We start from the raw sequence: 72,089 nt of genomic DNA on the forward strand, positions 1-72,089 counted from the left end.
TCAGCTTTTCAAAGTTCTCCCCAGCTAGCGATTCTGTAGCGGCCAGGCGACTTTGAAAGCCATCCACAGTCTCTCTCAGTGCGTTGACGGAGCTTTGTAAAGGAGCGATAGATTCCTGAATTAAGACAGAAATGTCTTCTCTGATGCTAATGCGCTGTTTTGATAGTTCAGAAATCAATTGGGCCATGGAGACAGATTCACAAGTTTCTGTCATTGCTTGTTTTTCAAGATTGGAACTAGCGGCCATGGCAGATAGCTTACCGGCTATGCTAGCGGTAGCCCTCGTGGTTGGTGGAGCTGGAGGTTGGCTTTGCTTCTGCTTAGAATTGCTCATATTTCGTCCTACGATGTTCTAAACACACATATAAACAATGACTGACGCTATGTAGCGCGCAACAGGTGTAGTATATCAGTGTGGGTCGGGAGCCCTTCTTCCTCGCACCTCACTCCCTCATGACCATACCGGAAGTCCACATTTCATTTGTACATAGAGTCTGGCCACTCTCCAATGACAAGGGTTTATTTCCGCGAAGGCGGCACCCTGTTGAGGTTTAAAACTATTGGATCTGCCCTGAGCCACTCTGGATCTGCCATAACCAATCGCTAACGTTTGGTCGTGACGTATGTCATGTGCCCTTCGCCTGTTTCACTAATGGAAATCCGACAAAATAAAAGTGCACTTGTGCATGCCACCTCAGTAATAAAACTATAGGATAAAACCTAAAACTCGTGCATTCAGATTGTGATTTATTCACGCCACGGTGGAGAGGAGAGTTTTGTGATCGGGAACGGATGTGCTCACGCGGTCCGTAACATGATTGTATGCTGTAAATAAAATGTCATATGCTTGGTATGATAATAAATGCTGATATAAATAACGGACCAATTCAAATGTTTAAGTGCTTTTATTTTAATTTGTTTGAGCGGTGATGAAATATATTGCTCTTCTAAATACTTGCCAGCATTTTAAGGAAATACAAGTCTAGAAATGCATCCTAATAACAGCAAAGCAACCGTACGGTGCTCTGCAGTGGTCAAAAATGATTACAAACAGTGAATTTTGAAGTGATATATTGTTGAAAACTCAGAGATGTGGATTCGGACAGCTATTACATCAACACGACCTTGCGTTTGTCAAAAGCAGTAGGTAACTCGGCCGGGGATTTTTACACGGGTGGTGAGAGACGGACGGCAATAAAATAACTGACCAGTCCCTGTACCTTAAATGATGGCAATACCTTCCGACCCCACGAGAAACAGTTACCGTCCGAATAGCTTCAGCCAACTCCTTCATCACTAACGAAGCGATCTGGAAAATCAAACTTTTCCTGAATTTACCCTGTTGGAGGGCCACTAACAAACCCCAGCAAAGACTGTTATTGCTCCGGCTTTAACTTCTGGATATTTGGCAGCGGTGCCCCAATGCAATGAATGGTTTAGTTTGCATCTTTCTCTGCCGCCATTACTGAACTACATCTCAAACTAGCGCTCAGCATCAACGTCATGGTTCTCAGCCACTCCCTCTGTTCGCTGATTGGACCGGTAATCCCATCCACTGAATTGGCTCTATCTCCCTCTCTCCTCTCCACCCTTCGCTGGTGTGTGGTGAGCTCACTGGCGCTGTTGTACTGTGGCTGCCGTCGCATCATCCAAGTGGAGATTTGAAAGACTTTTCAAATATATTTTTTACATTATTGACATTGATTGTTTAATATACTTACAAATACAACTCAAACTCATATATTTCATCTCTGGGAAAAAATTGGGATTAAATGGGTTAAAGACACAGGGTTGATAAACAGAATTGAATATAACACTTTTTTTTGTTGATTAAATAGCATGATGTTACACTCTCCTGTACAGTAGGTGGCTGTATGCATAGACATCATATACGTAGACGCCCCATGATGTGCTGGAGCGTGATCCAGCGTCGCCGCCATATTGGTTGGGTCTCTCCACTCAACGCTAGCATTCAGAGTCAATGGAGAGCGAGCAATTATACCTGTATTTTATGCAGCTTACGGTTGCAATAACGCAATATTGATACCAGATCGCATGGGATTACATTTCACAAGTAAGATTGAACAATAATTTAGGTTATTTCACAATTTATACATCATTATCATTTCATGCTTGTGTCATTTGTGGTGTCTGTAGGCCTATTTCACAACGTAAGGCTGCAACACATCGCAAAATGAACTACCCTGGAGTTACAGAGTGCAAGCATACGCAAGAAGCTGTGCAAAACAGTTCTGTTTAAAGGATTTTAGCTCCCCAGTCCCAGTCGCTAGCCTGACAGGGTCCTGTAAGATGCTGGAATGACCTGGAGTTATAACGTTTACTTTAGGCCTTTACAAAAATTATAATTCTGAGCTGGTACAGTATATATGGGAGCTTGTGTGTTACAGAAGGTGAGTGTGTGTGTGTGTGTGTGTGTGTGTGTGTGTGTGTAAGAGAGAGAGAGAGAGAGAGAGAGAGAGAGAGAGAGAGAGAAATCTAAGTGAATAATCAAACTTGTTTCTTTATTAAAATATAAAATTCATAAATTTATACATTTATCAATATGCCTGTGTGAGTGTGTGAGAGAAATAAATTCAAATGAACAATCAAACTGGTTTCTTTATTAAAATATAAAATTCATTCATTTATACATTTATCAATATGTTTGTCTACCATATGTCTAGTTGTCTCTTGTTTTGAGCTCGTAATACAAAGTCTTTTTACATGAAAGCAGAATTTTTCAATGTGTGACAGCATCCTGAATCATAAATAAGTCTCTGCAGTTTGTAACAAACCAAACCGTGTGAAAATCCAGTAAAAACTCGGGGAGTCATCATCATTGTAGTTGAGAATACATCTTCCTCAGCGTAAGTCTATGGGGCGTCTATGTATATTATGTCTATGGCGGTATGCACCTTAAAGGGGGGGTGAAATGCTGTTTCATGCATACTGATCTTTTTACACTGTTAAAGACATGGAATCCCATACAAAACATAGACAAAGTTTCAAAAGTTAAGGTGGACGTTTGATGGGAGTATTTCTTTGTCAAAAATACTACTTCCGGTTAGTCATAAGTTTCGGCAAGTTTTTTGCGATCATGCGTCCCCTTTGACGTTAATGGGGGCGGAATTTCCTTGTATGGGCCGTACGGACAATTCTACCGGAAGCGCGTGAGAGAGAGAGAGAGAGAGAGAGAGAGAGAGAGAGCGAAAGTAACAGGCTACCCCCATCAAAGCGCTGGCTCGTAGGCTGCGCTGCACAGGTGATGTGCACATAACAATGACATCAAAAAGTGCGTTTTTGGTTGCCAGACCAAGACAGTCCTGCACAGATTCTCCAAAACCCCGCGTTAAGGCAACAGTGGATGTAATTTGCTTTTCCGGATCAGCAACTGAGTTGCGCGAATGTTTATATCTGTTCGCTGCATTTCGGTGCCGACTGTTTCATAAACAAGGCCCAGCTCGACGCCGGATTTTCCCGATCGCCTAATGCTGAATGATGGAGCAGTCCCAACGATAAAGGTCCCAACGTTAGAACCGCGGGCAGTGAGTTAGACTGCTTCAAATGTCTGTGTTTTTGCCTATGCTCATCAAGTAGCCCAAACATGATCACGTATAGTTACTATATATAGAAATTGATCAATGGAGCATGCGATGTGTAGTGCGTGTACATTTGTTTAGCTGGCCACTATATGTGTAACTTTATGTTTGTGTATTGTAAAAGCACTTCAAACAACAATACACAAAGAGTAGGGAAATATGTTGAATTAAATAAGCGCGCTTCTTCATTCAAATGCGCTACTATTCCGTGTCTTTCTATGTAAACACTAACTTAGCCTGCCGTGCAAAACCAGTCCGCTTAATAACGTTACAATTGTCTACACAAACCACGCGTAAACACACACGTGCACAACTGCACTTCTCACATGTACACCTTCAAAGACAACAATACGACGATATAATTCAAGTGTAAATATGTAAATAACACAAGCCGCTAAGCATATTATATAGTTAGTGTATAACTTGTACCACATAGAGACGTCCTGCTCTAGTCGTTTTTGCTGCTGCTCCTGTTCAACTGCAGCCTCTGGGTCTGATTCCGGATCATAGATGTATGGCTGTATCTGATTAAAAGCCATATTTTTATTTTGAATAAAGTTTTTCCCGCTGTTAGGGATGACACAGCTTTACGACGCACTCGACTCAACACAATAGCAGCGGCGCGCACACGTCATTATTTAGCTCCGCTCACACGATACGCCCCCACCCGCTCGGCTTTTTTGGAAAGACTCGGAACAGCGCATCTTTCTTATATAATTATTAAAAAAATAAAGACTTTTCGGAGATATGCAGGATGCAATGCTACTCTATAGGTACTCAAGATTGACATGACACTGACTGAAACTGAGTGTTTCACCCCCCCTTTAATGTTTGCAATCCGCCAATAATGAAGAGAAGAAGAAGCAGCAGAGTGGGAGCGGGACTTTTATTTTGGTGTGGTTCATAGACCGTAAAAAAATATGGACGACTCGACATCATCCGTTTCCGCTTGTCAGATTTGAAGCTTTCAGGCGCCCTTGCACGGCGCGGACATCTTGGGACCGAGTCTGCGCAGTAGCGATTTCGGGACCGGAGTTGCGCAGTAGAGCGCAGGAAGTAGAGCAGGAAGTACAGCCGCGATATCAAAAGCCCGCCCACACTCTCGCAGATGCAGAACAATTAATTATGTTGGTGTGAAATAAACAGTTATGGAAATGTAGAAATTAAAGCTAAAGATCTAATCTGCTCCCAAAAATTTCGAAAAAAGTCCGTTAGTGCCTCAGTGACAACTTCACTCAGAGAAGACGTCAGTCTCAGCTGTCAATCATGACGTCACACCCCCCGTTTTTATAGCATCAAATAACTAACTCAAAGTAAACTTATTTTTAAAACGAACACCTGAAATGAAATCATCGTGATGATTGTTGTGTTCGTGGATACAAATCAGCACACTCCTCACACACATAGCAGGTATGTAACTGAACTTTATTGAACACTCCCACAGTCACAAACCCCCTGCTTAGGGGCGTGGCTTACTCAGTAGCGATCTCACTAATCAGATATCACTACATCTCCCCTTCTCAAAATAATAATTTTTTAGGAACTCAAAAATGTTACTATTTGTGACATCAAAAACACACTGTAACCATTTTACTCCTTTCTAAGCATACATGCTATCCATCTCTAATGTAAAAGAAAATCAGCTTTAAGGACAACTTATATCCCACCATTTTGTCTTTAGCATACAATTTAACTTTTTTTTTTTTTCATTAACATTTTGTTCTCTTTTTTTTTTTTTTTTTTTTTTTTTTTGCAGGTATGTACATAAAGGAGGTCAGGGTGGACTACCTGAGCACTCCTGGCACAGTGAGAGGATTATTCTGCCTCTGTTATCACCGGCCATGAACTAAAGGTTCATTCTTCTTGGTGGAATAGACAAACGTCCCGACCTTGTGTAAGTTCCATGTCGGGTAGGTATCGCCAACTGTGAACTCGGAGATGGTTGATGGACTGTTGGCATCTGGCTGTCAGGTGTGTGATCATCCTCAAATGCCTCAGGCCAATCAACTGCTTGTTCCTTGTCTGTTTCAGGTTGGTGGAGTCGAACCAATGCTTGTCTGTTGCGTCGAATATTTCCTTGAGAAGTTTTCACAACAAACGACCTTGGGGCCTGCTGTCGGATCACTTTCCCTGAGGAAGCTTGGTCCCTAATCCAAACAGTCTGTCCAGGTTTCAGTGGTGACAGAGATCTAGCTCTGTGTCTCTTATTGAATGAATTTCTTGTGCGAGCACGTAAACTGGATTCAAACCGTTTCAGTTTGTCTGCGTCTGGAAGTTTTGGTGTGAGGAGAGACGGCAGAGTTGGTAAGCATGTCCTCAGTCTTCTGCCCATTGACAGTTCCGCTGGACTGTAGCTGTTTGCGAGTGGTGTGGAGCGGTATGCAAGCAAAGCTTTGAATGGATCTGATGCTTTCCCCAAAAGCTTCTTGACCGTTTGTACCGCTCTTTCGGCTTCACCATTTCCTTGTGGATACCGTGGGCTGCTTGTAATATGCTTAAAATCATACTCCCTCGAAAATTCCCGGAAGTCAGCACTGCTATACTGCGGCCCGTTGTCAGATATTAGTATCTCAGGTATCCCATTCCGTGCAAACACTGCTTTCAGATGTTCGATAATGGTTGCAGAGGAAGTTGATGTTAATTTGGCCACATCGACATCTCTTGAATAATAGTCAACTGTTAAAAGGTATTTTTGTCCCTTTAGTTCAAACAAGTCTGTAGCTGCTCTCTGCCATGGATATGATGGAAAGTCTGTTGGTTGTAGAGGTTCTACGGACGTCATGGAAGCCTTTCTACATTCATCACATTATTGCACCGTGGTTCGCAACTGTGAACTCAGGCCGGGCCACCACACAGACTGTCTTGCCCTTTGGCGACATTTTTCAATTCCTTGGTGTGCCTGATGAATGTTAAGCAGGACTGAACTTTTGAGTGAGGCAGGGATTATTAACCTTGTTCCATGTAGGAGCAGTCCGTCGAGGATGGAAATCATGTCTCTTTCCAACCAGTAAGGTCTGAGTTCATCGTTCGTTTGCACCGTTCTCGGCCATCCATACTCATGATACCTCATTACTTGGCTGCATAGAGGGTCTTTCTTTAACTCCTCCCGAATGTTGTCCAGGCGGTTTTTCGAAGCAGGAAAACTTTTCCCTATCTGGAAGAGGTAAATATTTGTATCTTCCATGAGAGTTGAGTCAGCATCCGTTACTTCAGTTGTAGAGGGCATCCTTAAAAGCGTGTCTGGAGTTGTGAACTGTTTCCCTGGAACATGGCTGATCTCGTAAGAATATCTCATAAGCCTCATTCTGAACCTTTGCAGCCTTGGAGGTAAATCATCCAGATGTTTTGTGCTTAATAAGCTCAGAAGTGGCTTATGGTCTGTCTCGAGGAGGAAATGTTTCCCAATGAGATAGCAGCTGAAACGTTCGCATGCCCAAACGAGTGCTAGAGTCTCCTTCTCTATTTGAGCATATCTCTGCTCCGTTGGAGTTAATGCTCTGGACGCATATGCAATGGGTTTCCATGCATCGCTGAACTTTTGAAGAATCACTCCTCCCAGACCAAAGGACGATGCGTCTGCTGCGACTTTAGTTTCCTTGCTGGGATCAAAGAGTGCTAAAGTTGGCATCATAATAAGCTCTTTTTTTAGCAACTCGAATGACTCTTGCTGTGGTGAGTCCCAGGACCACAGACTTTTCTGAGAGAGAAGGTCTCGCAAGGGCTTTGTTTTCTCAGCCAGTTCTGGAATAAACTTCCCCAATTGGTTCATCATTCCAAGAAAGCTGCGTACCTCAGACACGTTGGTAGGTTCACGCATATTTTGTACTGCGACCAGTTTGTCTGGATCGGGCTGTAATCCATCTGAGGACAGCTTGTGGCCTAAGAACTTGACTTCTGGTTTTGCAAATTCACACTTCTTTTTGTTAAGTGTTAGGCCGGCACTCCGAAGCTTCTTTAGTGCGGTGTCCAGTCTGGTGTCATGTTCCTCGGGTGAAGTTCCATATATGAGGATGTCATCCATATGACATTTTACTCCATCTAGTCCTTCCAAAATCTGACACATTCTCAACTGGAACAGCTCTGGAGCACTGGAGATCCCAAATGGAAGCCTTTTGAATGCGTAACGCCCAAATGGCGTAATGAATGTGGTCAACGGTTGCGACTCTTCAGCCAAACGGATCTGCCAAAATCCAGAATTGGCATCTAACTTTGTGAAGATTTTAGCTCTGGCTAACTGGCCTAAGGTGTGGTCTACTGACGGCAAAATAAATTTCTCTCTTCTGACCGCACTGTTCAGTTTGGTCAGGTCAACACAAATTCTCACCGTGTTGTCAGGCTTAAGTACTGGAACCATACCCGAACACCAGTCACTAGGTCCCACTACTTTCTTGATGATGTCGAGTTTCTCCATCCTGGCTAACTCCTCTTTGACTTTTTCCATCAATGGTACTGGGATCCGTCTTGCGACATTCACAGAGTAAGGTGTTGCATTGGGCTGTAACTTGACACAGTACTCCTCTTTCAGCTCCCCTAGGCCTGTGAAAAGTTCTGGATATTTCTCTTGCCACTGACATTCTTTGATGTTATCCAGTCTTGCAATGAGGCCAAGTTTTTCAATGGCGTGTCTGCCCAGGAGTGGTGTGAATAGATTTTTAACCACATAGATGTCTTCCTCTATTTTTTTCTCATTTCTTGAGATGCTGGTAGAAAACACCCCTTTCACATCTAGGACATGCTTTCCTGGTCCCATCAGTGTTTTCCGTGATTTCTTCAGACCAGTGTTGCTATTTGAGGTGAGTTGTGTAAAAACTAATTCCGGTATCGCTGTGACATCTGCTCCCGTGTCCATTTTCATTTTTACCGGCTGTTCCAAAATCTGAACGGTTGTGCACCAGCCTTGAGTGTTTAACTCTATAGCTCCAAGGAATGCTTGTCCTTCATCTGAATCGTAGTCCTCTTTAACCTCATGAAGCACTGTCTTTGAATGACATTGGCTCATAAAGTGGCCTGTCCTGTTGCACTGATGACAGACAGCCTCTTTGGCTGGGCAGAGATCTTTTACATGATATGGTGATTTTCCACATCTCATGCAGCATGATGTCTTTGATTTTTCTTTGCGATTTTTCTGGAAACTTGTCCAATTTCTGCCTTTCCCTGACTTGATTAACTTTTTAGACGAATCCTGTTTGTACTTTTCTTTATGTACAGCTTCTAGCTTTAGGTCTTCGTCCTCATCCTGCCTAAGTTCAGCCTGCTGTTTTCTGACCGTTTCACTCTGTCTGGCCATCGTTATGGCTTTTTCCAAAGTTAGGTTTGCGTGTAGTTGAAGGCGCTCTGACAGTTTGATGTCTTTCAATCCAACAACAATTCGATCTCTAATTAGTTCGTCTCTCAAAGATCCAAAAGCACAGCGTTCTGACATTGAATACAGTGCAGTGATAAAATCATTAACTGGTTCATCTAGCTCTTGTTTCCTGGAGTTAAACTTTGCTCTCTCATAGATCACATTTATTTTGCCAGTGAAATATTCTTTGAATTTGTTCTGCACAGTTTCATAATTTCCACGCTCTTCTGTTGTCATTGCCAATCCACACAAAATGTCATCAGCTTTGTCTCCCATACAATAAATCAGTGTGTTAACTTGGTGCAAGTCTGATGCTTGTGCAAGGTTGCTTGCAACTCTGAATCTTTCAAATCGTCTGAGCCATCTTTCAAAGTCATTTGGCTTTGTAAAATCAAATGGATCAGGAGGTCTGATTTGATATGAAGATATGGGTGCTGGTGATTCCTCCATTTGCTTTAAAGATTGTTATATAATTTACATTTGTTTCCTTTGCAAACTTGTGCGCTTTATTCAGCTTTTGTGCGTTATCATAATTCGCTTCTGTGTGTCTCTGCCTGCACCCCTGTTGCTTAGTGACGGCACCCCTCCCCCGCTCTTAACTTACGATGCGTTGGGTAAGCGTGTGCTGATCTGCTTGCTGAATTCCCTTATTTCTCGTTGGAAACAGCATAAACTACACTCTTACTTGAACATTTCTTGTCCCGCGGTGCTTGTTGTCTTATTCAACAGATTGTCACTCGTTGGAGACTGTTCTATCCGATTCTGACACCATGTTGTGTTCGTGGATACAAATCAGCACACTCCTCACACACATAGCAGGTATGTAACTGAACTTTATTGAACACTCCCACAGTCACAAACCCCCTGCTTAGGGGCGTGGCTTACTCAGTAGCGATCTCACTAATCAGATATGACTACATGATAACTGCCTTCAGTGACATACACTAACTTTGGGGAACATTTTTTGAAGTGCAATTTTATTATTTAGTTTGCCTCGCGTCCATTAGAAAACACAGAGGGGCGGCTATACTGGGACCGGTCACCGGGGGGCGATCGAGGCGCGAAAGCTTCAGTAAATGAGAGGGAGACTGCAGGCTTGGTGTGGTTATGTATGACGTCATAAGGCTGCGCCGCGCTCCTGCATCTCTTTTGATTCTGCTGAAGAAAGGTTTGTGTTTTTACCATTTAAAGTGTTTAAAGCGACGCGGAATGAATGATGTATTATTAAATGTAACGATGCATTCATTTATCTTGCATTTATCAGCGTTGTGTGAGTAAAATAACATAATAAACTCATGAGTGCTCTTTATCGTGATTCAGGTCGAACATGAATTCAGTCTCTGCGAGAGACGAGAGAACCAGAGCTTTAGACTCTCAGAGTCAATTGAGCCGATTGATTCACAACAAATGATTCAGTGATTCGAAGCGCTCTATTTCTATCTCTATCTCGATTTCTAGAAATCATTAAATAAATAAACTGACTAATATTATATTCATTTGTAGTGTTAGATTTGAGTGTCTAATCAGATCATTTAGGTCTACTATTATATCACTCTGACTGATGAATAGAGATATTGTTTGACAGAAATCTAATACAATATTCTTTCAAAGAAATATGACGCTTACATGTAAGGCATGGTTCAATAATACTCAAAAGCTGACTATCAGAATTCAACAATTGACCAACTAATAATATATTAGACCCAAACAATGTCTTAAAAAATAAAATTTTAAAAAAAAAGTTTTTCTTTGGTGTGATATACTTGTGAGGAGAGGAGTTTAAAAACCAAACACTGCATCAACAGGACTTGACTGTAAAAAACGTAAAGTCAAAAGCACTTGACATGTTAGATCATGGAAAAGGTGTTTTGTTAATATCAAAATTGTGTCTAAGAAAATAATTGATATCAGCAATATATTTGTATATTCAATAGAGCAATTATTTTCAATAAATTTTTTTTAAAAAAAAGTCTCCAAACAATTGTTTTTAGATAAACTGAATTAATGATAAATGCAGTGACCAATCGATTAGATCTCTTTTCGTTTAAAGCTCTTCTCCTCCATTTAAATTAGTTTGGGTTAATATGTTTCCCTCAGTTGAGTGGGAAGATTTTTGAGGTTTTCTTGGTATTGTGTAACAAATAAAACCAAAGAAGCGTAATTTAAAATATTTCACAGAATGTATACTGAGAAAGACACATTAGGGATGAGCTGTCTCAATTTCTAAGTGATGCGCTTTCATTTTAAGCCTTTTTATTTTTTATTTATTTAAATGATTGTATTAACTCTCTCTGATTCTCTTACCAGTGAGTGAACTACTGAATTAGAGCTGATTGAGACTCTTTTATGTGCTTTTCTTTCCACTAATTATGCTTATCTTAAACAGGACAAAATACAGAAAAAACTCTAGGTGAAACAACAGAGATCCAAGTGACACTATTATAAAGATGGCGTTTATTAAAGAGGAGAGTGAAGACATAAAGATGGCATTTATTAAAGAGGAGAGTGAAGACATAAAGATGGCGTTTATTAAAGAGGAGAGTGAAGACATAAAGATGGCGTTTATTAAAGAGGAGTGTGAAGACATAAAGTTGGCGTTTATTAAAGAGGAGAGTGAAGACATAAAGATGGCATTTATTAAAGAGGAGAGTGAAGACATAAAGTTGGCGTTTATTAAAGAGGAGAGTGAAGACATAAAGTTGGCGTTTATTAAAGAGGAGAGTGAAGACATAAAGCTGGCATTTATTAAAGAGGAGAGTGAAGACATAAAGTTGGCGTTTATTAAAGAGGAGAGTGAAGACATAAAGTTGGCGTTTATTAAAGAGGAGAGTGAAGACATAAAGATGGTGTTTATTAAAGAGGAGAGTGAAGACATAAAGTTGGCGTTTATTAAAGAGGAGAGTGAAGACATAAAGATGGTGTTTATTAAAGAGGAGAGTGAAGACATAAAGTTGGCGTTTATTAAAGAGGAGAGTGAAGACATAAAGTTGGCGTTTATTAAAGAGGAGAGTGAAGACATGAAGATGGTGTTTATTGAAGACGAGAGTGAAGATGTGAAGATTGAAGAAACATTGGGTGTGAAACATGAAGAAACTGAGGAACAAACAGGTTGGTTTCATTCTCAAAACTGTACTCAAGTCAGTTTATCCTAATTAAAATCTCCAGCTCTGCAGAACTGACTGTTATAATTATGAAATCATCAGGAACCCTTTAGTCTCCAGTGCCACCATTTTCCAGAATTGCTACCTCCCCTTAGTGTCCGTGCAAGGAGTCAGAATCTCAGAGACTTATGTTAGGTAAAAAATCCTTTAAAAAAAATGACCACCACTTATTAAGAATCACAAGCTGAAGTGTTGTCAAATACATGAAGACTGGTTTTGTAAAGGCTTTATAGACAAATATGTTGATAGTGGCTCTTAAAGGACCAGCACCACCTCCGCTTCAAGAATCACTTTCAACCCTTATTTCACGAGTTCACACTCACATGAAATTAAATAGAGTAAAGATTATGCGTATTTGGCGTGCTGTCCGGGGGTGAAATTTTGGCCCGCGCCCAGAGTATTCCCCCCTGTGATAGTTTAGACTGCATTGGATTATGGATTGTGTTGACGTCTAATAAGAGTTTATTAAATCAAAGTGAGGCCTGTCACGATGACAAATTTTGCTGGATGATAAATTGGCCAAGAAATTATTGCGATAAACAATAATATTGTCATTCTGAGACCATTTTCATCTAAAATAACGACAATGGCATAATAATGCAGGTACATTTTTTCAAAGATCAATAAACTTTTATTTCTAAAGACTATTTAACACTGAAAACGGAAAACATTTTAAAGATCTATAATAAATAAACAAGACGACCAAGAACAATAAATAAAATGGATGAAAACTGCAACAGATGAGGTGCATATTAGGGGTGGCATGGTTCACAAAACCCATGGTTCGGTTCTGTACGGTTCTTGTTTTTTTATGTTTTAATCGTTAACACTCCTGAAATTTACTTCAGCATATGATATATAACTTAATTGTCAACAATTCAGGATACAGCATTAAAAAAAAAAGTTATATCTTGTAATCATGCACAAACAACTTGACTTGACCATCTCTTCATTTATTTGGCAAAAAAAAGGAGAATGTGTATTGCTATCTCTACAGAAACTTATGTGTCTTTTTTAGCACTCAAAGATTGAACTGAAGAATTAACTTGCATTTATCAAACTGCCAACTTTAGTGTAGCTTTAAGCCCCATTTATATTCTCTGCGTCCGCACAAGCGCGAGGGTGTGTGCGGCAAAAATGACGTCAACGCGGAGTGCGCAAGACCCCATTTCGCTTGCCGCTGTGCACTTCAAAATTTGTAACTTTGCGTGCAGCTCTGCAACCGAAGAAGCACGAGTTCCAGGAGAATCTGGCCGAGCATGATGTCTCATCACACCAGCACCCGGTCTGCGCGTCGAGTTTAAACACCTCATCAAACGAGGTGCGTGCACGCGCACAGTCAACGAGAGACAAGGAAAAAAGCAAGCATGCAAATAGAAATGATTGCCGCCGGAAAAATCAAGCTCATTTTTTTTATTGTGCAATTAATTGATTTATTGACTATCGCGACAGGCCTATATATACACCTCTTATAGTTGATTAAATTGATTAGCTTAATGTGCTCCACTCGTTTTTGATTAGGTTTAATTATCTGAATGTGCTCCTCCTGAAATTTGTTAATAAAACATCACTTCACGAGTTCACACATCAAATTAAATAGATTAGAGTAAAGATTATGTGTATTTGGCTTGCTGAAACCCCCATGTAGTTTGGAACGGCCAATTGGGAGGGCTCAAGCCACCTCTTATGGGAGATCAAGACTTGTGGCGTCAGATGGATGAGCCCTACCTACAGATAGACGGGGCAGCACAATTAAAAAGAACGACTGACCGAGGGGGTCCACCCAGCCTCCATCAGGAGCAGCTAACTGACATCAGGTGAGTGGGTCCTGTTGACCGACAGAAAAGACATTGGAAGAGATGTGAAACACCCGGCCAGGAGAGCACTCACGGCATCCTATGGTAGATTATGGATGCTTTCACACCAGCACTTTTGGTGCGCACCCGGGTTCGATTGACGTCAGAGTTCAGTTAGTTTGGATGATGTGAATGCGATCTTCCGAGCTCAGGTGTGCACCCTCGAACCGTACCCAAGTCCGCTTAAAGAGGTAGTCTGGGGTTCGGTTCATGTGAACTCTGGTACAGTTCCCTGCTGATATGAACACAATCGTACTAAATCGCGGAAGTGAACCGCTATTAATGAAATACGATTTTATAACGTGTTTTGTGTGCGTTTCACTCATTTACCGGATGAACGTCACTGACATACTGCTAGCAGAGAGCTGTAGATCTCATTTCTGCTCGTCTTCGGTGTTCTTTAGAGCATTTTCAGTGCATTCGCGGCAGATATACGCTAGGCTAGTGCCATAACGCACTAAAGCTCTGGTAACAAAACCAATGGTTCAAAAACAAAAATATAAAAGTGATGGGAGCAACGCTATGCATTTCGCCGCCTGCATGCTTGCTGTCCTTACTAACAACCGGGTAAACAGCTGCTGCTTTGATGACAGGTGCTTGACCTAATGGTGCTTTCACACTTGGTTCGATTGCCTGGACCGAACCCGAGTTCGATTGATGGGAGCATGTTACGACCTCTCATGAAAAATATAGGCTCAGAAAGAAGAGAGGTTACATGCCACTGAAAAGGGGAGGTTAGCGAAAGTCAAATGGAAATGTTGGTAGTTTTGAGCTAGAACCGCTAGCAATCTCGCACTACCATCTGCAATGGGCGCTGGAGGCCACTGAAATTTAAAAGGATTAGGAACAGCGGGAGGAACAAGCTGAGAGGCAGAGGCCCGGCCACAAAAGAAGCCACGGTACGAGGTTGGCCCTCAGCTGAAGGCAGGCGATATCTTGACTAGATGTAGTCGGGCATGTCCCAAACTCACTGACAGCCTGTTGCTGTGGCTCCTCACTCAAAATCAAGCCAGATCTTTTACAGAAGGGAGATGAATTTTGCAGTATATACTGTATACACCTCTGATTGTTGATTAACTTAATGTGCTCCACTCGTGTTTAATTAGGTTATTATTTGAACGTGTTTCTCCTTAAATTTTCTAATAAAACATCACAAACAGTATTCTGTATTCACAAAACTTCTTCATGTAGACTCACCTAAAGGATTATTAGGAACACCTGTTCAATTTTTTATTAATGCAATGATCTAATCAACCAATCGTATGGCATTTGCTTTAATGCGTTTAGGGTTGTGGTCCTGGTCAAGACAATCTCCTGAACTCCTAACTGAATGTCAGAATGGGAAAGAAAGGGGATTTAAGCAATTTTGAGCGTGGCGTGGTTGTTTGTGCCAGATGAGCCTGTCTGAGTATTTCACAATCTGCTCAGTTACTGGGATTCTCACGCACAACCATTTCTAGGGTTTACAAAGAATGGTGTGAAAAGGGAAAAACATCCAGTATGCTGGAGTCCTGTGGGCGAAAATGCCTTCTTGATGCTAGAGGTCAGAGGAGAATGGGCCGACTGATTCAAGCTGATAGAAGAGCAACTTTGACTGAAATAACCACTCGTTACAACCGAGTTATGCAGCAAAGCATTTGTGAAGCCACAACATGCACAACTTTGAGGCGGATGGGCTACAACAGCAGAAGACCCAACCGGGTACCACTCATCTCCACTACATATAAGAAAAAGAGGCTACAATTTGCATGAGCTCACCAAAATTGGACAGTTGAAGACTGGAAAAATGTTGCGTGGTCTAATGAGTCTCGATTTCTGTTGAGACATTCAGATGGTAGAGTCAGAGTTTAACTTAAACACACTGCAAAAAATGCTTTTCTTACTTAGTATTTTTTCTCAATTTTATAATTTGTTCGATTTTATATAGCGCTTTTCTAGGGGGGAATCTCCTCAACCACCACCAATGTGTAGCATCCACCTGGATGATGTGACGGCAAAATTTTAATTTGAGTCAAAATATCTAAAAATTCTTACTTTAAGAAACATTTACTAGACAAGTAAAAATTGTTGTCTTGTTTTAAGAAAAAATAACTAAAAATTAAGAGAGTTTTTGCTTAAAATAATCTGCCAATAGGGTAAGCAAAATAATCTTGTTTGGTGTTTATATTAAGATTATTGTGCTTACCTCATTGGCAGATTATTTTGCTTATTTTAACCAAAAACTCTCTTAATTTTTAATTATTTTTTCCTAAAACAAGACATTTTTTTTTCTCCAAAAAAAGGACAATTACTTTGGCTTGATTAGTAAATACTTCTTGTTGTAAGAATTGTTAGATATTTGGACTAGAAACAAGACAAATATTTTTTTGAAAAGCATTTTTTGCAGTGCAGAATGAGAACATGGATCCATCATGCCTTGTTACCACTGTACAGGCGGTGTAATGTTGTGGGGAATGTTTTCTTGGCACACTTTAGGCCCCTTAGTGCCAATTGTGCATCGTTTAAATGCCACGGCCTACCTGAGCATTGTTTCTGACCATATCCATCCCTTTATGACCATCATGATGGCTACTTCCAGCAGGATAATGCACCATGTCACAAAGCTTAAATCATTTTAAATTGGTTTCTTGAACATGACAATGAGTTCACTGAACTAAAATGGCCCCCACAGTCACCAGATCTCAACCCAATAGAGTATCTTTGGGATGTGGTGGAACGGGAGTTTTGTGCCCTGGATGTGCATCCCACAAATCTCCATCAACTGCAAGATGCTATCATATCAATATGGGCCAACATTTCTAAAGAATGCTTTCAGCACCTTGTTGAATCAATGCCATGTAGAATTAAGGCAGTTCTTAAGGCGAAATGGTGTCAAACACAGTTTTAGTATGGTGTTCCTAATAATCCTTTAGGTGAGTGTATATGACAACATTTCAGCTTGTGGTTCTTATTAGGTGGGAGTCATTTTTTTAGGACTCTTTCCCTAGGAATTTCCAAATCCAGATCATTCTGATCCAGATTAAACTTTTTGAACAACTGGACCCAGGAGACTCTGGTGTATCTTCAACTTCAACTTAAATGTTAGGGTTTTTTTTGCCATTAAACTGATGTTAATTTGCATTTGTCTTTTTTTGTCTTAGAACTGATGACCCTGAAAGAGGACGGTGAGGTGCTGAATCAAATGGAAGAGAAAGATCAATATAAGAATCATGATTTCATTACAAGAGATGAAACATTTTGTTGCTCACAGGCTGAAAAAACTTCCCCACAAAAAAGTGCTAAAAATAAGGGAACAAGAAGTCCTTTTACCTGCCCGTGTGGAAAAAGTTTCAACCAAAAAGGAAACCTTAAAATCCACATGAGAATTCACACTGGAGAGAATCCTTTCATGTGCCCTCAGTGTGGAAAGAGATTTTATGTAAAAGGAAATCTTAAAAAGCACATGAGAGTTCACACTGGAGAGAAGCCTTATACCTGCACTCAGTGTGGAAGTAATTTTTCTGAAAAAGGAAGCCTTGACAGGCACAAGAGAGTTCACACTGGAGAAAAGCCCTACACATGCTCTCAGTGTGGAAAGAGTTTCACTCAAAAACAAGGCCTTAACAGCCACATGAGAATACACACTGAAAAGAAACTACACATGCCGCGACATATAGTACCTTTTGGAAACGTGAGTGTGTTGTGGCCATGAGATCTTCTGAGGGGACTTTTTGTTCGCGTTGTTAAACTGTTAGGGGTTAACAGTGTCTATGAGCTTAAAGCGGTGGTTTACCCAAAAATTAATATTCACTTTTTTACTCACCCTCATGTTGTTCCAAACCCCGTACATTTGTTAATCTTCAGAACAATGATTTAACCTCAATTTTATGAAGTGGCTTGAGTGTTTTGTTTGAACTTACACAAAAAAGGTAATTTACCCCCTTTTTTTATTTGTTTATATTTTGCTTAAAGCATGATTACTTTAATGATGTCTTTACTAGGGAGTAAAATCTTACCGTGGTAATTTTAGTTATTTTCTCTTTTTTCACAAATGAAAAGTGTGTATAACACTTTGTATCAGTGGCGGCTGGTGAAAAATATTATTGGTGGGGCAGATTCAGCGTGGGGTCTGAGGGTTCTCCCCCAGAAAAATGTACATTTTGTAGATGTGATTTCCTGTATTCTGGTGCATTTGAGGCCATGTCCCTTGCCTATACAAATAAAAGAACTAAAACCAGTCAATACCAAAAGTCTAAAACGACAATATTTATAGAACTGCCATGTAGAAATCAACAGTTTCCCACAGGGAATGATAATGAAAAAGTTGCATGTTTATTATGCTCTGTGTCCACTAGGCATGTGGCGATATCAATTTTTCATGTTGCAATTAATTACTGAAATTTTATCAAGATATACGGTATAACGATATTGAAATAAGTTGCATAAAAAGTGTTGTCAATTGTAATGTAATAACAATTGTGTTGTAATAACAAATAATTGAATGTTTAATTTCAATAATACAATGCACCAGAAATATATACAGCTCTGGAAAAAAATAAGAGAAATCAATGTTTATTGGTCTCTTAATTTTTTCCAGGCCTGTAAAAGTGCAATTTTCAAACAGATTAAAGTGCAAAAGAATTAGGCTATAAAGAGCAACAGGTAACAAATTAATATAAGGTCTCATTATTTAATGAATTCACTAAGACTGAGCAAAAGCTACATTTGTTACAGAAATTATAATGTTTTTTTGGTAATGTTAGTTAAGAAATACTGATCATTGTTAGTTTTGTCTTAGGTCCATTAAAAAAGTTATTACTTTTTTCGTATACATCACCTCCGGTGAGGTTCTGAAGCGAGCTGAGGCAGTACTAAAATGTGAGTGAAAACACAGCAGACTGCTGATTGGCCAGAGCGAATCGTCACTGCTTCATCATTGAGAATGAGATGTCGTCACGACCCCAGAGATCACGGTATCCTCCCGCTTCCGCCATTTTGGGAGTCTGGAGAACAGATATTCGAATGATTACCATTATCTGAGAAAGCAGCTGCTGGTATGCCATAATTCACCACAGGGTGTCAGTCATCGTCTAGTGACGCGATGATGGAGTGTGTTGACACCTGATGAACACGATCCTTTATTTATTTGTATTAAACATTTTGAGAACTATTCTGTCATTTTTCATTGTCAGTAATTGTATTGTATGTAATTTACATGTTAATGACAAAATGCTTAATTAATATTCAAAGTAACTTAGGCCTTTAGCTAGTCATTTTCCTCTAACGTTACATGTATTTAATGCTCATAGTGAGCATTTATTCTACTTAAGGCAGTATGAGAAAAACACTGTTAATGAGAGGACGAGCACTGACTGCTTCAGGAGAGTGGGTAGATATATTTATTTATTATTCAGAATGCAAAGAAAATATACTTATAGAAACATTTCAGGAACGTGCAAGGTAACATTAGTAAGGCGTCTAACATTAGGTCTTTGTTCCATTCTGCTGCAGGCAGCTCTTATGGGTCAACTTTTTTGATATCATCCAGCTCCTCTAAATACCTCTGCCTGACGCTGGTAGCAATTTCTCTCTGTTAGGGACCTCTATTTCGTTTTATTTTCCATTTCAAAGTTTACAGTTTTCTCATAACTGTATTTCTCAGTTTAAACGATGAGATGATAATTCCTTGAGCCATCTTTCCTGCTCCAATCTCTGTATCGCTCTTACAGTGTTGCCCCTGGCAACCGATAGCGTGGGATCCCAAAATGGTGGACGGGCTCAGACACCGCCCAATTTGTCATGTGACAGCAAGCTACCTTGACGTTTCTCCAAAGCATGCTGATAACGTGCTCTCTCGCAGTGAGAGGTACAGACAATAGTACAGCCAATATTGACTCTTTAGTGTTTCAGTAAAAGTAAATATAAAATGAATAAAACAAATTAAATGAAAGACAAATCCATATTTCATATCTGGAAGCCGGGCAACCACTGTTACTGCACTCCTGGCATGTTAGGGGTGTGTGATGCCTCCAAAATCCAAACACACGACCTTGTTGCCATCAAGTGTTTTAGTGACACATCACACATCTCTAGGCCAGACCCTCAGTCACTCCTCAGAGACCAAATATACAGTTTGGAAAACAAGAAACAATCAGGGGTTCTCAATCAGGGCATAATCATAACTGGAAAGAATCATTATAATAAAGATAAATATTAAGGCTTATTATATATAATGCATGTCTGACACTTGCTTCAAACTCGACCGGTCCTTGCAATGAGCCACTGCTTTGGAGCTTGTATCATGAATTTATCTATCCTAATTAAATTTATAATCCTAAAATTATGAATTTAGGATTATATATACACATGACTGACACTTGCTTCAAACTCGACCGGTCCTTGCAATGAACCACTGCTCATTTATGTAGGTGAATTTTACAGATACTGACGAATTTCATGTGTTCACCTTGATAATAAAACATTAAGCATGTGTGTGTGTGCAATTATTTCTTTAGACAAGGACAGAAGATCAAACCAGCTTTAAAAAAAAAGTTGGAAACCGTCACAGAAATTAATGGTTTCTATTAAAATACCAATAGGAACCGTTGGCTTTTACCATTTAAACCACTACAGATTTTTCTGATATGTGTGTGGAACATATTCTATTAGGATGTGATGCCCCCATCAAGAGAACCGAACACATTTCAGAAGAAAGCCACAGAGACCACTATAATTCCCATTACAACCAGCAAATACAGTAGAATTTCAGTAATGGTTTCTAGGTTTTTTATTTTATTTTAGTATCATCCGAAGCAGTGGTTCATTGCAAGGACCAGTCGAGTTTGAAGCAAGCGTCGGTGTCAGACGTAACATCACTACATTATGTGATTTCTCCACAGGGAGGTATTGGACTATGGGAGGGAGGCAAGGACTTAAACACGGCAATAAGTGACCATTTTCAAGAATTTCTAGAAACTAATTTTTGCATTCATGAAACCATTTGATAAGAATCTGGGTTTCTTTTTTTAAATGAACTTTATTTTGCTTCCCATTGTCATGTGCCATCATTACATCCACATTTACAGCTGTATGTCACTTCCAGATACTTATGGACACCCACACATGGATCAGAAAAGACAGAATTTGAAGCGTCGAGTTGACAAGACTTCTTCCCATTGCAGCTTAAGAAAGAAAATAGAAAAGAGTCTATTAGCTCTTGAAATCTGAAGTCAATAATTTAGGTCAATGTATCAAATGTCCATTTAAGATGCAGGATAATGGGATATAGTTTGTACATGCTTTCTAAAACAGCTGAAGAGTGTGACCTAACATCTAAAGTGACGAGATGAAGAGGATCTGCTGTACCTGGAAACAAGGCTGCTGGTCTGAGGACTGTAACAGTCACATGTGGTTGCCAATTTATGAGGGCAGGTTTCAAGATCCCGGCGGCCATAATTGGCATGATGAATAGAAAGAACACCAACTTCTGTTGATACACAAACAGACACGGGTCAGAATTTCATGACTGATGGATTGCCAACACATCTTAAATGTCAACTCTTTCAAAAATGACAACATGTGCCAACATGTACTGTAGCAGGAAGATCCAGTCAAAATATTGTGGACATGAGGACCTTAAGGATTCAACAAGATGCTGTACCCGGCAGTCTCAACATATTAGAGAACATAAAGAAAAAGGACAACTTACCACACTCAATGATGCTTTTTTGCCCGGCACAGGTTACATTTCTCTCTACAATAGTTTGTGGGGTAGTAGAAAGAATTAACAGAACTTTGTACTCATTTGCCATGCCTTACAGTTATAAAGATCAATTTATGACAGAAAGTTACTTACTTGCTGGGATACAGTCATAAGACAAAGTCAGATATTTATAAGTCCCAACACAAGGATCAGAGAAAACCGAGTTGACTGCAGAGACAGTACAGCTCTTCAGTCCATCACACCTGATTCATGGACAGACAAATGACAAGTAATGCTTTAATAAACTATAGACAACTCTGCATCTCGTGCTTATGAAGTAGTGCATAGAAAGATAATGGTTTATGAGCTCAGGTAAACCTACCGAGCAGACATTATAGAGAGGGAGTCAGCCTTTTTGCAGTTGTTATTTGAGAGCTGATGAGCTGGTTTTCCAGTAGCGCAGACAGTGCAGTCAGTTCGCCCATAGTTGGCATTAAGGACCTTTATGAAACCAGTATCTGACATGGTTAAAAAAAAAAAAAAAATCTATGAAGCTAGAAACAAGTTAAAATCCAGGCTCCAGATACCCTCATGATCTTGTTCCTTCTCTCGCATGCGCTCCTATTTGGGAACAAATCTCAAGACTGGATTACTCACCACATTGAAGAGATGCAGAGTTTCCTTCACAGGCGACGACACTTCTTTCTTCTGCAGAAAGAAGAAACATAAGATTTAGTAAAACGACTGGTTTTGCACTTGGAAGTCTTTAACCAGACTGTACAGTATATATGTTAGTTGCCTTACCATGTGGAAAGATGATTATTAACAGATAACTGTACTCATTTGCCATGCCTTACAGTTCTAAAACTGTAAACATCCAATTTATGACGGAAAATACTTACTTGCTGGGATACAGTCATAAGACAAAGCCAGATATTTATAAGTCCCAACACAAGGATCAGAGAAAACCGAGTTGACTGCAGAGACAGTACAGCTCTTCAGTCCATCACACCTGATTCATGGACAGACAAATGACAAGTAATGCTTTAATAAACTATACACAACTCTGCATCTCGTGCTTATAAAGTAGTGCATAGAAAGATAATGGTTTATGATCTCTGGTAAACCTACAGAGCAGACATTATAGAGAGGGATTCAGCCTTTTTGCAGTTGTTATTTGAGAGCTGATGAGCTGGTTTTCCAGCAGCGCAGACGGTGCAGTCAGTTCGCCCATAGTTGGCATTAAGGACCTTTATGAAACCAGTATCTGTCATGGTTAAAAAAAAAAAAAAAAAAAAAAAATTCTATGAAGCTAGAAACAAGTTAAAGTCCAGGCTCCAGACACCCTCATGATCTCTTTCTTCCTCTCGCATGCTCTCCTATTTGGGAATAAATCTCAAAAGACTGGATTACTCACCACATTGGAGAGATGCAGAGTTTCCTTCACAGACTTCCACGCTTTTTGCTTCCGCACCTGCAGAAAGAAGAAACAGAAGATTTAGTAAAACTACTGGTTTTGCACTTGGAAGTCTTTAATGAGACTGGACATTATATATGTTAGTTGCCTTACCATGTGGACACAGAAAGAGCAGCGCTGAAAATCAAACAGAAAGAGATTGAAGTCATTTGAACTAATGCAAGTTGAATTGGCTCTAAATCAGTACTTACAACTGATCCAGCTTAGCTTTAGCACCAACATGTTGAACGTCAGAACAAAAATCCTGGATCTCTTTTTAGAAGCTCTATAATTAAAATAAGATTCAAAAGAGCAGCTCAATCAAAAGATTTATTTTCTGACTATAATTAGAGCTTGGGTTGCGTGAACATGCGACTCACCAAACAGAAACCCTAGGAAACAAAGCTTGACATGAGACTACGGAAACATGAGGGCTATGTATACACAAGGACTAATGACATAACGATACATACCTGAAAGCAATCAAAACACTGAACCAATGGGAAGACACAACAGTAAAGTACTAACATTTATGAGAGGCGTTGCTGGACAAGATTGGGGTGCAGACAAACGATCATTAAAGGGTATATATGTTGGTCTCATGCAATCAGTCCTAGATTATGGATGTATTGTGCATGCATCGACATAATCTGCAACTATGTTAAAGAAATGAGATCATGCAAGCCAAAACATTAAGACTTATTTTAGGAGCAGTTCAAAGTTAAGACCAATTGCAGCACTACAAGCGGAAGCATCAGAAATGCCACTGTATATAAGAAGAGAAAAACTAGATATGGCATACTGGATCATCTACAGGGACAAAGAAATAATAATCCTGGAAAGGGAGTGTTTATGGAAAGTTGGGAAACTGAATACACTATAAAGGCTTCGCATGGAAAATAAAAGAGTGGGTTAAGGAAACTGGGTTAGACACAAAAGCTGTGTCCCAAAGTGAAGGGTGCGCACTTCGAAGGCCAGGCCAGGCCAGGCCACACTTTCAAAGTGCAGGAAGGACGAAGCGAGGGACAGGTTTACCAGGTCTGAACAACAAAACCCCTCCAATTACTAATCAAAAGTAGCGGAATAATCACAGCCAAAATGGGCCAAAATATCCCAAAACGCGGGGTGTGGGCAGTAGAAATATTGCTTAAGTAAAGACAACTTAACCTGTGGACTATAGGCTACAAACACCCCAAAGCAACAGTAGCCTAAATGCAGCCCCATTCCAGACTTGGCAACAATGAACCGAGCGTTGTTAAATGGGCTATAGGCCTAGCAGGTGTGTGACGTTCGTGAGGAGATTTTAAAAAAGAGAAATGGAGCAGATTAAAAAAAACATATATTGATATATTTATGTTCAAGTCTTTATTTAAGTAGACCTACTTATTTATATTCAACTCATCATCTTAGATGCATTGTACTTATGACATGCCAGCCGTCGACCGAGTCAGCCCCGCAAAGCGGACAGTGGAAATATGCCCTGATCATCCCAGAAGATGATGTCCCGCTCAGGCCTTACCAGAGTCTCTATTGTGCATTATTCCTCATCCCGGTCCAGCTCCAGCTTCTCCCGCTCAGCTCAATGAAAGTGTAGAAAAGTATTTTCTTCTGTTTTAGCTGTTAATTTCAATTTCCGTTGTTTCTGATGTTAAACGTAAAGAGCATATTGCAGGTTAGAGACTCCAGTGAGTCAGTGTATAGAAAAATAATGAAGGACCAAGATTTTCTTTAAAATATACTTGTAAATACGCTAATAAGGCTTTTTGAGTCGTTTTTGTGAGAAAATTTTACTTCCGCATCTAAAAATGCCCAAACCGGAAGTGACATAACGAGAGGGAGTGCGGTGACTTTCAACGATAGGAAAACAATGGATCGCAAGTTCGGACGCTGAGGAAATTATAAATGTTTATTAATACTCAAATGGAAGACCACAGCCATACAGTTTTGACACACAATAAGGGACAGGCCAGGATTAGACAGAACAATGATTAGAGGAGATGAATGGAGTTGTTGTGTGAGGAGAAACAGTGGAAAACAGAGCATGTGAGAGAGTTGGCTCATAACATTATACACTAACACTGTGCTCAGATTACAATACTTTACAGATAATTATCATTTATCAGGCAATCGCAAAGCTGGTATTGGTCCTCTAGGAGTATTGATACCAATAACAGAAACTAATAATAAGTTCAGAACATCCCCAGACAGCAAGCTAGCATTGAAAAAAATATTGATTTTCCATCTGAATCATCGTTATGGTTGATATTGAAATTTCAATGCAAAATAAATGTTGAATCAACATTACCATATCGTTGAAACCTGACGTTATTAATGTTGATGGCAACAACATTAGAACAACATTGATATATAGTTATCTTTATGATTGATTATGCATTGATATTTGGTTTACCGGACGATTGTCAATGTGTTGAAAAGTCATTGATTTAGAGTTGACCGGGAAACTACCTGTTGTTGAAAAGTCATCGACATATAGTTGACCGGGAAATATGATTGAAAATGCATCGATATATAGACGTAAAGAGAGCAGACACGTCACAGACTGCAGTGCGAGAAGTCGGCATTTTCTCAGCGTCTTCGGATGGAAACGAGTGAAAGATGGTTTAAGGTAAGTAAAGACAAAAAAATTAAGTCATTATCAATAGTTTTTTTATACGAGTATTTTGAGATTAATTTTAAGGCGAAAAAGTCAGAAAAGAGCTTTAAATGGAAATATTCAGTTTTGCCTCATTCGCCTCAAACAGCTTCAGGCTTTGAACTGAAGAGACACTTTTAATATAGAGGGTTTCTTATTTTTTTACGTTTTTGAAGTAACATATGTTAAGATAGGGCTATCAACAGATTCACATTTTAATTAATTTATCTGTAATAAATGTAATAAAGGTTGAATTAGGTTCATGATTTTGAAGCGATAATTGTTATCCATTATAAAAGTAATCCATTTATATGTGAATTAAATCCTAAATGCCAAATAAAATGATATATTCAGACTTGCAATGGATGGACAAAAATTGAGTATTTAAAAAATATCTTAATTTTGTATTCCAAAAATTAAACGTTTTATGGTTTTGGAATGACATGGGGGTGAGTAAATTATGACAATTTTCATTTTTTGGTGAACTAACACTTTAAAGAGCAGCCATCTAAGTTCATCAAAATGTGTAAGGTATGTGTATGTCATGTCTGTTTTAATACTTTAATACACAGTAATAGTTAAGTAGTTTAATTTGAATTAACCAATGCACATATTGGGCAATTTTGAAAAGTGCTTTGAATGTAGAAAAAACCTGATAGGCTAGCCTACAACACTGGACAAATTGCCTTATCCAATCACTGAAAAATCCTAGGCCTAGGCTACTGAATTAGTTTCCAAGTGTGCAAACAGGGCCAGCTCTAGCTCTTTGGTTGCCCTAGGCGAGATGGAGTTTAAGCTCAGTCAATCTTTAAGTAAACGACAGTATATTTGTGTTTAATGTAGATAATATGGCATCTATCACTACTCCAGTAAAAAAAAAAAAAAAACAGAGGGGCCCCACTTTGTATTTGCTTCCGACGCCCATGTAGAGAGCATTTGTACTTTTCATAACTAGCATGCATACGATATCCACATTTATAATGTACTAGACTTTTGATATTTAAATGACATCCATGTAGGTTATTGCAGATTATTGTCAGTTGTAGTTGAAGTTATGTTTGCAATACGTAGTAATACGTAGAAAACTAGCAAGTGATAGCTTAGTGACAATATTAATAATATGAATCAAATTAATATTAGTTGATAATATTGATAAAACTAAGTAAATTTATTTAGTTTGACAACTTATTGGCTGAGATGAGAAGACTAACCTCTATACTGGGCTTTCTTTTGATCTTCTTCATTTCTTCCTTTCTCTTTTTTCGCCCCTGTGCATCCGTGGGTTAAGACGCCTCATTTTTAATGAACGCGCAAGGGATGAGCACTTGCCTGACCTGACGCCTGAACCGATTATCAATAATCACCATCAATTCAATCTAATAATCAGGTTGATAAGTAAAGTAGTAAGTTAACGTGTGGCTGAGGGGGCGCCCTATGATGATCATGTTTAATAAACATTATGTTGTATTTCGCTTGTTCCGATTTTATGCTTAATAGGGGTTGCTAATCGACTAGTCGACTAATCGCTCTGTCATGACGCTTAAACTAGTTGACTAGTCACTGGCCTATAGAGGGCGCAACAGGATTGGACAGGCATACAAACTTTCAAATGTTCCATCACTTTTTAACATCCATTATGTTCAGCAGGATATTCATTATAGGCTATTTAATTGAATTACATTTTCGTAAGCCTAGTAGTCATTTTCTCTGGCTTAATAACGATTGAAATTCCATTGAAATCTCGTTGATCCTTAGTTTGGTTCAAATTTCAACATTGTTTTAATATTCCTGATAAGTGAAATACGATTGAAATTCTGTTGATCTATGGACAGGATTTCAACATTGTTTCCATATTAAAACGGTGCAAAATGATGTTGAATAAACATCAGATTTCAACATTGATTCAACGACTTAATGTTGACAACACAATATTGATTTGACATCATTTCAATGACTATTTGCTATCTAGCTCATAGTGGCGAACACGCAGAACGTAATATCAAAATGCGAAAATGAATAATGATTATTTGCTAATTTTTTTCCCATATGGCCTTGACTATGCATAATTGCGAGACAGCAGGAATTTTACTTAACATCAATGTTGGGTGGGAAAACTAATAAAAAAGTATTAAAAAATAGACATAAACCACATAAAATGCAGGCCAGATGCGAGGCCCTCTAGAGGCGCGAGTCCCTGTGCAGTCGCTCACTTGCGACGGTACTGATTAAACAATTTAAATTTATGAAATATAAAAATAAAAAATAAAAATTGAATTAACATAAATCAGCGCCTATGACCCCAAGCGATCGTGTTATTAAGGATAGATAGCCCACCACTGAACAGCCTTTTTTTTAATGTTGTAATACCAAACCAGATTCATGCATGTTTTATTGCCATGTGACTATTGTTATGGTTAACGGGGCATCCTAATTATGAAAAAAATTAAATTCAAAATTGAAATAAAAAATTTCAATAATACTTTCTTGTCTTTCATTTTTTAATAGATTTGTTTCTACATACATTTCTATGCATTTCTGTGATTTTAGACACAGTAGTGAACAGGACTTTTATTTTGGTATCCAAGTGTGACGTCATAAGGCCGCACCGTGCTCCTGCATCTGTTGTGATTCGGCTGAAGAAAGGTTTGTGTTTTACATGTTTAAAGAGAACCAAAATGAATGATATATTGATAGATGTAACACTGCATTGCTTAATCTAACATTTATCAGAGTTCTGTGAGTAAAGTAACATAATAAACTTATAAGTAATAAAAGGAGCGTCTCATTTCGCTCTTTATGGTGAATCAGTTCAAACGTGAATACAGTCTCCGGCGAGTGACGAGAGAACCGGAGCTTTCGACTCTCCGAGTCAATTGAATTGATTCGAAACAAAGGATTCAGTGATTCCTGCATTTATATTTCTTCTCATTTTCTACAAATCATTAAATAGCTAACTGCCTCATATGTCAAGGGTCTGTATAATTTGCATTGTTTTATTAGTTGTGTCAGAACTACTGACCTAAGAGAGATTTAGTTTGGATTTATTTTTCTTTCTGTTAATTATTCTCATCTTAAACAGGTCAAACATATCAAATCCTGGTAAAGTGACTGAGATTCATGTGACACACTATTATAAAGATGGAGTCCCTTGTCAAAAAATCCTATTGGATTTTCACTTTGTCCTATAGGATCTTATTGGATTCTTAGAATCCTATAGGACATTCTGATTTATTTTAATGGATTTTCACTTTGTCCTGTAGGATCTTATTGGATTCTAAGAATCCTATAGGACATTCTGATTTATTTTAATGGATTTTCACTTTGTCCTGTAGGATCTTATTGGATTCTAAGAATCCTATAGGACAAACTGATTTATTTTAATGGAATTTCACTTTTAAATGAAAAAAAAAACACTAGATTGGCTTAATATTGTTATATAACCAAAGCAAAGCGTTTGCATAGAAAAACAATCACACTTTCAAATGAAATAATTAGGTTGCGTGTTCCTATAATAATACAAAATATATATAAAAGTGCCATTTTGTCTCACTAGTGCAGGGGTGGCATTTTGCACCTATGAATGGGTCATATATGACTAAATAAAATTTTAAATTCATGATTTAATATCAATGAGATTTTTATTCATGTAATGTTTTAAATCTAGATGGTTATTTATGTAAATGATGTGTGACTGTGGCGTTTTAATGCGCATGCGCGCTGGACATTCGAATCACGTTCTTCAAACCACACTGGAGCAGAGTTGCCATGGAAACGGGGACTCGGAGTCAAACGAGCAGCACTTCCGCGCTGTTTTCACTAGTTTCAGGTGAGTTTAGTCCCTAAAACCACACAAATAATGCACACAACTGTTCCTGACACCTTTCTTACGTTAACTGACACACTTCTGTTGAATATTTACTTGATAGAAATGGTTTAGTGTCGAATTCGGTAAAAGTCAGCATCTCAACCGTTTTCACAAGAGGTAACTTAAGCTAACGCTGCAAACTGGTAAACAAGTATTGTAAAAATGTTCTGACGTCAGGAGGGACAAAATAACCCATCTACAACAGAGGGGAAGATTTCAACATTTCTGGAGGAAGCTGCTGACAGAGCTGTAAGAAACGGGTCATTTTAATGCATGTATTTCACATAATATTTGACATAATATCAGCATGATTTAGTTATTTTCTTTAGCAAAATTATACATATTAAGAAGGCTTTGACATTCAAAACATAAGTGACACTGTATGAGGAATATTAAATTAACAAGTAAACCTAAAAACACAAACCCTGTTTATATTAAAACAGGTCACAAAACTATTGAGTTTTACTGGTTTTATCTATAGTGGAGATGAGTGTGATGAGGTTCAGGTGTGAGTAATCAGTATTCGGGAGAGGGAGCGCTGTGATTGGCTGGTGTGAGAACCTGGCAGATTAATAACAAATAGAAATTGAATTTGAATCTAAAATCGTGTTCTGTATTGTTAAAGAATTAGTTCACCCCAAAATTAAAATCTCCTGATAATTTCCATCGGTCATTTTCTAAAAAAAAAAAAAGCATACCTTTTACCTCAAATGCACGACTTTGCTGTTGTTTTTCCACTGCGTATTACGCCGGAAAGGTCAGTGCTGACCCAGTGCCGAAAAACTCCATCTCATGTTCTCCTCTAACTTTAAAATTGTCCCGAGATCGTTGTTTTACCTTTTATTTTTGTAAAGGGTGTTTGATTTAGTCTTTGCACGTTTGTTTTAACACTGGGACGGTACTTCCACATACGTCACACGCGTGACCTTTCCAACGTAATGACGCCACAAAGCCTTACATCATCAAAGTCGAGCATTTGAGGTTAAAAAGTATATACATGTTTATTTATTTTCTTCTGAAGAATGAAAGACATGAACATCTTGGATGGCATTAGGGTGAGTAAAAGATCAGGAATTATCATTTTGGGGTGAACTAATCCTTTAATGTACATTCTTTCTGCTTTACTTTTGGAGCCATAATAATTTATGGGTTGTGAAAACACTGAATGAATAGACATCATTGCACTTGGACATTATTAAATGGCTACTCGATAGTACAGTTAAGAATTCCAGCTAGCCGTGTGTTAATGTGGTGTGTATTTTTCTCATTTTAGCTCCTACATCCTTTTGGGCTGAAGGTCAAGACAGAACTAAACCAAAGCTGGCCTGTAACCTGCCGGCCTATACGACAGACTTCACACTGACAGCTGCTGGCATGGATGCTGCATCACATGCTTTTGAACACTTTTCCACCTAGAATGTATTCGTCCCCCACCAGGAGACTTCATGTCTTCATCTATTGTGAGTGGATATCATTTTAAACATTATTTAAAAAAACACTAATTTCTTCTAATTTTTATTGTGTAGTATATGTAAGATTTTTCCATAAAAATAAAATACAATTTTAGTAATGTTTTTAAGTAATAAAGTAATTAATTGTTAAGTAATGTTGTTATAATCCTGTTAATTTATGTACAGTATAAATTGCAAACGTATGCTTGTTTTGGGCACATGTTTGCAGGTTATAGACATTTTAGAGGAGGAAGATGCTGTGTATTTAAAGGTGCTTTAAGTCATTTTTATTTGTACAATGTTATTTTTGTATATAAATCATTATTACAGTGGAACAAATTGCTATTTTTTTATTTGTAAATTAGCAACTAAATGTTTTAACCATTGCACAGCACCACTTTATCAAAAATAATTTACAACTTTGTAGTTTATTATTTTATGTCACATGAGAACACATGAAAGTTTATATTTTTGTTCAGATTATGTAATTTCTGTAATAAAGTTTGTATTACAGAATGGTAACTTCTTTCTGTTGTTATTATTTAGATGTTTGTTGTAACTTAATTACTTAAATGTACTTCAAGATCATTTAGTAAAACCATGGCTGCACTGTGGTAATACAACCAATTTATGGTACATGTTCCATGTTTTTTAAAACCATGTTTACTGCAAAAAACATGGTTGCTGCAGTCATGGTTACAATGGTTTTATGTAGTATTACTACAATATAACTGTAGTAAAACCATGTTTTTTAAAAACCATGGTTTGCACCAAAATACCACGGTTACTACGGTCATAGTTGTATGGGAAGTTAACCTAACTATGACGACTTCCGCTCTGAGAAACCCGGAAATGTGAAAAGGGTCTAATTCTACTTTTTTTCCCTTTCTTACAGTGTACCAAGTATTCAGACATAGTAGCCTTGGTACACTTTGCTATCTTTGCTGTGTCCGAATATGCCTTCCCTACCATGTAGAAAGCAAAGATAGCAAAACCGCGCGCGCGTGTGTGTGTGTGTAAGAACGAGAGAGAGAGAAAGACCCAATTGAATCCAATAAAATCCTGTTGAAATTGTCCTACAGAATATGTATGTATTGTCTTATAAGACAATTCTCACAGAATCTGATAGGAATCAGATAACATTTGGAATCTTATTGGAATCCTTTAGGATTTATCCTATGGGATATTTATGTATTATCTTATAAGACAATTCCCAAAGAATCCTATAGGAATCAGATAAGAATCTTAAAGGACAAGAAATAAATTATCCTATAAGATTATTTCTAACGGAATCCTATAGGAATCAGATCAGAATCTTAAAGAACAAGACATAAATTATCCTTTAAGATTATTTCTAACGGAATCCTATAGGAACGGTTCCAAAATATGATAGAAATTTTAAATGGAATCCTGTACAGATTTTAGGGATGGGCATTTTCCCAAAATATTGTATTCGAATATTTGGGCTCATAAAAATCGAATATTCGAATATTCGTTTATTTAAATTAGGTATTTTGAGAAAATGAGAGATGTTTCTTTCTTTTTTTCTCTAAACATGTCGTCACCATTTCTGAACAAGCTTATGATTAGGCAATGTACACAACACGCTTACGTTATATCTTAAGGTTTTTAAAACATTAAACAGTGTGTAAAAAAATGCCTAAAGAACAAAAGCATTATAAGCTCAAGGAGCACGAGCGCAGAGCGCGTCAGTTAGCGTGACGTATACATACACACACACACACACACACACACACACACAAACGTCAATAGGCTATAGCCTACCGACCTGTGTGTGCGTGTGTTTGATATGGCTGATGTGTTTACTTTGTATTGTTTCACATTTTCATGTAGGGATAAACTATAATATTATTGGATTATGATATTATTCTCGGGTGAGAAAATGCGCCACTGACAGGCGTTGCGGAGACAAAGATATCGGTTAAGTGAAGTCTGAGTGAAGAACTTTGTATTTTCTGTTCATAAACCCTCAAAGAACTTTAAAGGAAGCATTTGTCTCGAGATCATTTTGCTATCATAAGTTCTCACTCGCACTCGGGGTAACTTAGCTACAGATGAGCTTACCTGCACTCCTGAGCAGTGATCGCTCATTCCACTGGTGTTTGGATTTCATGTGATTCTCGTTTGTGGTGGTGATATCATTATAACTCAGTTTCAGTAATTGATTTCATCAAAAGTAACTCCATTTTGTGCATTTTCATCATAGTGCAAACAGCATTTTCAATTTTCATCGAAGTAACGTTAATTACAAACATTGCGAGGCAGACGACGACATTGTGATCAAATGCACTTAAATTATTAACCTGCTCCACAACGCCACCCAGTGGATTGAGATATAACTGCGAGATTTAGAGGGATTTCTCATGGATGCACTGTGTAGCCAGTTGCTTGTGACTTTTTATTTTATGTCATCCTACTTTTATTATTTTATTTTACCTTAACTTATTTGTGTTGAAATAAATATTTTTGTAAATGTTTTAACTTCATCACAACTTAATGTTACCCTTTCATTGTTATTTATGTATAATTTTCAATGGTTCCAGTCGGGAGTTCCTACCAATTGTTGTAGGTGGGGCCTTAATTAGTGGCGCACCTTACGCCGCATTCACACGGAGCGTAGGCGTTAACGCTTGACGGAGGGCGTGGCTGAAGCTAGGTGCTGACGCGATCGTCATAGTGACAACAGCCAATCACATTAACTTGCCGCTTGGACCAAAACACAACACAAAAAAGCGCCTTTTTTGGTTGTATGTGCGAGTACGATTGCCCGTGTAGTTGTTGTCAGCGCACTGCACAGGTGCACGAAGCTGTTAAGTACATTAAATCCCGAAAAAGCGCCTACAGCGGGAAGAATATCACGTAGTGGTCCAGGAGCTGCGTCTGGATTTTTAACGGTCTATGGTCTGGATGGTTCACGGAGCAGTAATGAACGCAATTGGCTAGCGTCTGCTGTAGGATATTTGCATACGGCGATCTGATTGGATGACGCCTGCGCTGGCGCTTGAAAAGTTGAGAATTCTTCAACTTCTGCCGCTTGCAACGCGAGTGAAGCGCCGCGACGGAACCCACAATTCAGTTCGGCAACGGATGATGTCACCCATTCAAAGTAAATGGGAAGCGTTAACGCCTACGCTCCGTGTGAATGCGGCGTTAGGATGCGTTATCCGCTTCCCCTTTAACGCCGCATTCACACGGAGCGTAGGCGTTAACGCTTCCCATTTACTTTGAATGGGTGACATCATCCGTTGCCGAACTGAATTGTGGGTTCCGTCGCGGCGCTTCACTCGCGTTGCAAGCGGCAGAAGTTGAAGAATTCTCAACTTTTCAAGCGCCAGCGCAGGCGTCATCCAATCAGATCGCCGTATGCAAATATCCTACAGCAGACGCTAGCCAATTGCGTTCATTACTGCTCCGTGAACCATCCAGACCATAGACCGTTAAAAATCCAGACGCAGCTCCTGGACCACTACGTGATATTCTTCCCGCTGTAGGCGCTTTTTCGGGATTTAATGTACTTAACAGCTTCGTGCACCTGTGCAGTGCGCTGACAACAACTACACGGGCAATCGTACTCGCACATACAACCAAAAAAGGCGCTTTTTTGTGTTGTGTTTTGGTCCAAGCGGCAAGTTAATGTGATTGGCTGTTGTCACTATGACGATCGCGTCAGCACCTAGCTTCAGCCACGCCCTCCGTCAAGCGTTAACGCCTACGCTCCGTGTGAATGCGGCGTAAGCGTTCGCGCTCAGTCTGACTGAATGCAGCGGGGGAAGTGCGGAGTGAAACAGTAGGCCTTCCAGTGTGTGTGTGTTTTCTAATTTTGCTCCAACCTAGTTTTTCTTTAAAGTAAATAAATGCACGTCCTTCATCTCATCCATGTTTGGCTGTCCTTCTGTCCTGAGGGTACCACTTGATATCTGCTACAACTGCATTTACTGCCAGCCAATTAACAAAATAAAATTTGAATAGTATTTTTAGTTTTCGAATGTTAATTACAGATCGAATATTCGACTATTCGAATATTCGTGCACACCCCTAACAGATTTCCATTAAAAATCCTTAAGGATTTTTTGACAAGGGGTTTATTAAAGAGGAGAGTGAAGATATAAAGATGGAGTTTATTAAAGAGGAGAGTGAAGATATAAAGATGGTGTTTATTAAAGAGGAGAGTGAAGACGTGAAGATTGAAGAAACACTGACAGTGAAAGATGAAGAAACAGGTTGGTTTCATTTTTATCAGAACCCATTTGAAGGTTGTGCCCCCGCCCACCCACCCACCCACCCAAAAAAATATAATTACAAACTGCATTGTGTATTAAAAATATTGATATATTCCTAAAATATATTTGTTAAAGGGGTACTTAACCGCTCAGGGTTTCCGTGGGGTAAAAAGTCATAAGTTTAACAATAAGAATTTAAGGCCATAAAAAGTCATAAAAACGTCCGGATTTTCCATACAAGGTCATAAAACCATAAAAACAAATGTAAGGCCTAAAAAGTAAGTTCTAATGTTAAAAAGGTCTTAATTTTCCTACGTCCATGTAACCCTACCTCATTGAAAAGCTCCCGCCTTCTGCGGCTTGCGTGCGTGTGTTTATTCTGGAGTGTTGTAGTTCTTTCTTTCACTAGTCCAACTATTGTTTGCTGTATTACGGATTTTATTCTTCAGCTGACAATTCTATCCAGTTTCGCGATCGTGAAAGCGAAGGCGAACCTTTCTCACAATCTTGCATAATGACCCAATAAAAATATAATATACCCGATTGCACTAAAGAGTTAATAACAGTGATGTAAACTCCGATGTCAGACGGCGTGTGTTTGCTGCCTGTCAGCGCTCGCGCGAGTGTACTGAATGTGTCTATTTCTAGGCTCATTAGCCTACTCTTGAACGATCAAATACACACATTATGCATATGTCCAAATCCTTAGTTGAGTAAAAATGTTTGGGACTGTAAATGTCAGTAAGTTCTGTATCTGGGCAGTAGTAAGTTCTCAAAGTGAAAGCAAACTAATATAGCTTAACAACACAAACGGGGAAAAAAGCTCTTACCCTAAAAGCACTGTTTGTAGATATGTATCTTTATGTTGTATTAATTTGTCCTATTCTGACTATAGTCTATTGTCATTTGTTTATAAGTATAGACTTTATTACTGACCAGTTTACTTGATTACTTTATTACTTGAAAACTTTTGACTTCTACAGGGCCGGTGTCATGACAAATCCTGTCCGCCTATGAAATTGTGTCCGCTGGTAGCGGTTTCAAATGCCTGATCAAAAGTTGTTATACATGGTTAAAAATAAACTATGAATTCATTGCCATACTAAGTACACGCATACACACGAAAAACATTTATTTGAAATATGTAATTGATTGCTATAGGAGCAAAAACATGTTCTGAATTATTTTGACTGATAAACTAAACCAATACAAAATCATGACTATAATGTAAATAATAAAGAATTAAAAAGAAAACCCAGCAATATATAGAACAGGTGCACAAAATAAATAGATTTTATACAAGATATGCTTGTATATATCTTATATACTTACATAAGCACTTATAGCTTCAGTTATATTCTACTAGTATATGAAACATATGATTTGTAAGATATTAAAGACTATTTTAACACAATTTAAAAAGCAAAAATCTAAACACGATTTTGTAAGAATTGTAATCAGGCTCTGAGCAGATTACCTATTCAAATTTCTTTCAGCCAATAGAATTGCTCTGAGGGTCCTTGCGGACACAATTTCATAGCGGACAGGATTTGTCATGACACCGGCGCTGCCTATAGGCGGAGAAGGCAGTTGCCTAGGGCCTCGGGCTTGGAGGCGGGGCCTCCAAATCATATGCTTGTCCACCAATCAAGAGCAGCAAAATACTAGGCTGTTTGTCCATTGGATATAACAATTGTCATGCACCTGTAGTAAAACCAATTAATATCCCCGTTTAAACCTGAGTCACGCCCACCCTCTGAATATTTGAATGAAGAGATTACATACCGGTTTTATGAATGAGATACAACTTTACTACGCATTGATCTGATGTCGCCGAAACGAAACGCATCCTTCAGGGGTTCCTTAGCGTAAGGCTAAGCAGGCACGCAAAGAAAGTGCAGCTCGTCATGCAGGTATCATCTATTTTGGAGTGATTGTAATGTATTGTAAAAAAAAAAAAGAAAGAAACTGAGCCTGACGATCAGCGTCGTTTTACATTTGACGGTTATTCTGAGTTCAAAAGAGCGCGATCACCGCTGATGGACAATTCGCTTCTGACACTTTGAATTTGAGCGTACAATACATAAAAAGGGGGAGTGGTCTTGGCGGGACCTTTCCGGGCAAAGTGCGCTAAGCTGCTGTCCAATCACAACACGGGAAGCACTGGCCCAATCAGAACTCATTACGTGTTTCTGAAGGAGGGACTACATAGAACAAGGAAATCCTCAGGCCGTTTTTAGGACAGAGGAAACAGCGCTGTTCAGATAAGTCAATTGTGTGAAAAATACTGTGTTTTTTTACACGCGAAACATGAACTCGTTATATTGCACACTGTAAACACAATCAAGGCTTCAAAAACACACAGTTGGTGCTATGTGTCGCTGTCAGTCACCTGCTCCAATATCCTATCCACCAATTTTACTGTGTGGACTTTTGTGACATTGATTCTTAATTTATCGCGGTTACGTCTCAGTTAAACTTTTCATCTCCAAACCTGTCTGTGTTTGTGAGAAGTGGCGCTGTCCTGATTTAGAAAGATATGCTACTTTACGGCTTTATTATCAATTAAATAGGTGTGTGTGTGTGTGTGTGTTCGTGTCGGCCGCTGTCCATTTCCTAAGGTTCTGAAATGCAAAAAATGTTTGACTACTTTTTTAACGTCTTTTTTTTAAAAGGGCGCAGACGCCCATGAGCACCCACGGAGGAAAACATAAATCAGCACCTATGACCTCAAGCGATCGTGTTATTAAAGATAGATAGCACACCACTGGACCAGCCTTTTTTTTTTTTTTGTAATACCAAACCAGATTCATGCATGTTTTATTGCCATATGTGACTACTGTTATGGTTAACGTGGCATCCTAATTATGAAAAAATGTAAACGTTTGCAAATTTATGGAAGTGACTACCACAAAAAAATAAAATAATAATAATAATTTTGATCAACAAAAAAAAAATTAATGTGTGTGTGTATATATATATATAAAATGCTAATCCTGGTGGGATTGAGCTATGAATAATAAGATTACTAATACTTTGTTCAATTTAAATAAATTAATTCGCTTTGCAAGTACTTTAGTGATTCTGTATTAACTAAGCATGTTTTTTTTGGTGCAATATAGGTCTTAAATTTAATTTATAATGGTCTTAAAAAGGTCATAAAAGTCTTAAATTGGACTTGGTGAAACAATGCAGATACCCTGCCGCTGGAAAGATGAATGTTTATTTAAATTTGGTCATTTATGTAGAAGAAATGTGAAATTATTTTAGAAGTTGGTGTCTTTTTGAAAAGCCAGAAAATGTATTTTTTTGTTCATGTGGATGAAAGACAACAACTCTGAGAATTAGGGGTGGGAGAAAAGGTTGATGCATCGCGATTCTTTATCTATCGATTCAGAATCGATTCTCAAAAATTCAGAATCGATTCTTTGTTCAATTCAAACTGCCACTTCACCACCGTAAGCGCGCTGCGGTCACTGGCCACACAGAAAAACATGTTGATAGACGAACGTTCATACTGACCGTTCGCAAAGCCCTATCCCTTTAGTTACTGTTGCTCTGTCCGACACGCCATGGGCCTCTCACACCACATACACGTTCTCACATAGAAAATGCATCGCGGAGCAAAGAGGATACAACACGCCGACAGACAGATGATACTGACAACACGCCGACAGACAGGACAGAGCAAGTTACTTTCGATATGAAACAAAGTCTAAACTTTAAAATGTTGTGTTTTTTTTAAAGAAATGTAACCACAAATAGCATTTTGTGTGGCTCTTTAATGTGTCGTGATCACTAGCGCCTTAGTCAAACCTGCTCGTGAACCAATCACCTCTTACGCCTAGTTCATTGATAAGCATACATTAAATGTATGAACACTTAAAGAAATGTTGTTTCAACCACGGAAAGACGTCAAGTACACACCGTTTTCAAATTCAAGTCCACCAACATTAATCTCTCCTGACTGCTTTGTCGGACAAACTGGCAGATTCGGCGATGTGATTGGTCAGATCAACTGTCAATCAAACTCGCGGTGAAGGGTGAATTTAAAGATAAAATGGACAAACTACGACCTGCCGTAACTCTGTTGCTTTTAAATGTGCTATAAAAATAAAATTTGACTTGACTTGAAAGGAAACTTTTTTTTGGTTTAAAGACTTTTTGTTGAAATGTTCTAACTGTAAATGTTCTAATGTAAACTGTTTATTATTAATGATTGTTCTTTGCAATTGTATGGTTTACCATGTTTCATTCAGAGATTGTTAATCCTGAATATAACTTTGTTAATATAATAAAAATATTGTAAAAATATAATTATTAAAAAATATATTATTTTTAATATGGCAATACTGTCAAAAAGATATTCTAACTAAATGTATTTGCCCAGCAGGATAATTAGTTACCAAAAAAGCATGTGAAGAATCGTTTTGGGAATCGGATCGTTACTCCCACACTGTAAAAAAAAAAAAGTTGTTTTTTGTTGGTTTAACTTAAAAAAGTAAGTAACCTGGTTGCCTTAAAGTTTTGAGTTTATTGAAATTAAAAATTTGAGTTGATACAATGAAGGAAATTTGTTTAATAAAGAGAAACTTAAAATATTATTGTATCTGAACCACATAAAAAATTTGATAATTCATGAAAAAGCACTATTTGGCATGTTTCACTGTGTCATCAGAAATAAAACACAATTATCCAATATGCTTATAAAATCTTTTAATAATATTTTAATAAAGGTTTGTGAATCTCAAAAAATGTTCATTGAATTAACTTAAAATTTTAATTTCAATGAAACTAATTTAAGAATGCACTTAAACAAAATAGTGATTAGTGATATAAATGATACTGTATTAATTAAGTAAAATACTTGTCATGTTTTATGAATATGATACTGTATTAATTAAGTAAAATACTTGTCATGTTTTATGAATATGGTTGTGTTCGGCAGCGAAGCCCTACTCTCAAGCAACGCCTACCGGTTGCATCACTTGCCCACCCGGCACCACCTCACCTCACCTCACATTCGTTTTGATTTTTTAAAGTAATAAATTCATTTAGTTCAATTAGAAAGCTGACAATTAAAAACTGAACGTGTCTGACTGAAGAATCTGGTGATACAATATGTATAATGATACGGGGGTTACGATACAATATATTGTGATATTGTAAGAGGGACAATATATTGCGATATTTCTTTTGTTTTTTTAAAGAAAGAATTAATTTAAAAGAATAAAGAACACAACCATATGCATAAAACATGACAAGTATTTTATTTATTATCTATCACTAATCACTATTTTGTGCAGTAAATAGTAAAGTGACTGCAGGATTCTTTGTCTAAATGTTTTAAAGTTTCACAGTATAGCAGTGACTAACAACAGGAAGTGCATAATCCATTCCATGACTGAATGACTGTTTGTTTTATATTTAATGCAGTAAAGCTATTTTCTTTAAAACAGTCTATTGTATAAAGTGCTATTTCAAGTACTGAACTGCAGAGCTGGTGCATCCATATCCACATCGCTATGATTTTTCGTTCATCTGCCACCGCTGTCAGTTTTGCTGTGTGTTTATTTTGTTACTGAGAGGAAAGCCTTGTGTACATTCGAAAACTTTTCTCAGCAGCGCGGCCGCGGGTGACGTCCGGATGTTAAGTGAGCTCTCCGATTCAATGTGTTTCCAGAGTATTAGATTTTAACTTTGCCTATTTTGCAAACAAAATGACTTGATTTTCTTTGTGGCTTCTTTATAGCTGAAGCACAAATGAGTCCACACTTCAGCTCTGTATACTGCAGGAGTGGAATAATTTTATCGTCTTGAGAGCTGGGTTTGCGAATGCAAACACTAGCGATGCACGCACCTTCACTTTACGCTTGTCCAGCTCCGCGTCAGTTACTTTCTGAGATCTAACACTGCCATCTAGCGGTTGGGTTGTATACAGTCTGTGGTTTAAACCGAAAACAAAGCCACGACTCTTGGATGTAAATAAATAAATATGTAAATATCGATACAGTGTTTTTGAGAATGGATACAGTATCGCCAAACATATTATTGCAATATTCACGTGTATCGATATTTTCTTACAGCATGAACCAAACGAGAGTCGCTCAGATTTCATTCATCAGAGAGTGAGGAGCAGACAGACCAGATGATCATAAAGATTTGGTGTCAAAGCTAAATGATCCTATTTAAGTGAGTTCGTACAAGAGAAATTTAGAAAATACATGTGCGTTACTATTTTATATATATATATATATATATATATATATATATATATATATATATATATATATATATATATATATATATATATATATATATATATATATATATTAGGGCCGGGACTCGATTAAAAAAATTAATCTAATTAATTAGAGGCTTTGTAATGAATTAATCGAAATTAATCACATTTTAATTGCATATAAATATTTGACCTGAGAACAGTGAGAAGTAATTTTTCACATGTATTTTTAGTATACCATTGAATAATGACTGAATACATAAGCTTAATCAACAAAATATTGTTTATTTATTTCAGTCCAGCAGACCAGCGCAATGTTTGCCATTAAGTGTAGCAAAAGCATATTTGTGATATTTGAGGCTCGATGTGCTGCAGTGATACGCAAATTCCTTGTTGTATAGCTTGCACACAACCATGCTCTTGACGACGCTTCCATTCTTTCGTTTTTTAAAACAAAATTTCCCATCCACGGGTCCAAGCAAAGCAGTCTCATCAGCTTCTTCGTTCATGTTCACTCATGGTTTGTTTTTTACGGTCTGTGGTTTGTTGTTGTCGTGACTCCGGAGCGCTAGTTGGTGTTCCAGTATAATCGGTCCGTCGAAACTCGTTCATTGGAAAACGTTCCGCGGTGCAAAAATAAGTGTGTTTAAAAAAAATTTTTTAATTTTTTTTGCGTAATTAATTAACGCGTTAAAGTCACGTAATTAATTAATCAATCTTAATTAACGCGTTAAAGTCCCGGCCCTAATATATATATATATATATATATATATATATATATATATATATATATATATATATATATATATATATATATATATATATATATATATATTATCTTGACAGCCATTTCTATATGTAATGGATAATGTTCATCCAGCTGGTTGTTATCGCAGAATAAACCCCCGGAGAGTGATCAGGACCCTGACTCCACAAGCTTATTGCATGGCTACTTGTCACAAATAAATTACACACAAAATATTGTCTTGAATTTAAATATTTTATTAGCTCTTCCACAAAGAAAAACAGTTCAAAACTATTTTAAGCATATTTTAAGCCTTTATTGCTGAAAAGATTTGTTTGTACCAAATATGTTCAAATGAATGCCGAAGTCTTCCATTTTAACCTGTGGTGAAGTGTTTTTCAGTCACAAGATGGGGCTAGACAGTCAACGACAGTGGAGTGACACGTTAAGCATATAAGAAGTAACCGGCCAATATAACTCGTAATACCCGGATGAGCAGTGTGCTATTCACTTTGGCGGTTGTTATCTGGGAATAACATACCACTGGAATGTGCGATTGACCAATCAGAAGTATTCCACAGAGCCGTGTAATAAGAGATAATGTTAAACTGTGTCTTACATTTTTGCTTTTTGCAATCCAGAAGAGGGAGAGAGAGAGATCACACAGCGCTAGAGCGCGAGCACAACACACTTAATGAGCGACGAGAGAACTAAACTAAAGTTTAGTCTGGCTTCATATCATTATCAATGTCCCCCCATAAACTTCTGGGCCCTCTGGTCCCCTTTTCCTTTGGTTGTGATGCTTTACATGGTTAAATGTTTTGTTTGCTGCTTTTACAAAAAACTAAAATGTCCGTTAAACTGGTGTTAATGTGCATTTGTCTCTTTTCGCCTTAGACCTGACGGTGCTGAAAGAGGAGAGTGAAGAACTGAATGAAATGGAAGATCGACATACGAATCATGATTTCATAACAAGAGAAAAAACGTTTAGTTGCTCACAGGCTAAAAAGACACAAAAAAGGGGTGAAAAGAATTTCACCTGCAAAGAGTGTGGAAACCACTTCACTACAAAAAACAACCTTAACAGACACATGAGAATTCACACCGGCGAGAAACCTTACACCTGCCAACAGTGTGGAAAGAGTATCACTCATAAACACAACTTTTTAGATCACATGAGAAATCACACTGGAGAGAAGCCTTACACCTGCCTACAGTGTGGAAAACGTTTCCTCCAAAAAAGATGCCTTAAAGACCACATAAGATATCACACTGGAGAGAAGCCTTACACATGCCAACAGTGTGGAAAATGTTTCCTCCAAAAAAGATGCCTTAAAGACCACATGAGAGTTCACACTGGAGAGAAGCCTTACACATGCCAACAGTGTGGAAAGAGTTTCAGTCAAAAAGCAAACGTTAAAGTCCACATGAGAATTCATACGGGAGAGAAACCTTACACCTGCCAACAGTGTGGAAAGAGTTTCACTCTAAAAGGAACCTTTAAAGTCCACATGAGTGTTCACACTGGAGAGAAGCCTTACACCTGCCCTCAGTGTGGAAAGAGTTACAACCTAAAAGGAAGACTTGACGCGCACATGACAGTTCACTCTGGATAGGAGCCGTTTACATGTGATCACTCTGGGTAAAGTTTTAGGTATATAATTGCCCTGGTGTTAGCCTCACATGCCAGACCCACATCAAGATGTTTGGTCTGGAAACTCACCATTGACAGCTCAATCCGAGGGGCGGGATAGACGTTTGTCTTTCAAACTCCCTCTGCAAGCAATTGGTAGTGCTTTAACCAACCAGGGCAATGTGTAGTTGAGCTATATTTGATTAAACTTGCACCGTATCCGAATGGCAAACTCCGAACACATCTTTCTTTCTTAAGAATGACTTCAGTGCCGTTCTTTGTTCTTTTCTCAGAGAAAAGCTTAACTCCAAGTCTTCCAGAGTCGCGGTCAAAGCTGATTCGAAAGACCGCCGTTCGCCAGCTTCTGTTTACTAGTAGCACGCAAGCACAACTCTGCCATTATTATGTTAAGCCCCGCCCACCGACTCTATACACAATGTGATTGGCCTGACCAGAGTTTGTTTTTTTACAGCAGAACTGTATTGAGAGTTGCTAGACGGCACTCGCGGCAGATTAGATTTGCTGCCGCTAGGGTGCGTCTAGATTTCTAGGCTACCCTGGAGTACCACATGAGTATTCATTTATGAGAACTTTTTTTTGTGTCCGTCATCAGTGTGGAATGAATTTCACCGACAGGAAACACCTCATGTTTGAGAGACTGTGTAATGTGCTGATTATTGTTATGGTACTAAATCACCTTAAATTTAAGGTGGTATCACACTCAGTTTCTGTCTATCTTCAGTGCCTCTAGTATTTAGTGCTGGGCAACGATTAAAATGTTTAATCCCGATTAATCGCATGAGTTGTCTGCGATTAATCACATTATGCGCAAAATTCAATAATGAATACAAAAGTAGTGTATTGCATACTTTTATTTTAAAAGTGCTGCTATATGAACAAAAGTGCAATAACATGGTTTGCAAACACTTTCAAATAAGGTGCTTTTTACAGCAGTTAAAAGTTAGTAACAGTTACAATATTTCTTGTAAAAATCAATTTAAACATTAATTTAATGAAATTAAATATAAAACCAAAAGTATTTGCCAGTGTTAGGGCATTAACGTTTTGTTTGGTTTGGTATTTAAAAAAACAGGTTATGTCTAGGGCCTCAATCATAACATTATAACATTTTGGTGCACGCTGAGCAGTCACAAATGTCACAATTTTATTTGATATTGATAAACTTCGGGCCTGTCAGGTAGAATACATGGCAAATTGTATGTACTGTACAATGTGTGTGTGTGTGTGGGGGGGGGGGGGGGGTATACATGTATTGATTCTGAAGCAATATTCTCATTAGTGTTCTATCAGCTTTTACATAGGCCTACTTAAATCTGCATATTTGTGATATTCACCCCTGGGCATTATTTAATTTTATGACGGCCATTTTTTTTTAAATCTTATTAAATGTATGCATCATCTTTCATGTTAAATTCTTACATTTGATTAAATTCAGTTATAATACTAACACACTATAGGCTGTTACCAATCAAATTAAATAATTTAAACTGCAAAAATACAGCCGCAATAAATAATGTTATAAGATCGATGTTTTAAATAAAAACATGCAATCATACTTTTAAACATGAAACTAAACCGCCAATAAGGGGGCAGCAAGTGATCATCTTAATGAGAGAGTCATCGAGTCGTTCATTCAAATGATTTAGTCAAAACGCTGAATCATTCAGTACAAAACATATTTCCGTCAGTGAAATGGAACAAAAAAAGTTGTTTGGGTCTAAAAATTTAAGTAAATTAATTTTAATTAGGCTACTGTTTATAGAACTAGGCTACACCATTCATGCTACACAATTCCCGATTGTAAAGTCAACTTGTGTTATTAACAATATCATAAATCATAAATATCAAACACTACAAAAATAAGTTTTAACCTCAGTATGGTTCTTCTGTGAGTTTATATTGCTGCTCACTTTTTGATTTATCCACAAATGTCTCTCACAAAGAGACAGGCAGCGCGAGCCTCAATGCGACTTTGTTACCAGGGGCAGAGATACACTCCATTATCAATCGCTGTTTACATTGCATATAATAAAAACAAAACAAAAAAACTGAATCATTCTACCATTTCTGGATATTTTAATATTTTATTTGTCCCAGACAACAAATGTCAAGCCCTTGGCTTAGGCTACAGACAGCACTGTATTCTCCTGTGACCAATGCTTGTCTGTATGTGTATTCAGAGGCAGTGAGCAACAGGCTTTCAATATAATAATAAATAACTACGTTAATGCGCGACAAAATAATTGTCGGCGTTAATTAATTAATGTGTAAACACGATAATAACGTGTTGACTTGCCCAGCCCTAGTAGTATCACATCCTTCATATCTCTGAAAAGTCTTTAGTTTTATTATATTTATAAAAGAAAGAAATGATTCACAGAGTCTTTCTGAATAAAACCGAGCAGCTGGAGGCATATCGTCTGGGCGGAGCTAAAGAGCTCTACTTTAAAAAACTTCTACTTTCATTATGTTGTCATCATTTTTTTTTTTTTTGTCGGTTTTAAAAGTTGTACATGAAACACAAAAGAAGATCTTTTGAAGAATGTTGGCAACCAAGCCATTTTGGCTATTATTGAATATCATATGAACAAAAAAAAAATGAACAAAAAAATCAGACTCAAATTATTTTCTTTAATGTTACAAATAAATTCATTCAGGTTTGGAACTGTGACATCACAATAGCGATGGGCTCCAGGACTCCTGCAGCGGCAGTTATAGTGTGTTCTGACTGTGACATCACAATAGCGATGGACTCCAGGACTCCTGCAGCGTCAGTTATAGTGTGTTCTGACTTAGACATCACAATAGCGATGGACTTCAGGACTCCTGCAGCGTCAGTTATAGTGTGTTCTGACTGTGACATCACAATAGCGATGGGCTCCAGGACTCCTGCAGCGGCAGTTATAGTGTGTTCTGACTGTGACATCACAATAGAGATGGGCTCCAGGACTCCTGCAGCGTCAGTTATAGTGTGTTCTGACTTAGACATCACAATAGCGATGGACTTCAGGACTCCTGCAGCGTCAGTTATAGTGTGTTCTGACTGTGACATCACAATAGCGATGGGCTCCAGGACTCCTGCAGCGGCAGTTATAGTGTGTTCTGACTGTGACATCACAATAGAGATGGGCTCCAGGACTCCTGCAGCGTCAGTTATAGTGTGTTCTGACTGAGACATCACAATAGCGATGGGCTCCAGGACTCCTGCAGCGTCAGTTATAGTGTGTTCTGACTGTGACATCACAATAGTGATGGGCTCCAGGACTCCTGCAGCGGCAGTTATAGTGTGTTCTGACTGTGACATCACAATAGTGATGGGCTTCAGGACTCCTGCAGCGGCAGTTATAGTGTGTTCTGACTGTGACATCACAATAGTGATGGGCTCCAGGACTCCTGCAGCGGCAGTTAAAGTGTGTTCTGACTGTGACATCACAATAGCGATGGGCTCCAGGACTCCTGCAGCGGCAGTTAAAGTGTGTTCTGACTGTGACATCACAATAGCGATGGGCTCCAGGACTCCTGCAGCGGCAGTTATAGTGTGTTCTGACTGTGACATCACGATAGCGATGGGCTCCAGGACTCCTGCAGCGGCAGTTATAGTGTGTTCTGACTGTGACATCACAATAGCGATGAGCTCCAGGACTCCTGCAGCGTCAGTTATAGTGTGTTCTGACTGTGACATCACAATAGCGATGGGCTCCAGGACTCCTGCAGCGTCAGTTATAGTGTGTTCTGACTGTGACATCACAATAGTGATGAGCTCCAGGACTCCTGCAGCGTCAGTTATAGTGTGTTCTGACTGTGACATCACAATAGCGATGGGCTCCAGGACTCCTGCAGTAGCAGTTATAGTGTGTTCTGACTGTGACATCACAATAGCGATGGGCTCCAGGACTCCTGCAGCGGCAGTTATAGTGTGTTCTGACTGTGACATCACAATAGCGATGAGCTCCAGGACTCCTGCAGCGTCAGTTATAGTGTGTTCTGACTGTGACATCACAATAGCGATGGGCTCCAGGACTCCTGCAGCGTCAGTTATAGTGTGTTCTGACTGAGACATCACAATAGCGATGGGCTCCAGGACTCCTGCAGTAGCAGTTATAGTGTGTTCTGACTGTGACATCACAATAGAGATGGACTCCAGGACTCCTGCAGCGGCAGTTATAGTGTGTTCTGACTGTGACATCACAATAGCGATGGGCTCCAGGACTCCTGCAGCGGCAGTTATAGTGTGTTCTGACTGTGACATCACAATAGCAATGGGCTCCAGGACTCCTGCAGCGGCAGTTATAGTGTGTTCTGACTGTGACATCACAATAGAGATGGACTCCAGGACTCCTGCAGCGGCAGTTATAGTGTGTTCTGACTGTGACATCACAATAGCGATGGGCTCCAGGACTCCTGCAGCGTCAGTTATAGTGTGTTCTGACTTAGACATCACAATAGAGATGGGCTCCAGGACTCCTGCAGCGGCAGTTATAGTGTGTTCTGACTGTGACATCACGATAGCGATGGGCTCCAGGACTCCTGCAGCGGCAGTTATAGTGTGTTCTGACTGTGACATCACGATAGCGATGGGCTCCAGGACTCCTGCAGCGGCAGTTATAGTGTGTTCTGACTGTGACATCACAATAGCGATGGGCTCCAGGACTCCTGCAGCGGCAGTTATAGTGTGTTCTGACTGAGACATCACAATAGAGATGAGCTCCAGGACTCCTGCAGCGTCAGTTATAGTGTGTTCTGACTGTGACATCACAATAGAGATGGACTCCAGGACTCCTGCAGCGGCAGTTATAGTGTGTTCTGACTGTGACATCACAATAGCGATGGGCTCCAGGACTCCTGCAGCGGCAGTTATAGTGTGTTCTGACTGTGACATCACAATAGCGATGGGCTCCAGGACTCCTGCAGCGTCAGTTATAGTGTGTTCTGACTGTGACATCACAATAGTGATGAGCTCCAGGACTCCTGCAGCGTCAGTTATAGTGTGTTCTGACTGTGACATCACAATAGAGATGGACTCCAGGACTCCTGCAGCGGCAGTTAAAGTGTGTTCTGACTGTGACATCACAATAGCGATGGGCTCCAGGACTCCTGCAGCGGCAGTTATAGTGTGTTCTGACTGTGACATCACAATAGCGATGGGCTCCAGGACTCCTGCAGCGTCAGTTATAGTGTGTTCTGACTGTGACATCACAATAGAGATGGGCTCCAGGACTCCTGCAGCGGCAGTTATAGTGTGTTCTGACTGTGACATCACAATAGCGATGGGCTCCAGGACTCCTGCAGCGGCAGTTATAGTGTGTTCTGACTGTGACATCACAATAGCAATGGGCTCCAGGACTCCTGCAGCGGCAGTTATAGTGTGTTCTTACTGTGACATCACAATAGCGATGGGCTCCAGGACTCCTGCAGCGTCAGTTATAGTGTGTTCTGACTTAGACATCACAATAGAGATGGGCTCCAGGACTCCTGCAGCGGCAGTTAAAGTGTGTTCTGACTGTGACATCACAATAGTGATGAGCTCCAGGACTCCTGCAGCGTCAGTTATAGTGTGTTCTGACTGTGACATCACAATAGCGATGGGCTCCAGGACTCCTGCAGCGTCAGTTATAGTGTGTTCTGACTGTGACATCACAATAGCGATGGGCTCCAGGACTCCTGCAGCGGCAGTTAAAGTGTGTTCTGACTGTGACATCACAATAGCGATGGGCTCCAGGACTCCTGCAGCGGCAGTTATAGAGTGTTCTGACTGTGACATCACAATAGCGATGGGCTCCAGGACTCCTGCAGCTTCAGTTATAGTGTGTTCTGACTGTGACATCACAATAGCGATGGACTCCAGGACTCCTGCAGCGTCAGTTATAGTGTGTTCTGACTGTGACATCACGATAGCGATGGGCTTCAGGATCCTGCAGCGTCAGTTATAGTGTGTTCTGACTGTGACATCACGATAGCGATGGGCTCCAGGACTCCTGCAGCGGCAGTTATAGTGTGTTCTTACTGTGACATCACAATAGCGATGGGCTCCAGGACTCCTGCAGCGGCAGTTAAAGTGTGTTCTGACTGTGACATCACAATAGCGATGGGCTCCAGGACTCCTGCAGCGTCAGTTATAGTGTGTTCTGACTGTGACATCACAATAGCGATGGGCTCCAGGACTCCTGCAGCGTCAGTTATAGTGTGTTCTGACTGTGACATCACAATAGTGATGGGCTCCAGGACTCCTGCAGCGGCAGTTATAGTGTGTTCTGACTGTGACATCACAATAGCGATGGGCTCCAGGACTCCTGCAGCGTCAGTTATAGTGTGTTCTGACTGTGACATCACAATAGCGATGGGCTCCAGGACTCCTGCAGCGGCAGTTATAGTGTGTTCTGACTGAGACATCACAATAGTGATGGGCTCCAGGACTCCTGCAGCGTCAGTTATAGTGTGTTCTGACTGTGACATCACGATAGCGATGGGCTCCAGGACTCCTGCAGCGGCAGTTATAGTGTGTTCTGACTGTGACATCACAATAGAGATGGGCTCCAGGACTCCTGCAGCGGCAGTTATAGTGTGTTCTGACTGTGACATCACAATAGCGATGGGCTCCAGGACTCCTGCAGCGGCAGTTATAGTGTGTTCTTACTGTGACATCACAATAGCGATGGGCTCCAGGACTCCTGCAGCGGCAGTTATAGAGTGTTCTGACTGTGACATCACAATAGCGATGGGCTCCAGGACTCCTGCAGCGTCAGTTATAGTGTGTTCTGACTTAGACATCACAATAGAGATGGACTCCAGGACTCCTGCAGCGGCAGTTATAGTGTGTTCTGACTGTGACATCACAATAGCGATGGGCTCCAGGACTCCTGCAGCGGCAGTTATAGTGTGTTCTGACTGTGACATCACAATAGCGATGGACTCCAGGACTCCTGCAGCGTCAGTTATAGTGTGTTCTGACTGTGACATCACAATAGCGATGGGCTCCAGGACTCCTGCAGCTTCAGTTATAGTGTGTTCTGACTGTGACATCACAATAGCGATGGACTCCAGGACTCCTGCAGCGTCAGTTATAGTGTGTTCTGACTGTGACATCACGATAGCGATGGGCTTCAGGATCCTGCAGCGTCAGTTATAGTGTGTTCTGACTGTGACATCACGATAGCGATGGGCTCCAGGACTCCTGCAGCGGCAGTTATAGTGTGTTCTTACTGTGACATCACAATAGCGATGGGCTCCAGGACTCCTGCAGCGGCAGTTAAAGTGTGTTCTGACTGTGACATCACAATAGCGATGGGCTCCAGGACTCCTGCAGCGTCAGTTATAGTGTGTTCTGACTGTGACATCACAATAGCGATGGGCTCCAGGACTCCTGCAGCGGCAGTTATAGTGTGTTCTGACTGAGACATCACAATAGCGATGGGCTCCAGGACTCCTGCAGCGTCAGTTATAGTGTGTTCTGACTGAGACATCACAATAGTGATGGGCTCCAGGACTCCTGCAGCGTCAGTTATAGTGTGTTCTGACTGAGACATCACAATAGTGATGAGCTCCAGGACTCCTGCAGCGTCAGTTATAGTGTGTTCTGACTGTGACATCACGATAGCGATGGGCTCCAGGACTCCTGCAGCGTCAGTTATAGTGTGTTCTGACTGTGACATCACAATAGCGATGGACTTCAGGACTCCTGCAGCGGCAGTTATAGTGTGTTCTGACTGTGACATCACAATAGCGATGGGCTCCAGGACTCCTGCAGCGTCAGTTATAGTGTGTTCTGACTGTGACATCACAATAGCGATGGACTCCAGGACTCCTGCAGCGGCAGTTATAGTGTGTTCTGACTGTGACATCACAATAGCGATGGACTTCAGGACTCCTGCAGCGGCAGTTATAGTGTGTTCTGACTGTGACATCACGATAGCGATGGGCTCCAGGACTCCTGCAGCGTCAGTTATAGTGTGTTCTGACTGAGACATCACAATAGCGATGGGCTCCAGGACTCCTGCAGCGTCAGTTATAGTGTGTTCTGACTGTGACATCACAATAGCGATGGGCTTCAGGACTCCTGCAGCGTCAGTTATAGTGTGTTCTGACTGTGACATCACAATAGCGATGGGCTTCAGGATCCTGCAGCGTCAGTTATAGTGTGTTCTGACTGTGACATCACAATAGCGATGGGCTCCAGGACTCCTGCAGCGGCAGTTATAGTGTGTTCTGACTGTGACATCACAATAGCGATGGGCTCCAGGACTCCTGCAGCGTCAGTTATAGTGTGTTCTGACTGTGACATCACAATAGCGATGGACTTCAGGACTCCTGCAGCGTCAGTTATAGTGTGTTCTGACTGTGACATCACAATAGAGATGGGCTCCAGGACTCCTGCAGCGGCAGTTATAGTGTGTTCTGACTGAGACATCACAATAGTGATGGGCTCCAGGACTCCTGCTGCGTCAGTTATAGTGTGTTCTGACTGTGACATCACAATAGCGATGGGCTCCAGGACTCCTGCAGCGGCAGTTAAAGTGTGTTCTGACTGTGACATCACAATAGCGATGGGCTCCAGGACTCCTGCAGCGGCAGTTATAGTGTGTTCTGACTGTGACATCACAATAGCGATGGGCTCCAGGACTCCTGCAGCGGCAGTTATAGTGTGTTCTGACTGTGACATCACAATAGCAATGGGCTCCAGGACTCCTGCAGCGGCAGTTATAGTGTGTTCTGACTGTGACATCACAATAGCGATGGGCTCCAGGACTCCTGCAGCGTCAGTTATAGTGTGTTCTGACTGTGACATCACAATAGAGATGGACTCCAGGACTCCTGCAGCGGCAGTTATAGTGTGTTCTGACTGTGACATCACAATAGCGATGGGCTCCAGGACTCCTGCAGCGGCAGTTATAGTGTGTTCTTACTGTGACATCACAATAGCGATGGGCTCCAGGACTCCTGCAGCGTCAGTTATAGTGTGTTCTGACTTAGACATCACAATAGCGATGGGCTCCAGGACTCCTGCAGCGGCAGTTATAGTGTGTTCTGACTGTGACATCACAATAGCGATGGGCTCCAGGACTCCTGCAGCGGCAGTTAAAGTGTGTTCTGACTGTGACATCACAATAGCGATGAGCTCCAGGACTCCTGCAGCGTCAGTTATAGTGTGTTCTGACTGTGACATCACAATAGCGATGGGCTCCAGGACTCCTGCAGCGGCAGTTAAAGTGTGTTCTGACTGTGACATCACAATAGCGATGGGCTCCAGGACTCCTGCAGCTTCAGTTATAGTGTGTTCTGACTGTGACATCACAATAGCGATGGACTCCAGGACTCCTGCAGCGTCAGTTATAGTGTGTTCTGACTGTGACATCACGATAGCGATGGGCTTCAGGATCCTGCAGCGTCAGTTATAGTGTGTTCTGACTGTGACATCACGATAGCGATGGGCTCCAGGACTCCTGCAGCGGCAGTTATAGTGTGTTCTTACTGTGACATCACAATAGCGATGGGCTCCAGGACTCCTGCAGCGGCAGTTAAAGTGTGTTCTGACTGTGACATCACAATAGCGATGGGCTCCAGGACTCCTGCAGCGGCAGTTATAGTGTGTTCTGACTGTGACATCACAATAGCGATGGGCTCCAGGACTCCTGCAGCGGCAGTTATAGTGTGTTCTGACTGTGACATCACAATAGCGATGGGCTCCAGGACTCCTGCAGCGTCAGTTATAGTGTGTTCTGACTGTGACATCACAATAGTGATGGGCTCCAGGACTCCTGCAGCGTCAGTTATAGTGTGTTCTGACTGTGACATCACAATAGCGATGGGCTCCAGGACTCCTGCAGCGTCAGTTATAGTGTGTTCTGACTGTGACATCACAATAGTGATGAGCTCCAGGACTCCTGCAGCGTCAGTTATAGTGTGTTCTGACTGTGACATCACAATAGAGATGGACTCCAGGACTCCTGCAGCGGCAGTTATAGTGTGTTCTGACTGTGACATCACAATAGCGATGGGCTCCAGGACTCCTGCAGCGGCAGTTATAGTGTGTTCTTACTGTGACATCACAATAGCGATGGGCTCCAGGACTCCTGCAGCGTCAGTTATAGTGTGTTCTGACTGAGACATCACAATAGTGATGAGCTCCAGGACTCCTGCAGCGTCAGTTATAGTGTGTTCTGACTGTGACATCACAATAGCGATGGACTCCAGGACTCCTGCAGCGGCAGTTATAGTGTGTTCTGACTGTGACATCACGATAGCGATGGGCTCCAGGACTCCTGCAGCGTCAGTTATAGTGTGTTCTGACTGTGACATCACAATAGCGATGGACTCCAGGACTCCTGCAGCGGCAGTTATAGTGTGTTCTGACTGTGACATCACAATAGCGATGAGCTCCAGGACTCCTGCAGCGTCAGTTATAGTGTGTTCTGACTGAGACATCACAATAGCGATGGACTCCAGGACTCCTGCAGCGGCAGTTAAAGTGTGTTCTGACTGTGACATCACAATAGTGATGAGCTCCAGGACTCCTGCAGCGTCAGTTAAAGTGTGTTCTGACTGTGACATCACAATAGTGATGAGCTCCAGGACTCCTGCAGCGGCAGTTAAAGTGTGTTCTGACTGTGACATCACAATAGCGATGGACTCCAGGACTCCTGCAGCGGCAGTTAAAGTGTGTTCTGACTGTGACATCACAATAGCGATGGGCTCCAGGACTCCTGCAGCGGCAGTTATAGTGTGTTCTGACTGTGACATCACAATAGCGATGGACTCCAGGACTCCTGCAGCGGCAGTTATAGTGTGTTCTGACTGTGACATCACAATAGCGATGGGCTCCAGGACTCCTGCAGCGTCAGTTATAGTGTGTTCTGACTGAGACATCACAATAGCGATGGGCTCCAGGACTCCTGCAGCGGCAGTTATAGTGTGTTCTTACTGTGACATCACAATAGCGATGGACTCCAGGACTCCTGCAGCGGCAGTTATAGTGTGTTCTGACTGTGACATCACGATAGCGATGGGCTCCAGGACTCCTGCAGCGTCAGTTATAGTGTGTTCTGACTGTGACATCACGATAGCGATGGGCTTCAGGATCCTGCAGCGTCAGTTATAGTGTGTTCTGACTGTGACATCACAATAGCGATGGGCTCCAGGACTCCTGCAGCGGCAGTTATAGTGTGTTCTGACTGTGACATCACAATAGCGATGGGCTTCAGGATCCTGCAGCGTCAGTTATAGTGTGTTCTGACTGTGACATCACAATAGCGATGGGCTCCAGGACTCCTGCAGCGGCAGTTATAGTGTGTTCTGACTGTGACATCCCTAGTGAAAAAAAGTATACTTTATTGTATTTCAAATATATTCTCTTTTCCGATAGTATATTAGAAATATACTTACAAAAAATTTACCATTTCTAAATATATAAAAAATATATTAGCATCATATTTCACAATACAACTTTTAAAACACTTTAAAATAATTGTATTTTAGTATATTTTCTAAAAAATATATTTTAGAAAAATATACTTTAAATGAAAGTCCAGTGTGCTTTTGTAAAGTGTACTTATTTGAACTACTTTAAAATATATTTTTTATATATTTTAAACTTATGCTTAAAATTGTCATTGTTAACAATGCACTAAAAGCATATTTTGAAAAATACATAATTAATATCATTAAGCTGTATAAAAAGTTATAAATACTGTTTAAGGTTATTTATTCATGCTTAACTGTTCAAGCTTAAGCATTAATAAATAAGTAATAATAAATTATTATTATATAAATAAATTATTATATGGACTAAAAGCCCATTTTTAAATATATGCAGTGTATGCTATAAGCCCTACTTTAGTTGTGATTTAAGTGTAAATATGTTTAATAAGTTTACACTGGCAAAGAAGAATTCAACAGCACAGTTAAAATAAAACGCAAGAAAATATGAGTTAAATAGTTGTTTCTTATTGGAATTCAAATGTCTCTTCATTGATCTGTGACCAATCAGATTGTGTTGCTCAATGCCTGCAGCCAATCAGAGGCAGAGCTTCTGACGTCTGTATGACGCTCACTCGCGGGAGGTTTGCAGCCTTGCAGGTGAAGTACAATGTTGCGTTACATTAATTACTTAATAAAACACTGAAAGCGGAAAATACATTGCTCATTCTTCGGACCAGTTCAATTACGTCACATCGCTGCCTGACCCTGATCTGGATGATAAACTGTTTTGGAATAAAATAGCCAAACATTACGCGATCCCGAAAAGCACTGGGAAAAGTCCTTCTGTTTGGAGGTAAGTAAGTTAATATGTAATGTCACTAAACGTGAATAAAAAGTTGAATGAACATGCACCTGACCTTATCTCTTGTATATTCTGTTAACAGATTGCGTTCTTCAAGAGTGTTTGCTGTCAACTGTCTCAGATGATGTGTAAGCGGTCATCAGACGCAAGTGTAATGAGCAGCTCACCAGAAAATGGAATAAAATGTGTAATTTATATTTATGTATAGAGATGGTCAGTGGAATTAGTTCAATGATAGGTTTTCCAACATCTTCCAGTGTTAATTTAATGAAAAACATAGTAAGTTAATTTTGTTTAGCTTTGCTGAAACCATGTGAAACCATTTATAAAAATCGTTGGTCCTGTTTACTGAAATGTCTCTTCATTAGTCATGTGTGTTAGATTTGATTAATTTATTGTAATGTCCTAGCCTGACAAGCCAGACCCACATCAAGATGTTTGGTCTGGAAACTCACCATAGACAGGGCTCAGTCCGAGGGGCGGGATAAACGGTTGTCTTTCAAACTCCCTCTGCACGCGATAGGATAGCGCTACACCAACCGGAGCAACGACGGTGAAGGGGAGCTCGCTGACTGATTAAACATTCGCCATATCCGGTCGGCTAAACTCCGAACACATCTTCCCTTTTTAAGAATGACTTCAGTGCCGCTCTGTTCTTTTCTCAGAGGAAAGCTTAACTCCAAGTCTTCCGGAGGCGCGGGCAGAGCTGATTCGAAAGACCGCCGCCGTTCGCCAGTTTCTGTGTTTACTAGCAGACTGTGTTACTAGAAGCAAGCAAACGCAACTCGGCCGTCGTCATTATGGCCCCGCCCGCCGACTCTATAGCCTACCTACACGATGTGATTGGGCCGTCCAGATTCTGCGGAATACAGCTCAGATAGGAATTGAGAGTTGCTAGACCACACTTGCGGGTAAATTAAATTTGCTGCCGCTAGGGTGCGTCTAGATTTCTAGGCTAGTAATGTCCCTGAAAACAAACGCATTCAACATTGGGAAAGTAAGTCAGTAAGTAATTCATTAAAATGTAATGTGGCACATTTAAAATACTGTATTGTGTGACATGATGTAATTCAAAGTATATTGTACAATGTATAGCTAAGTAATAACACATTGTATTGTTATTGACTACTAAGTGTATATTTTTAGTCATTTGAATAAGTCGAGGTAAATAATGTTAGGGGTTAACAGCTTATGACCCAGGACCAGTAGTGAAGAAATGAAGACAGAGTCAGGATTGCAATTAATTAAAAGAAAAATTTACTTAGAATAGTTTGCAGTTTCAAAAGCAGAAGCCAGCTTCAAGTCTCACAAGGAGTTCGTAGGCCGCGCTCCCTCTCTCACCGTCTCGTTGCCTCGCCCTATCGTACATACAATTGTCCCAACAGTTATACCGTTTTCAAGGTCTTATCCACGTCATTACTGCAATGTGGATGGTTCTGATTGGCTCAGAGACAATGCACAGTCATGGTAAATTTCCACTCGAGTCAGTTAATCTGATGCACGTTTCCACTGACGTGCCACTTGTTGAAGCTTTCACCCCAGAATCAGGCCTGTAGTGACCTTCCAGATCTGGAGCAGGCGCCAGCTTGCTCAGAACAATAAGTCCACCCATCTCTTAGGGTGCCCATTGTACACCATTCTGATCTGTAGCATAGAATATTACGCACATACACAGATACACAGTCTCTCCAAGGTTGGAGCTGATTAAGCTCCAGTTCTAACTAGTTCTTACCAAAACATACTGATAGCATGTGCTTTCCTTTAGTGAGAGGGACACACAATAGTACAGGCAATATTCATCTTGAGTCTTTAGTGTTTCAGTAAAAGGAAATATAAAAGGAATAAAACATAATAAATTAAATGAAAGACAATTCCATATTTCATCTCTGGAAGCCGGAAAAAGGGAGCAAACCCTGTTACTGCACTCCTGACATGTTAGGGGTGTGTGATACCTTAAAAATCTAAACACAACGACCTTGTTGCCAGTGTTTAGTGACACATCACACATCTCTAGGCCAGACCCTCAGTCACTCCTCAGAGACCAAATACACACTTTAGAAAACAAGAAACAAAGCAAAATCATAACTGGATAGAATCATTATAATAATATAGGTAATATAGGAAGATAAATATTAATTAAGGTTTTGATTATGAAGTTAATTAGGATATAAATATATACAGGTATATTGAAGCGGCAGTGGATTTCAAAATCCCCCCTTCACTAAAATATATATATATATATTATATTCATATTATATTGCTTGTGTGTTCTGAATATACTGGTAATTAATTTGTAATTTATTAAAACACAAATAAAGTATGCTATAACACAAAGTGTACTTATAATACAAATAAAGTGTACTATAACACGAATAAAGTATACTTATAATACAAATAAAATATACTTAACTCAAATAAAATATACTTATAATACAAATAAAGCACATTTAATATCACTAAAGCATGTAATTAGTCACTATACTTAAAGTGTACTAAGTATACTTAAAGTTGTTCCAATTTAGCACACAAAAGTATACTAAATACACTTAAAGTTGTGCTTTAACACAATTTAATTACAACTTAATACAAAACTTAGTACAAAATTAGTTGTGTCAAAATAGCACACTTCAAGTTAACAAGTCATTAACACACTTCAAGTATACTGAAAATGAGTCTGGCCGCAAGTATACTTAGTATACTTTTTTTTCACTAAGGAAGCCTATCCTCTTAAAACCAAAAGAGGTCAAGAGGTCATAAAACTATCTGTGTGAACGCCACCTTCCCCAGATAACATGATCACCAGTTGATCCATAAGACCCTAAAGAATTTAATGTATAAATGACATATACAATGCTAAAATAAACTGGGGAAAAACACAGAAAACGGAGAGTCACAGTCACAGATTTATCTAGGTCACCGATTTCAGCACAACACCGGACCTTGTAAAAAGATATCAGTTTGTCTGAGTGTGCAAACCAGTTAATGGTAAACAGAAAGTCTTGTCTGGACTCTATTAACAGCCTTCTGTAAGTTGAAGATAAAGTGATTATAATAAAAGAGCAGTTTATTGAATAATCTTCGCTACAATTACAAGAAGTGTTAATTTACAGAGGGAAAAACAATGGAAAACCACACAATCATAAGATTAAACAAGAGAAAATAAATTAGTAGTTATATAAAATATCAAAACATAGAATGACAAAATTAATAAAGGATAAATAAAAAAAACTATTCAAATAAATACAAATAAAACAATAATTAAAAATAAATTATTACTTTATTTATTTATTTATTTATTTATTTATTTTTACTCTCAGTGTGTACTGTATTATTAACTTACTATTGTGTTAGTAAATGTATTCCACCAAATACATTTTTTCTACGTAAATTTCTATGCACTACCATGATTTTAGACACAAGTGTGTGAGCGCGACTTTTATTTTGGTCTCCATGTGTGACATCATCAAGCTGTGCCGCGCTCGTGCATCTTGTGATTCGACCGAAGAAAGGTTTGTTTTAAGGGTTTGAAGTTGTTATATGATATAAACCGTTTAAAGTTAAGCAGAATGAATGATGTATTTTTTAATGTAGCACTGCGTTGCTTTATCTAACATTTATCAGTGTTGTGTGAGTAAAGTAACACAATAAACTCATGAGTAATAGAAAGAGCGTCTCATTTTGCCCTTTATCGTGAATCAGTTCAAACATGAACTGGCGAGTGGCGAGAGAACCGAAGCTTTAGACTCAGTTGTCCACTTGTTTGAATCAATGATAAATCCAGCAATCATTAGATCTCTTTTTGCTTAAATCTCTTTTCCTCCATCCAAAATAGTTTGAGTTAAAATGTTTCCCTCATTTGAATGGGAATACATCTGGGGATTTCTTGTTTAATAAATTGTGTAACAAATTAAACCAAAGTAGTGTCATTTAACATCATTGACAGAATATAAAAACACATTCAATTTGAGACGTCTCAATTTATAAATGAACTGAATCCTAGTTTTAAATCTGTTTTATTTCATGTAAATGAATGACATTTCCAAAAGAAAAATATATATTATTGTTTTTTTACTAGGAAAATTCATCAAACTAAAGTGAGTAATTTAAAACCCAATTTTGCTAATTTTCAAAAAATTAATTATTTTAAAAATTAATAAAACATTATTTTATTATTTTAACATGTTTGTGATGGCCTTTAATTTTAAGTTAATTTTTTTTCTTTTCTTTTTATTTCAATTGTATGTTTCTATTTATACTTACAAATTGTGAAAATGTGTCAAGAAACTGTAATTTTGAAAGTTCAATAAAAATAAAACAAAGCCTATCTAGTGATTTTGCTAGATTTTGGATATATTTTTCTTTGTTATTATCTTAAACAGGACACACACACAGATAAACTCCTGGTGAAGCGTCTGAGATCCACCTGACACACTATTATAAAGATGGAGTTTATTAAAGAGGAGAGTGAAGACCTGAAGATTGAAAATTTATTCAGTTTGAAACATGAAAAAACTGAGGAACAAAGAAAGAAAGAGGAGAGTGAAGACATGAAGATTGAGGAAACATTCAGAGTGAAAGATGAAGAAACTGAAGAACTAACAGGTTGGTTTCATTCTCAAAGCTGAATTATGACCTAATTAGGGCCTGAGCACTGATGGTGTGTGGACCCTGCTGTAATTGCTCAGCCTATTGTTATTTTTCTCCCAAATTAATCGCTTTTCGGGGGGCTTAAACACGCTCGAAAACTCATGCAGGGTTGCCAACTTTTAAGTTCAGGTTGGAGTGAGATTTTTTGGGGGGCCGGGCGGGGTGGGGTGGGGTGGGGGGTGGGGGGTAATGCTTTTGATCTTGATTCAGTATCAGTTTATATCTAGTATATATACTGTACATAATAATATGTTTGTTTTGGCACTAGTTTAAACATTTCTTGGGTCAAATTATATGTGGCATTCCTTAATATTCACTTGTGACTGCTTATATAAGTATCATTATTCATTAAAAAGATTAGGATGCAAGTTATTTAAGTTTTGAAATTTCACATTTAAAGAAATCTAGTGTTTGATCATCATATCTAAATATTTATTAGAATGCAAAGACTGCAATATATTTTTGAGCAACTAGATTAGATACATGTATATTTATTAAAGAGCCATAAGGCACCGAATGGCATTACAAATAAACATTAATATTTTTTAGCCACAAAATGACTCTAATTTGCCTCTTTGAATTGGAATTCTCTATTTTAATATTAATTACTACACTAATTGTTATATAAATTTTAGAAGAAATACAAATATTAGAAGAAAAATATTTTAAGTGGTCATTTATTGACAATAATTGTTGCACAAATAGTATTTAGTACCAAAAGATCTCCTCAAAATATTCAATAAATATCATTTAATGAGTATGAGTGTGACCAATTAGTAAGGAATACCTGAGGGCTAAATACAAGAATAACATTAATGTTATTCACTCTCCATAATAAAACGATCCTGTAAATATGGCTGACTTAATAATCAATAAACACTAACACTATGCTGTACTGTTTACCAAAACTTGCAGCAAACATCTATATGGTGAAACTGTTGTGTATCCGCTTAAGCCATTTCAATTCATTGGCACGGCGCTAGAAGTATTGAGCGCTCATGGGCCACGTGACCAGCGCGCACCGCAGGGAGACGAGAGCATGCAACTCCGCTTTTCAACGCCTCTGGCTTTAACATTATGCCACATTAGCGCCAAAACGCTATTTATTGTTTGAATTTCATTCAAACACATTTTAAAAAATTAAAGCTTATAGCTTTGTTTAATATCAAAAGCAGGTTTGGCAATTTGGCGTGAGATTGAGTTGGGCGGAGTGAGAGCGTGAGACAGAGCCTGAAAGCGTGAGTATCACGCCAGATGCGTGAGAGTTGGCAACCCTGCTCATGAAACTTTGCAAACATCAGAAGTGGTGAAAATTTGCATATAATAAAAATAGTACTATCAAGGATGAGTGGAATGTTATTTATCAGGTTGTGGTTCCTTCAATTTTTCATCAGCAGGTACTGTCACTGGCGCACAATCCTGCAATAATATCTGTCTGCAGAGCCGCAGTTTCACTTAAGCGGTTTTGCCCGCGCATGCACAGTTTCACCGCACGCTGATACATTTGATTTTTAAATGTTAAAGGTCCCATTTTTCGTGTTTTCGAAGCTTTGATTATGTTTACAGTGTGCAATATAACATGAGTTCATGTTTTGGGTGTAAAAAAACAGTATTTTTTACACAATTGACTTATCTGTACAGCGCTGTTTCCTCTGTCCTAAAAACGGCCTGATGATTTCCTTGTTCTATGAAGTCCCTCCTTTAGAAACACGTAACGAGTTCTGATTGGGCCAGCGCTTCCCGTGTTGTGATTGGACAGCAGCTTAGCACACTTTTCCCGGAAAGGGGAGATGCAAGCCTGAATGCGCGCTCTTCTCCACGTGGGAGAGCAACAAGACCACGCCCCCTATTTTGTGTGTTCTTGTGGGCGGAGGGTTAGTCAACAAACGGTTCTAGTGACGTCATTCCTGAAGGAAGTGCAGCGGTGTAGTCCAAACCGGCCGTTCGCTGTAGGCTTTGAAAGGGAACTTCTGTTAAATAAAATATCTCGCTTGGCATTGAACTTTGAGCTTTATAATTTTACAGGTATTGTTTATGCTCTAACAGCCACTATCTATTGATTATTGTTGCTCCTGTTGTTTTTTGTTTTGTTTTTTTGCATCTGCTGTTGCCCAGAGGCCTTCAGGCTCCTTTACTGACATGAAACAATGCTGTCATGAACACTTAAATATTTCTATTACGCTTTTTTTGTTTTTAACGAACAGCCTGGTAAATAAACACCATGTATTTTCAAGGCCTGGTATAAAAAAAACGAACTTTCGAATATCGACATTTCAAAGGTTTCTATAATTATTAAATTATTAGTCTAAAGTCAAGATAACTAAGTCCTCAAGTTGATTAATTCTGCCTGGGGTAAATGCATAAACTTGAACACAAATAAAACGAATTTTAAACAGGCTTAAAGTGTGAGCATATTATTAATTTATTGGAGACATAACCAAGAAACATTTAATTTATTTATTACATTTACAATTTACATTTTAAACATTTAATTGTTTTACCATTACAGTTGATCACTAACTAATAACTATAAAATCAAACAAGTGCAATTACAATAAATAAATAAAATGATAGTTCTATTCCCTTCCAGTGCCGTAACATGCATCTCGAAGACATAACGGCGCAATGCGCATGCGCGGTCAGAACCCTTCTCCAATCATCTGCTGTCGGGACACTTAGGGTGTACTCACGCTAGGCAAATGTGCTTTGATACACCTTTATTCTACATGTGATGTGGTTTATTTTGATGGGTGATCTGTCTTTGTGGTGTTAAGAGAGTGAAAACTATGGCCGTATTTTATATATGTCACATATATAATTATCAATATACATGATATATATATTTCTTTGTATAAATGCTCATTATACAAATTACACATGCATACCATATTGCTTGCCTACATATTAAATATATGTCCATAATATGTTTTTAAATAGTCTTAGTATATATTTTGCGATTAAAATGAAATATATTGTAACAGTCTCCCTAGGAACAACATAGAGAAGCAAACAACAAGATACATTTGAGCTCAGGACCCAATGACCATCCTTGCATTCAAAGATAAAGAACAAATAATCAATTCAACATAAACCCCAAAACACAAATAGAGATAACTTTTAACAAGTCTAAAGCTGTTCAAATAAGGAAAACATAAGCATGTCAAATGTTTGTATGTATGTTGTTTAAATAAATTGGCGTATATAAATTAAACATATATTGGGGACATATATAGTCATAACATACAATATTATATATACAATAACTATATGCATAGTATTAAAGGACAACTCCGGTGAGAAATGACCCTAGGGGTAATTAACAGATGGTTACCGAGTAGATGGGCGGCAGTGGCTCAGTGGTTCATGTAGGTTGTCTACAAACCGAAAGGTTGGTGGTTCAATCCCCGGTTCTACCTGACCAAGTGTCGAAGTGTCCAATTTATAATGGAAGGGATTTATAATGGATTCACTGCATTTACGGCCAGCGAAGCAATATAGTAAAATTTCAATATTATTTTTATTTTTCGAACATTAATTACAGATCAAATATATTCATGCTCACCCCTATTTATGAAAGCCGAAGTGTAGCGATATAAAATTTGCAATGCAATAATTAAAATGGCAATGCATTTCAAAATTTACATTTACATTTTCCATACCATGTGTGCAACATTTGGAGCAAAATACTAATTCAAATTGAATAATATAATTTAAATTGGCTATTTCCTACACTAGTTTTAACATAAAATTTAAACATAAAGGGCCCTTTATCTTGCACTTTATCTTGCACCCAGCGCAATTGACTTTGTACACCGACGCATGTGTCATTCCTATTTTGCACCCGCGCAAAGCGCGCTTTTCCCTCCACAGAAGCACGTCGCTAAACTAGTGAATGAACTTGCGCTCCCTGGGCGGTTCAGCGCAAAAAAGGAGGCGTGTTCCGGCGCAAACAATCCCTGGTGCTATTTTGCTGTTCCATTAAACAGTTGCGCCACTGACCAGAAAAAACCTGGTCTAAAGTCAGTGGCGCGTGGCGCTTTGTTCATTATGCTATTTTAAGGGTGCATGCTTGACCATAATGTATAGCGTGCACAACGCGCATACACTTTGCTCATGTAATCTACACAGATGCAACAGTTATTTTTGCAAATCATAAATTGTTACACTAAAACAAATATTAACACATTGTGGTGTGCCACGAAGATGTGAAAAAATAGGCATAAATCTTATTATAATAATCAAATTATTCAGGCTTATTGTAGTTATTAAGGATCAGACCTGTTTGCCCAATAGTGGCAAGACATATATGTATACATGTACATGCACGTGAAACTTTCTCCACTAAAAAGAAGGTTATGAATATTGAACTTAGTTTACTCAAAAATCCCCCCCCCCCCCCCCAGCTGTAATGCAGGGGGTCTACCATAATTATTTCATAAATAGAATGTTCAGAAGAGCTGTATTTTATATATATATATATATATATATATATATATATATATATATATATATATATATATATATATATATATATATATATATATATATATATATATATTAGGGGTGTAACGATACGCGTATTCGTATTGAACCGTTCGGTACGAGGCTTTCGGTTCGGTACGCGGTACGCATTATGTACCGAACGGTTCTCGGACTAATTAATTAGACTTGGAAAAATAAAAAAGTGTGTGAAATATAATAACATGTGTTCAACAATAACCAAAACGACATAACAGGCAATGCCCCTGACACCGCCGAAGTGATAAAAAAAACAAAACAAAAAAAACAAACACCAAATATGTTTTAGGCTGCTCAGTCAGGTGCTCGCTTACTCAGTAGGCTACGCGCTGAATGCTCGTCGCAAAATGGCTATTGCGTTTAACAGACCAGAAATAGAAGATCCTCCAATAACCAACAGGTAGCCTATGGTGTTTGGGTGAACTTTGGATTCTTTGTAAGCTATGATGGTGTTGGCAAGAGTGGTGGATAAAAAAACAATGGTATGTCGCATTTGCTACATGATGGTACAGTAGCGGGAATAATTAATGCCATGTCAATCAACTCATTTACGCCGACAACAAGACGATAAAAAGAATAAACAGCCACAAACTATCCCCGCAGCATTTAGACAGACATTTCCAACTTATTCAAATGGCAAAAGACATTTATAGCCGCGGATATGAGACCTTACGCCCATTTTCACACTAAATCCGTCTGCAGTGCGTAGTCTATGCGGTACGTATTTTTTCTGTACCCATGTTAACGGTTGTGGACTACAAACGCAGCATATTTGAAAGCACAACAGGGCGTGCGCCTCCTGCACCGCATACGCAGCGCAAAACGCACTGCAGACGGAGTTTTAAGAACATGCTTAAAGTAATTGAGCCCCGTTACAATGTTCCTTCACGAGCCCATTTCAGCCAGTAATTCCTGCTTTGTCCCAAAAAACAAAAGCACAAACAGAGAACCAATTGGCCAAAGCAACAGCGGTTGCTCTAACAACAGACGGCTGGACGTCAAGGGCTACACAAAGCTACCTGACTGTAACGGCACATTACATTACCGATGAATGGGAGCTGAACAGCCACGTTCTTCAGACACGCCCCCTTGAGAGTCACACAAGTGAGGATTTGGCCAAAGGGATTGTTCAATGTAAAAAAAAAATCATACTTTGTTAGTTTTAATAAAAAAATAATTAAAAAAGGTAATTTATCTGCCAATTTTTTCTTTTTGCTGTATCTAAAATATGAGGACATCTGACAAATTGGTTTGTCCGTCAAGAACCAGGAAAAAAAATCGACTGAAAAACTGAAAAAACTGTTTAACCGACGCTATTTTGGGTGGGTTTCTCCCATCCCCATACAACACAACTTCTGTCTTTCACTCCCTTACGAAAGGAAAATATATTTACCAATATATTACTTGAAATATATTTTAATATATTGTAAATATATGGAATAATATATTGATGGTATTATAAAATATATTATATATTCATGTAATATATTGCAAAATATACAAATGATTGCCGCTTTCAATATATTGAAAGATATAAATATTAATTCCCATATATGTGAATATATTGCCTAATGTATTGCATGAAATTTTCCAATATACTGCAATATATTTTTGTTTCGTAAGGGCTGCTCTTACAAGAACGTGCGCCTGGTAAATCCGCCATAATAATAGCAATCCATAATGGAACTTGCGCACCTGCTTTTAAAGGGAATGTTGGATGCCGCTCTGATTGGTTTATTCACGTTACGCCCAAACCACACCTATGAATAATGAAGCTACTTCAGACCAACCCATTTTAGATTTGCGCCGTGCGCAAGAGCCATTTATCCCGCCGGGAAAATAGCAACAGCGCCGAGACCCGTCCACAAAGTTACTTGCGCTTTGCGCTTTAACACTTGCATTTCAGATCGTAAAAATAGAGCCCAAATTGTATATTGTAGGCTTAATACTTTATATAAGTTGCAAAATTAAAATTAAAATGTATTACAGAAATAATTAGATGTGTTTAACATGTTCAAGCAATTCCAAAAATTATCCAAAAGTCACCGCACTAGCCATTATTTTTAATGGAAAGGAGACATAGGTGTTATTCAAGCATTAATTAAATTTTGCATGGTGGCAAAAAAAATTTTTTTTACATTTGGTTATTTTTACTGAATTCAGAATAGCTTTTGAAATTAAAAACTTTGCTTAAACAAAATACATATTTGAAATAAAGACTGTTTGGAGTTGGGTGCTCCGTTCCCTGAATCCACAGCCTTTGTTGTTATTTTGAGTGTACACAAATAAAAGTAGACAGTTTATAATTATGTCTTGTACTTAGCCTGTATGTCTGTATGGCAAAAAAATGATGGGGTATTGGTGTGGGAGTTGTTTCCGCTGTCATAAAGAGAGGAAAAAATACAACCATACTGATATAGCAAACGATAATCGTAGGCAGCTTGTCTAAGATTATTTGAGAGTAAAATAATCTCTGTTGTAAACCACAGCTCACTTCAGCGCGACCACGCTCATGTTAAGGTGACACCACCCTCAGGGCTGAAGGCCTCAAAAACCTAAAAAAACAACACTAACCATTCTCTCTCTCTCTCTCTCTCTCTCTCTCTCTCTCTCTCTCTCTCTCTCTCTCTCTCTCTCTCTCTCTCTCTCTCTCTCTCTCTCTCTCACACACACACACACACACAGACACACTAATTAAATATGTTTATTTTATTTGTACGAATTTGTCATTTTTTATATCAGACCCCCGTACCCAGCCAAACCCCCGTTTGCTGCCACCATGGCCGAAATCTCACTCTGAACTCAGTTCAAAACTTGAGAGCCCTGGCCAGGAGTAAAATTTACAAATGTGGTTTAAACAACCAGATACATTTACACTTGTCCGGTTTTGTCTGAAATGCTTTCAGACCACCTTCTGCATTGGTTTGTTTGAGTGATCGGTCTCGAAAGAATCTCAGAAGGCATTTAGGCCTACTCCTGGTCATTTCACAATCAGATAGATATCTGGTCAGAGAAAACAAATGAAGGAACCAGTCGTAAAAAGACCATAACTCTAGCAGCTGCGCTGCAGAAACGTGCGCTGCTGCTGGACTAACCCTGTGCGAGCCATGTCTCGACAGTCACGTGAGCTATTATGGTCTCATGTTGTTTCCACCAGCGCAGCACATCTCATTGTTTCTTTTAATTAATAAAATAAATATAAAACGAAGGAGAAGCCTAAAAAAAAGGCCTGAAGCCCGGCCCGCGTTTTAGGTATGACGTGAAAATTGAACCAAAGCCTGGCCCTAGGGGCGTAAAAAAGTCTGGGAAAATTAACCAAAATGAGCATCCCTAGTGCATATCCAGTGCTTATCATTCAAAGAGTCAGGGGTCATTGGAAAGGTTCCTTTAGACCTTAAAGCAATGCTTAGGAATTACTGCATCGATGCATCCTTTGCAGTGTTTCTTTGCAGGGGTCTGTCAAGTTCAGCTTATCAGAGCTGGTCTTTGGCCATACTGTAAGAAGACCGCTGAAAGCTCTACAAGAGAGAATGTTAGGCATTGAGGACTCTAAGAAAACAAATGTTAGATTATGTCAATAAATTCCATGATCAACTTCAGAAAACGTGTGTTAGCTCGTAAACATTGGCTAAAGCCCAATGCCCCCAGGGGGAAGATGAAAATGTGGGCCCTCCCTACTCTGTCCCCTTTTCCCTCCCAGTGTGATGCCTATGGGAATCTATTTATTGATGGTTTTGATACTTTACATGTCTATATTTAGTGGTGCTTGCGGTATCACTATTGTTCTCCACCATACTTATTATTATTCTTCCAGACAAAATTTCGGCGCGCTACTCCTCCCAGAGATTTTGTCAAACATCCAACAAAGCAATTGACAAAAGGTGCGTCCTAATCGGGAATGGTGGGCTATGACTTTTATAAGGGATCGGGGGTGCGGGGCTCGCCCCAGGGGCGAAAAAGTAGCGAAAACGTCCCATCGAGAAAGCATTGTGAAAACTTTGACCACTCATAGCGCCAAACGATTAATTCAAAAACACTCGTCTCTTACACGAAATCTGAAGATCCTGATAGGATCTCTCAGGACACACATCTCAAAGGGGTGTAAGTTTTACCCCTGGGGTGCATTTACATTTACATTTAATCATTTAGCAGATGCTTTTATCCAAAGTGACTTACAAAAAAGGGGAGAGTAATAGAAGCAACGGAACAGACAAGGCCAAAAACCTGTAAGAGCTGTAAGAAATCTCAATTAATTAGCACAGTACACAACTTTTTTTTTTTTTTTTTTTAAAGACAGACATCTACAACAAAAACTCACGTCCGCAAAGTGCCGAACACTGGATTTTTTAAATAGCTATGATAACAACCCATTAGGACTAAGGGTGCTAGAGCTCCCCAAAAATCGAAAATTTTCCCATAGACTTATAATGGGGAGGGTCGTCCCATCAAACACATGCGTTTCTCATTCAATGGTAAATCCCATAGGGATTTTCTATTGAGCATAGCTCTGCTTCACAGACTCACAGAGACAAGGGGGTGGGCCCAATCTACTTAGACAACCAATCACTATCTCAGGATCATGATGATGCTATTAAGCCATGCCCTAGCAACCATTTAGAGCTCCCTAGCAACAGATCCCATAGACTTCCATTGAAATAGATCAAAGGGATATCTCTGGATAGGAGTGTCATAGGGCATCAACGGCCAATCACAAATCACCTTCAACACCTCCTAGCCACGCCCTAGCAACCATTATCGAGCACCCTAACAACCCAAATCCACAGTGTATATCTGAACATCATAGACACACGGGGGTTGGTTTATATCATTCATACTGGCAAGGGGATTTTGGGGAATCATTATGGGATGCTACCAAGCCACTCCATAGCAACCAAACAGAGTACCCTAGCAACTGTTCAGATCTCTGCACCAGAAAATCACAGAGACACGGGGGTTGGTTTATATCATTCATACTGGCAAGGTGATTTTGGGGTATCATTATGGGATGCTACCAAGCCACTCCATAGCAACCAAACAGAGTACCCTAGCAACTGTTGAGATCTCTACATCAGAAAATCATAGAGACATGGGGGTTGGTTTATATCATTCATACTGCCAAGGTGATTTTGGGGTATCATTATGTGATGCTGCCACTCCATAGCAACCACCCAAAACACCCTAGCAACCACCCGGAATACCTTAGCAACTGCCTAGCAACACCTTAGCAACCACCCAGAACACCCTAGCAAACCGCCTAGCAACGCCCTAGCAACCACCCAGAACACCCTAGCAACCGCCTAGCAACCACCAAAAACACCCTAGCAACCACCTAGCAACATGCTAATTGTGTTAGCATCATGCTAGCAACATGCTAATCATGTTAGCATCATGCTAGCAACATGCTAATCATGTTAGCATCATGCTAACAACTTGCTAATCGTGTTAGCATTATGCTAACAACATGCTAATCATGTTAACATCATGTTAACAACATGCTAATCATGTTAGCATCATGCTAAAAACATGCTAATCATGTTAGCATCATGCTAACAACATGCTAATCATGTTAACATCATCGTACAGACATGTTGCTTGGCTTTTTTGCATCACAAATGCCACAGGGCCCTGACTTTTGCCACGGCAAGCACCACTCACAATTTCTTCAGGAATTGTACTTTCTAGTTTTTGTTGTTGTTGTATTTTGCTATGTACCATTAAACTTGTGTTAATGTGCATTTGTCTCTTTTCACCCTAGACCTGATGGTGCTGAAAGAGGAGAGTGAAGAACTGAATGACATGGAAGAGAGAGATCAATTAAAGAATAATTATTTCATAACAGGCGAAAAACCTTTTAGTTGCTCACTGGCTGAAAAGTATTTGTCACAAAAAAAGTCTAAAAATAAGGAAACTAAAAGTCATTTAATCTGGCAACAGTGTGGGAACGGATTACCTCTAAAAAGAAGCCTTAAAAGACACATGAGAATTCACTCTGGAAAGAAGCCTTACACCTGCCCTCAGTGTGGAAAGACTTTCAGTAATAGAGGAAACCTTGAAGTCCACATAAGGATTCACTCTGGAAAGAAGCCTTACACCTGCCCTCAGTGTGGAAAGAATTTCAATAATAGAGGAAACCTTGAAGTCCACATAAGGATTCACACTGGAGAGAAGCCTTACACCTGCAAACAGTGTGGAAAGACATTCAACGTAAAAGGAAACTTTAACCGGCACTTGAGTATTCACACTGGAGAGAAGTCGCTCACCTGCCAACATTGTGGAAGAAGTTTCGACTTAAAACAAAGTCTTAGCAGACACATGAGAGTTCACAATGGAGAGAAGCCGTTCATCTGCCAACAGTGTGGAAAAGGTTTCAACCAAAAAGGAAGCCTTAATGTCCACATGAGAAGTCACACTGGAGAGAAACCGTTCACCTGCCAAAAGTGTGGAACAAGTTTCAACCGAAAATCAAGCCTTAACAGACACACGAGACTGCACTCGGGAGAGCAACTCTACACATGTCCTCAGTGTAGAAAGAGGTTCAGTCAAAAACTACACTTTGAAGACCACATGAGAATTCACACTGGAGAGAAGCCGTTCACCTGCCAACAGTGTGGAACGAGTTTCAACCGAAAAGCAAACCTTAATTCCCACATGATAATTCACACTGGAGAGAAGCTTTACACCTGCCACCAATGTGGAAAAAGTT

General features: G+C 39.3%; 4 protein-coding genes across 4 annotated transcripts in view; 3 read left to right on the plus strand and 1 right to left on the minus strand.

Moving 5' to 3' along the window:
• Positions 1-10,079: 10,079 nt before the first annotated feature.
• Positions 10,080-18,903, plus strand: LOC137049395 (gastrula zinc finger protein XlCGF49.1-like). The gene is made up of 2 exons (XM_067427950.1): positions 10,080-10,111; positions 17,101-18,903. The coding sequence occupies exon 2, from the start codon at positions 17,106-17,108 to the stop codon at positions 17,649-17,651; it is 546 nt and encodes a 181-aa protein (XP_067284051.1). The 5' UTR covers positions 10,080-10,111; positions 17,101-17,105; the 3' UTR covers positions 17,652-18,903.
• On the plus strand, positions 11,391-44,880 carry LOC137049980 (zinc finger protein 260-like). The gene is made up of 2 exons (XM_067428729.1): positions 11,391-12,051; positions 43,191-44,880. Exons 1-2 carry the CDS (start codon positions 11,391-11,393, stop codon positions 43,907-43,909), a joined length of 1,380 nt encoding a protein of 459 aa, XP_067284830.1. The 3' UTR covers positions 43,910-44,880.
• On the minus strand, positions 20,956-23,530 carry LOC137049344 (L-rhamnose-binding lectin CSL3-like). Its single transcript, XM_067427869.1, has 12 exons — positions 23,478-23,530; positions 23,310-23,383; positions 23,212-23,235; positions 23,059-23,115; positions 22,773-22,908; positions 22,544-22,653; positions 22,299-22,349; positions 22,024-22,159; positions 21,795-21,904; positions 21,648-21,692; positions 21,305-21,425; positions 20,956-21,120 (listed from the first exon to the last, which is right to left on the minus strand). Exons 2-12 carry the CDS (start codon positions 23,338-23,340, stop codon positions 20,994-20,996), a joined length of 948 nt encoding a protein of 315 aa, XP_067283970.1. The 5' UTR covers positions 23,341-23,383; positions 23,478-23,530; the 3' UTR covers positions 20,956-20,993.
• Positions 44,881-59,675: 14,795 nt separating the features above from the next.
• LOC137049295 (gastrula zinc finger protein XlCGF57.1-like) overlaps positions 59,676-72,089 on the plus strand; it is a 14,404-nt gene continuing 1,990 nt past the window's right edge. Inside the window, exons 1-3 of the mRNA XM_067427801.1 lie at positions 59,676-59,730; positions 60,601-60,823; positions 71,142-72,089. The exon at positions 71,142-72,089 is cut by the window's right edge and continues 1,990 nt beyond it. Coding sequence (XP_067283902.1) covers positions 60,664-60,823; positions 71,142-72,089 — 1,108 coding nt within the window. The 5' untranslated portion in view covers positions 59,676-59,730; positions 60,601-60,663. The remainder of the gene's footprint in view (positions 59,731-60,600; positions 60,824-71,141) is intronic.

This window comes from Pseudorasbora parva, chromosome 20 (genome assembly GCF_024679245.1).
Source record: "Pseudorasbora parva isolate DD20220531a chromosome 20, ASM2467924v1, whole genome shotgun sequence".
Taxonomy (NCBI): domain Eukaryota; kingdom Metazoa; phylum Chordata; class Actinopteri; order Cypriniformes; family Gobionidae; genus Pseudorasbora; species Pseudorasbora parva.

Bases quoted from the DNA above. Each gene is read 5' to 3' on its own strand.
- LOC137049344 (XM_067427869.1), bottom strand. From the start codon at position 23,340: ATGTTGGTGCTAAAGCTAAGCTGGATCAGTT. The intron at 21,905-22,023 runs GTAGGTTTACCT...TCCATGAATCAG, and splicing joins CTCTCTATAATGTCTGCTCG to GTGTGATGGACTGAAGAGCT. The intron at 21,426-21,647 runs GTAAGTTGTCCT...GTGTATCAACAG, and splicing joins AAAAAGCATCATTGAGTGTG to AAGTTGGTGTTCTTTCTATT.
- LOC137049980 (XM_067428729.1), top strand. From the start codon at position 11,391: ATGGCGTTTATTAAAGAGGAGAGTGAAGACATAAAGATGGCATTTATT. The intron at 12,052-43,190 runs GTTGGTTTCATT...TTTTCGCCTTAG, and splicing joins AGAAACTGAGGAACAAACAG to ACCTGACGGTGCTGAAAGAG.
- LOC137049395 (XM_067427950.1), top strand. From the start codon at position 17,106: ATGACCCTGAAAGAGGACGGTGAGGTGCTGAATCAAATGGAAGAGAAA.